Raw genomic sequence first — 72,089 nt, 5'->3', positions numbered from 1 at the left:
ATATACTAGTCATTATGCTTATTTATAAACCATATACAAGCAAATTTAAATATATATATTAGAAAACAAAAACAAATGTCAACAGTTAAGATAAAAACAAATTGAAAAAATTGAAATTAATTTCTAATAGTATTTTTTTTACCCCTACCCCCAGTCATTTTAGAGACCACTTAGATACTGGAGATGACAATTTCAATGTCAAAGACATCCTTAGGGAACAGAATTTCAGAAGAGTGATGGGGAGAAGCCAAATTGCAGCATGAGAGGAGGGCCTGGGGTGTGAGGAATTGGGGATAGGAGTGTAAATGGCTCAAATACTTGATGGTGCAAAGAATAGAAAGAAATGGACAATAACTTGTGGAGGAAGAATTGGGGGAAAGGTTTTTTTGTTTTTTTTTGTGTGTGTATGTGTTTGAAAGGAACCTCACAAAAGGCAGATAATGGGAAATTGACAGAAGACTGAAAATAAAAGCTACAGGTAAGAACTATAGCTAGCAGAGGATCTTCAAGCAGTGAATATCAGGTGTCAGACCAGTGTAACTCTTAGAATTTAATTCACTTTGTCCCCACGCCTATGAAGACTTGCATTTCAGGATTTCTCTCTTTTCTCTTTGGGGCAGCTTGAGTATGTTCTGTCCTCTTTTGAATTGAGGACTAGAATTGATGAGGCCCCTCTGCACTTCTATGTTTCTTGTCACAGCCCCATTCCTACCACCAGCTGTTAGGCCACAGCCACTGTCACAGTCAGGAATGTATGATTAGCCACTGACAAGCACCTGTTGTGTCATAGCCACAGGAGTTGTGCCATGTGTTTAGAAGGCTAGTCTCCCCCAAGTCCTCAGGCTCCTCCCTTGCCCCATTCAACATACACACATGTATACCAATATCACGTGCCCCAGCCAGCAGTTTGACAATGAATCACTACTCTTAGGTTCACCCCTAGAACAGGTACTTATTCTGTCACCTGGAGAGTAAGCAGTGTTTGCCAAGAGCTTGAGGTTTGTGAATTGAACCCACCTTACCCGCTGCTACTCTTGGCTATCCCAGGTAGTGAGCCACATACTGTCCAGCATCTCTGGGCCTGTCACCTGCCAATGAGACAGCACCCAGCCAGATATATAAATAGGCAGTCACTAACAGAGAAGGCTTCCACTGCCAAGTCCCCTGGCCACCTTGCCTGGCCTGGCCACCTGAGGGGCCTTCCTAAAATTCCAGTCTGGCCACATCACTCCCCTGCTTAAAGGCCATCAAATCCCACCTCCACCCATGATATACAAAAGAAAATCCAAACTTTTCAGCATAGTTTACAGACCCTTCAGGATCTGCTCCTACCAACTTCAGCGTATAAGGCCTACCAGTCTCTTATCTCTGCCTTCAGCCTCCTATACAGAACAGCTTACAGTTACCCAAAGTCAATCTGTTTGGGCGTCCTTGTGTTTGGGAAATAATTGTATCTTCATATTTCTGACCCTGGCTGTCTTCTTCTTCGTTACCTGCCTGGGGTTCTGGGGCTCATGCTCTTGAGCATCAACATTCAGCAAAGAAAATTATACTTTGCTAAGAATCAGGAGACCTGAATCTAATCCTAGCTCTGGCATCAACTCCCTGGGTGATCTTGGACAAGGTGCTCCCCGTTTCTGAGTCTTAGTCCTCCATCTGAGAAGGAATAAGATAATACCCATAATTCCCTGACTGCTGTGAGAAATAATACTGCCTTTGTAGGCACCCATCCCTGCTTCTGCATCCTGACACAGGGCTGACTCGATATACAGGTCTTCCGTAAACACTCTAAGAGAGAAAAACGGAAGTTAACAAAAAACCAGCAGCAACAAGCCCCAGCTTGGCATTTTTGGTAACTACTCATGAGGGCTTGATTGAGGAGGAAACAGAAAGACAGGAACTGCCAGAGAATTTTGCTCTGAACATTTTTGAAGATGCTGTCACCTTTAGACTTTATGGGGAAGGAGAGAGGGTAGTAGATGAAAAGGCAAAGGGTGTATGCCAGACAAGGTTACACAGAGGCAGAGTTAGTCCCCTAAGCAGGCCCAAGCCCCCTATTCTTCCTTCTCCTCCTCTTTTGCCCTAACGGTGAGGGCTCTGTGAGAGGTCTCTGACCCACGTCGGTGCCGCCTGGACCTGTGTCCACTAAAGTAGGAAGAGGTTGACTATAGCATCCCCTCTTCTCTACCCAGGACTCCAGACATCTGCCATCAGGCCGAGTACATCTTGGTAGAGAGCTGAGGCAACTAACTACTTCAGTGACAGCAAACACTACCCAGTTAGTCACTTATGTGGTGGAGGACACCAAATTAGTTATTCCCGGAGCAGTGCACCCACTGTGAGGAGGTGCAGATCCACTTCCTTAAACCTGTCTCCATGTGAATGAAAACCTGTGTTTTCATTTGTTAGTTCACCTCTACTTCAAAAAGCACTTTCTGGGCTTGTTCACTGGGCCCTTAAGAGAACCTTCTCCCACTGGCTCCTGACAGGACCTTAATAGCATCTATTGTTGTTATTTCCCAGCCTGGAACCTGAGCAGCTCCAAGCAACATCTTTAGAACTGGCTAACATTAATCAACTTCTTACTATGTGAAACCACTGTTCCAAGGACTTTAAACGAATTAACACACTGAAACTGTAGAACCCTTGTAAGGTAGATATTTTTGTTGTTATTGTTTATTTCTTTTGCTTTTTTATTAAGGTAGTTATTATGTTGATGCCACTTCACAGGTGAGAAAACTGAGGCACACAGGAATAAGGTGACTTGTCCAGAGCTAGTCAACAACAGAGCCAGTATTTGAATACAAGTGATGTGGCCCCCACACTTTTCTCAACCACTATTCTGGACTGTCCCACTAGGCTGTAAAAGTGCCCCTGGGAGAGTCTAAATGGACAGATAGTCTGCACTTTGTTTTATTTCATCTTTAATAACTTTCGATGCTCAGTTTTTCAAGACAGCGATACATATTTTTATAAAACATACACAAATATGTAATACATATGAAGATCCATATTGCTACTGTTAACAGCCCCTATTCCTTATTTTACATACTACTCCTTTAAAGTAGCATATATATACTACTTCTTTAAAAATGGGCTTGCATTCTGCATACTAATTTGTATGCTATTTTTCTTATTAAATTGAGATATTCATATACCATAAATTCACCATTTTAAAGTGTACAATTTGTGGGTTTCAGCATATTCACAACATTGTGCAACCATCACCACTATCTTATGCCAGACATTTTCTTCACCTCAAAAAGAAACCCATACCCATTACCAGTCTCTCCTCATTGCTTACCCATCTGCTTTACCCCAGTCTTTGGCAACCAATAATCTACTTTCTGACTTTACGGATTTACTTATTCTGTACATTTTATAGAAATAAAATTATACAATATGTGACCTTTTTGATGTGTCTAGCTTCTTTCACTAAGCGTGTTTCGAGGTTCATCCATGTTGTAGCATATGTCAATACTTCATTCCTTTTTATGACTGCATGTATTCCAATAGATGACTCTACCACATTTTGTTTATCTATTCACCAGTTGATGGACATTTGGGTTGTTTCCACTTTTTGGCAATTACGAATAATGCTGTTATGAATATTTGTGTACAAGTTTTTGCGTGGACATATGTTTTAATTTCTCTTAGGTACATATCTAGGAGTGGAATTGCTGGGTCAAATGGTAACTCCATGCTTAACTTTTTGAGGAACTGGTATATTGTTTTCCACAGCGGCTGTACCATTTTACATTCCCATCAGCAGTGTATGTGGGTTCTAATTTTTCCACCTTCCTGCCAATGCTTGTTAGTTTCCTTTTTTTTTTCCGGTCACCCTAGTGGGCATGAAGTGGTACCTCATTGTGATTTTGATTTGCATTTCCCTAGGTAGATTTGCATTTCCTTCATTGAGCATCTTTTCTTGTGCTTACCAGTCATTTGAATATCTTCTTTGGAGAAATGTCTATTCCAATACTTCTCCCATTTTAAAAATTGGGTAATTTGCCTTTTTATTGTTGAATTGTAAGAGTACTATATATATTCTATATACTAGAATCTTAACTGATTGATAATTGCAAATATATTCTCCCATTCTGTGAGCTGTCTCTTAACTTTCTTGATTGTGTCCTTTGAAGCACAAACATTTTAAAAAACTTTTTTAAACATTTTAAATTTTGATGAAGTCAAGTTAAATTTTGATGAAGTCAAGTTTGGTGTCATATCTAAGAAACACTTGCTTAATCCAATACTAATGTTTTCTTCTTTTAAGAGTTTTATAGTTCTAGCACTAACACTATAAAACTCTTAAAACATAAGTATAAATTTCATGACCTTGGATTTATCTTAGATCTTTGATCCACTTTGAGTTAATTCTCATATATATGGTCAGAGTAAGGGTCCAAATTCATTTTTTGCATGTAGCTATCCAGTTGTCCCATCACCATGTGTTGAAAAAAACTATTATTTCATTATATATTATTTTTTAACTTAATAAATTATGAACATTTTCACTACAATAAATAATATTTTGCAGTATTTTTTTATTAGCCGTATGTACTCCATTACATTGATGTAATTTATCAATGAATCTCCTATTTACAGACATTTGTTTTCACATTTTGCTGTCTCAAATCATACAGTGGTGAATATATTCACAAAAATATCTTGAGATACGTCTCTGATTATTTTCTTAAAACAAATTAATCGAAAGGCTTTAGATGCATAGTTTGAAAGGGGCAGTTTTCAAACTCTTCCCTTTAAACTCTTAAAAATTATCGAGGTTTTAAAAGGCTTTTGTTTGTGAGAGTAATTTCTAAGTATATTAACTGTCTTAGAAATAAAGAGTAGAACATTTTTAAACATTTACATATTAATTCATTTTAAAATAGCTATAGGAAACCATTAAATGCCAATATAAATGATATATTTTTATTTAAAATAATTTTCCAAAACAAAAAAAATATTTAGTGAGAAAACTGAGTTTTATTTTTTTGCAAATCTCTTTAATGTCTGGATTAATAGAATATGCTGGAGTCTCATGTCTGTTTCTGCATTAATTACACATGATATTACACATCATGTAGCCTCTGGAAGACTGCACGCTACACTAGAGAGAGAATGAAAATGAAAAGGGCAAGTAACATTTTAGTATTGTCAGGAAAATAGTTTTGACTTCTCAGACCCCTCAAGGAGCCATAGAGGTCCCTCACTGCTCTCTGAGAAATACTTCTCTATAGAAAGATTTTACCAAAGTATATTCTTACCACTGTGCCCTTTCCCTGCACCTTCACTAATACCAGGCATGATCTTTTTTTTTTAATGTTTGCTAATTCATTAAGCAAAAAACAAGCTTTGTGATTTTAATTTGCATTCTGTAATTTCTAATAATATTGAATCTTTTTTCATGATTTTTGTAAGTTATATTTTTCTTTTATAAATTGCCTCTTTGTATCATTTGTACATTTTCTTGCAGAGATGGGCATATTTTATCTTAACGACTATAAGAGCACTCTTTATATTCAGGGAATTAGGCCTTGTCATGAATATTGAAAATATTTTTGATGTGCAAGAAGTTTTTATTATTATTATTGTTTTTATACAGGAAAACCTATCAGTATTTTTAATGGTTCTGTCCTTTCCTTTTGCCTTACCCAAAGTCAAATAAATTGTCCTCTAATTTAATTTTCCACCAGCTGTGTGTGAATGTGCCTGTTTAGCCTAGGAAGGAGGCCAATCAGGAGAAAGTTGATTAGCAATTTCATAGTATTAATAAAATCCTCCCATTTTTATTCTATTGATCATTTTGGGTATTACACAATGATCAATGAAAATGAAATCACATCTGAGCAACAAAGAAGATGATCTTCAATGTCATCATCCCAGGACACCTCCCGACCAAATGTTCTTGGGGATACTCAGACCAGGGTGATAAATGTGGAGTTTATTGTTTGTGTGGCAGGTCTCACCTGCTCAGAAGGCTGGAGACTTTTGAGTCCCCTGTTCCTCACAGGGGAGGAGATGACCCACTGGGGTGGGCCTCCTGGCCTCATGCCAACATTGTGGTGCCCAGCAGGGGGCTGTCTCATCGTACCCTGAGTTGGGGCCAGTTTATACCCAAAATTTTAGCAAGGGATTTAGGCATTCAAGAAGTTAAAGCTTTACTAGGGGACAATAGCCTAAGCACTCATGACTTATGTCTTAGGAAGGGATATTTTAAAATAAGAAAAGGAAACTAGAACTTAACAGTCTGACAGGATATTCTAGCTAACCGCAGATTTACAGAATTATAGCTTAGCTACAGAGATCTCCTTTCGTAAATTTTTGAAGATTTCTCCAGTAAATGCTACCTTCTATAGCTTGACTGCTCTCTGAAAAAAGGTAACCAGAAACCATTACAAAGTGGATTTTGTGTCCAAGGTGACTAGGCCCCATTAGCTGGGATTCTCTCAATATTGTTTCCTACATTCTTAACAACACTAGAGATTTTTCTTTGCCAGTCTGGCAGATAAAAAAATGGCATAGCATTGTGTCCATTTTCATTCCTTAAATTACTGGTGAGGGAAAAATATATATATATGTTTCTCAGCTGTTTGCATTTCTCCCTTGGTGAATTACCCATTAACATCTTTTTCTCTTTTTTCTATTGGAGTGTGCGTATTTTTCTTATTGATTGAGGAGCTCATTAAATAGCAAAATATTAACCCTTCTTTATATATACTGCATTTTTTTCTTAGTTTATCGGTTTCTTTTTAACTTCTCTGCAGAAGTTTCTAATGATTAAAAGGCTAAATCTATCAACTTTTAACTCTGGTTTCTATTTTAAGTATCATGCTTAGGAAGTCCTTCCTTCACAACAATTACACAAAATAATTTCCTCTTTTTTCTTCAAGTATTTTATGTTTTCATTTTTTACATTTAAATCTAATTCATCTGAAACTTATTTTGGTAACTGTGGTGGGAAAAGCTAATATTTTTTCCCCCAAAATTGCTGTCTAGCTGTCTCAAGGATATTTATTGAATAATCCAGGAATGACAAATATGTGGTCTGAGTTCAGTCTTCCCCTCCTGGGCCCCTGAAAGACATTTCTAATCAAGTACAGAACTCCTGGCTAAGCCTAGACTAGGCCTCACAGCTCTCCTAGAATTTCAGGCAGCCTCCTCCTACCTGTGAGATTCAGCATCAAGATGAAACTTTTTGTCATTCCCAAGACTAATCTATGTGAGAGGCCTTTATTAGATAATACATTCTTTTGTATTCTAGACTTTCCCTTTTTATTTTAAAAAAAATTTTTTTTAATTAAGTTTATTGGGGTAACGGTTAATACAATTAAATAATTTTCAGGTGTACATTGTAATTTGAATCTGTATATTCTATTGTGTGTTTACCACCCAAAGTTCAGTTTCCTTCAGCTACCATATATTTGATCCCCTTTACCCACTTCCCCCCCTATATTTGACCCCTTTTAACCATCTACCTACTCCCACTTCCCCCACCCCTACCCTCTGGTAACCACTAGTCTACAGTCCATGTCCATGAGTCTCTGTCCTGTTCATTTGTTGCTTTTAGGTTTATATCCCATATGTAAGTGATATCATGGGATTTTCAACCTTTTCTAAATGGCTTATTTCTCTTAGCATGATTATCTTGAGGTCCATCCATGTTGTTGCAAATGGCAGTATTTCATCTCTTTTTATGGCTAATATTCCATTGTATATTTGTACCACAGCTTCTTTAGCCAATCATCTATTGCGGGACACTTCGGTTGCTTCCATGTGCTGGGCACTGTGAACAATGCTGCTATGAACATCAGTGTGAATGATTTTCTAATCTTGCTAAATGTTATTTAAATTTCAAAGTTTTTATTAGGTTCTTTCTTTTAAATTCCAGTTCCAATTTTCAATGTTGTCTGTTATTTCATTGATCATAGAAACCTCTCCAACATTTGTTATTACTTGTCCTGTTGATTATAGCTATTCTAACAAGTGCGAGATGGTATCTCTGTAGCTTTGATTTGCATTTCCCTAATAGCTAGCAATGTTGAGCATCTTTTCAAATATTTGTTGGTCATTTGTATGTCCTCTAGGGAGAAGTGTCTGTTCAGGTCCTCTCCCCATTTTTTGACTGGATCATTTTTGTTGTTGTTGTTACCGAGTTGTATGAGTTCTTTGTATATTTTGGATATTAGGCCCTTATTGGAGGTGTTGCTTGCAAATATTTTTCCCATTCAGATGGTTGTAGACTTTCTCTTTTGTTTTATTGATATGCCTGTCTTTTCTTGTACCTGCCCCACCCTTTTTGGTTATTGCATCTATGAACTAAATAGCAATAACTGATAGCAGAAGCCTTATACCCTTTTCTATACTTTCTTGACTATTCTCTCTCATTTTAACTTCTGACTAAATCTAATGCATTAAAGTACCTCAAAAATAAATTAATTAAAATTTAAAATTCATATTAGATTTTTCCAATTTAGATACATAGTATTTCTTTCTATTTTTAAAGATCCCCTTTATGCCTCTGAATGGTTGTATTCTGATAGGTCATACACATTAGTGGTTAAGTTTATTCCTAGATATTATATATTTGTTGTGACTATCATAAGTGGAATCTTTTTTTTTATCAGTATAGCATCTAACTTCTTATTATTAGAATGTAAGCTTCATGAGAGCAGAGACCACACATCTTTTCTTCATAACTGTAGCCCTAGAGCTTAAGAAACCATGCCTCCACATTATAGGCTTTCAATCAAAGTTTTTAAATGAGTGAAGGAATAAAGGCATAAAGCACTGCTATTGTCTTAGTGTGTCATTAATTTGTAACAGGTAACCTTGCTAAATTATTTGATTTGCTTTGTTTTTCAAGTGATTCTCTGGAATTTTCAACATCCATAAATATTGATAATTACCTTTATCTCAACATGTATTGTTCTTATTTATTTTTCTTATAAGACATTGAATCTAATACATCTTTCTTTCATATTTCTATTGTCCTTTCAGAACTATTCTAAGTAATAGTGATGGTAGTGGGCACCTTTTCTTATTCCTCACTTGGCTGGTAATACTTCTAGTGTTTCAGTATAATGACTAGAAGAAGAGTATATTTGATGGAAAAAAATAAAATGGGTTCCATTTTGGATATGTTCAAGGGGTATTATTAGTGTGGAGATGTCCAGTGTACTGCTGGACATATAAGATATCTGGATGAGAGACAGATATTTGAGAGTTAATATTATATAAGTAGTGGTTAAACCCTTGAGATAGATAAATTCACATAGAGAAAAGGCCAAGGATAGCACTGGGGAATACCAATCTCAAGTATGAGTAGAGAAAAAGAAAACTATCAAAGAGATAAGTGGAAATTCATAAGGAGGAGTCACAGGAGACCAAAGATGAGTTTCAAAGAAAGGAAGTGATCAACACAGCCAAAGAGTGAAAAAAGAAAGATAGAAAACAAACCAAGGATTTAGTATCTAGGAGGTCACCAATGACCTTAGGGAGTGTCAGCAGTGTCAGTGTTGTAATAGCACTGAAGTCACTTACAGCGGGTTGAGGAGAGGTGAGAAAGTGCAGACTGCCATAAAGACTCCTTCACGAAGCTTAGCAGGGAAGAGAAGCCTAGAGACAAAGTACTAAATTGAAAGGGACACAGAATTGAGGAATAATTATTCAGGTGATACAGTAGTCCCCATATCTACAGCAGAGTTCCAAGACCTCCCGTGGATGCCTGAAACCACGGATAGTACCAAAGCCTATATATACTATGTTTTTTCCAGTACATATATAACTATAATAAAGTTTAATTTGTAAGCTAAGCATGGTAAGAGATTAACAATAATAAAATAGGTCAGTTATAAGAACATACTATAATAAAAGTTATGTGAATGTGGTGTCTCGCTCTCTCAAAATATCATACTGTACTCATCTTTTCACCTAAAAGAAGCACTTTATAGCTTCTCTGTGTCACATCTGAATTGTCGGCATCACTACTCTTATACTTTAGAGCCATTATTAAGTAAAATAAGGATGATTTGAACACATACTTTAGAGCCATTATTAAGTAAAATAAGGATGATTTGATACTGAGACAGTTGATCCGATAACTGAGACACTACTAAGTGACTAACGGGATAGTGCCATACATGCTGGAAAAAAGGGATGATTCACGTCCCGGGCAGGATGGAGCCAGATGGCATGAAATTTCATCATGCTACTCAGAACAGTGCTCAATTTAAAACTTATGAATTATTTATTTCTGGAATTTTTCATTTAATATTTTCGGGCCAAGGTTGACCGCGGGTAACTGAAACCATGGAAAGAGAAACTGTATGTAAGGGGGAACTACTGTAATGACACAAGGCTGTTTTTATGTTGAAAGAGAAAAGACAGTGAAACACTAAAAGTTTGAGAAAGAGACAGAGGGAGAATACAAGCCAGCAAAGCACAGAGCATGTGGAAGGGAAGGGCTCCCTTGCTGGGGACCCTGTTTAGCCTCAATCTCCACTTTCCTTGAAGTGGGAAGGAAATATGTAAGATGAGTAAGGATCGATGCCTCAGGAGAAAATAATTTCCCACCTCTGTCCTTTCTCAACTAGACTGGCAGAGGAAGGAGAGTGGGAGCCAGAGAGCGGTGGAGGTGTAGAACCACTGCTCTTGGGCCTGCTGCTGACTGGGGAGGAAGGAAGTGCTGCTGGGCAGAGGTTAGAGTTCTGGCTGAAACTGGAAATCATAAATCCACCTGGTCACAGAGTTAAGGCCACAAGAGATTCTGATTTAATTGGTCTGGTTTTTGGCCTGGGCATCAGGAATTTAAAAACCTGCCCCAGTGACTTTAATGTGCAACCAACCGTGGCTGAGAATTGCTGGGCTCAAAAAGTAAATGTGTGCATACAAAGTCTGAATCTCTAACTCTAGGTGAGAGGACAAAGAGGCTCTGCTGCCCTGGCTGAAGCAGGCAACCCTGTGGGGGCTGTGGCCATCCCCCCAATCATAGGAGGATGACTTCCTGCCTTGTTGTGCCCTTCTATCAGGATCTGAATTCCTCTCTAACCTCCTGCCTTAAGTGAAACCACAGTGAGCTTCCCTCACAGAGACCCAGCAACCCCTGGTATGGCAGTGGGGGCCAGTTTGGGGGATGTGATAGTAACTATAGCAAACAACATGCTTTCCTGATTAAGAACCAAGCCATCGACCTGGTTCACTGCGTGCGCGCGTGCATATTTGTGTGTGCGTGTTTTCGAGCTGCCGATTCAACAGAAAAACAATAGCAGCTCTGAGACTGGCGCGGAGGTTTAACAAGTGACTACAATGACTCATGCCGCTTGGCTGTGAAGGCCATGGGGCTGCCACCCTTAGTGGGGCAGGGTCTGGGTCGGAAGAGTTGCAGGTATAGTGGCTCCTGTGAACTTCCCACCATGCTCCTGGGCAGGCTGCCTTTTGGGCCAACCGAATATTTTTGTAAAAATTAAGCCAGAAAATGTAACTTTTTTCTTATGGCCACAAATTTCCTGGCACAAGCAGGCAAGCTGAAGAATGAGGCCGATGGATCTTTCAAAGGCATGGAATATTCGCACGAGGATCGAAGTTTACAATATTAGGCCAAAAACTATCCTTTTTTCAAAAAGTGCTCAGGTTGGAACAAGAGAAGGCCTGGGCAGAGCATGCATGCCCCTGTGAGGAAGGGTTGGGAGACAGGACCCGTCCAGAGGAGCACGTTTAATGGAAACTTACAATGTGCAGGTTTGGGGACATGAAGGAAACATTAAACCTGTGCTGTCCAACACGCTGTCACTTGTCCCACATGGCTGTAGAGCAGCGAATGGCTAGTCTGAATTAAGATGTAAAATACATACCAGATGTCAAAGATAGTACAGGAAAAAAAAAGGTGTAAATAGTTCATTAATAATTTATTAATATTTTTTAATACTAACATGTTGAAATGACAATATTTGTATTTTGAGTTAAATAACCTGTGTTATTAACATTAATTTCACCTGTTTCATTTTACTTTTTAAAATATGACCACTAGAAAATTTGAAAGGATGGATCTTTGGCTTCTACATTTCTGTTGCACAGTGCTGCCTATGCGACATCAACCAATGAACTTTTATTGAACACCTACTTTGCCCAAGGAAGCATGAAGGGACAAAGCTATAAATAATAATAGAAATAACAATAATAGCTCCAGGTTTTACAAAGTTGACTACTTGCTAGGCACTTTGCACTGACTTAGTAACTTGTTGTAAGTAAGAAAGTGAACTGGATTCCAGAACCTCCATTACAAACCAGTTGGCCAAACTGCCTCCCTGGCAGCAAAAACTGAGGTCTAGTTGGGGTGCATCACAGATACAAGCCCTGACACAACAAAGATGCTTTCACACAGTAGAGAATACACAAGTTAAAAAACCATTTTCAAGAACACATACACTTTAAATACTTTTTAATATGATCGAAACACACAGCAATCGATCTTCAGTCTATTTACAATTTTTTTTTTCAAAGATTGCAAACTTTTTTAACATGCTTGTCAGAATAAGAGATTCAGGACATGACTTTGGGAAAGAGCAGTGGTTCTCCACCTAAGTTAGCTACCCAGTGTCCTCATCCGAGGAGCTGCAAAAAGGCCTGCTGCCTGGGCCCCACCCCCACAGATTCTGATGTAATTAGTCTGGTTTGGGGCCTGGGCTTTAGAATTTTTAAAGAGTGCCTAGGTGATTCTAATGTTCAGCCATGGATGAGGTTTACTGGAGTCAAAAGTTAACTGGTCCATATGGAGACTGGATCCTCCAAAGCCAGGCTCCCTTAAAGGCTGAGCATTTTGACTTAAGCTCTTTCTGAATTGGTGCAGTTGTAAAATATAGTTACTTTAGGGCACATTCTGTTCAGTTTTATTCATCTCTCAAGTTTTATTTATTATAAACCTATATACCCACATACACACATATTAGTAGATGTAAGCAGTAGGAGATTGTGGAAAGTACACTGGACATAATGCCAAGAGCATTTGCAACGAGTAGTAAATAAGCCCTAGAGGTTGATTGATTGGTTAAATGTATTTTTTTTTTTTAGCCCTAGAGACTTAATGCACAGTATAGAGAATATAGACAACAATATTTTATTATAACCATCAAACTTACTAAGAGACCAGAACTTAATGATTTCAACTACTAAAAAATAATAATTATGTATCGTGATAGAGATGCTAATTTTCACAATGACAATCACATTAAAATACATAAATGTATTAAATTAACATGCTGTACACCCCAAATTTACGCATTATATGTCAAATATTTTTCAATTATAAATAAAAAGCCCCAAGCAGTTGTCTTCTAGATCTGGTTGGCCACATCTGAGATACCAATTTCCCCATCTATAAAACGGTGGGTTGGCCTAGATAAGCGTTAGGAGCTTCCAGAGTAGACATTTCAGGATTCTAGATTGAGGTCAGACTCTGCCCTAGATTTTGTGTCTGATCCCACAGGCAGAGAATAGGGCTGGTTCCCTTGCTAGTGATCCAATAATGCTGCCAAGCTATAGTGGAGATTCCCTCCACCTTTTTTTTTTTTTTTTTCCCCCAAGACTTCACCTTTGAAATAGGTATTTCCATCTGCATCCTATCATGCCTATTCCATCCACCCCACCCCCATCCCTCTTCATGTAAATCAGCCTGGGGAATCAGATCTTGGAGAAACTTTGATCTCTTTATCTGAAAGCACAAAGATAGCATTGCAAAGCCTGCTGCTGGTGTGGAGGTGGCATAGTCAGGAATACTTCACATTTTTCTAGAGAGTTTCATTCTTACAATATTCTCAGAGGAGGGACCTTCTCCAGCAAGGCCATGAGGAAACTGATAATGGAATGAGGGAAAAAAGGCAGCCTGGGTGGAAGAGAGGCTTCCTTGAAAGGAAATATCAGCAAATTCTGATATGCAAAGTCTTGAAAAATCCATATCACAGTCACTTTGAAAGAACCTGGGGCTGGGCTATGTACTTGGCTTTCTCACTGTGCAATTTTAAAAGGACATTTCAAGTTTCCAAGCTACTAAGTGCAACAGGCCTCTCGCTGAGCCCCCGAGTCCTATTTTGTGCCTCTCCAGCCCACCATCTGTTTGCGTTGCTGCCAGGGCTTGCTCTGAAATGCATGTCTAACTGTGTCACTCTCTAGTTTAAGACCGGACTCCAACTCCACTCCCACCCCACTGCTTCCGTTACTGTAGAAAAATAAAATCTAAACTCTTCTCTGTGTCATTGGAAGCCCTTCAAAATCTGTTCCCTGACTACAAAGGTGCAGATCAGCACCTTTCTCCTGCTCTCCAGCCACTGAACCCATTGTGCTGGGTTCATTGAACCCTCTAGACAGCACAAGCTCCACCAGGAAGGACAATGGTTTGGCCACTCTGGCTCGTTCATCCCCCAGCGCCCATCCTAGTTTCTGGGAGTAGGCTCAGTAAAGGTTTGATGCCTGAATGACCAACCAAATAGACAACCATGTAAATTAAGGACCTTGTATTGAGCAATTCCTAAATTCTAGCACTAACTTTTAAGAACTGTTCTGGGGGCAGAGCTGAAAGCTGCTTAGAACTTGACCCAGTTCATACAAATAGTCACTGCAATTTCTAATCCAGAAAAATTGAAATAGGTGGTCTGACAAAGGGTTTAGAAAGGTTTTTTTTCATTTTAGTAAATCATAAAATTTTTCGTGAATATTTAGTAAAATTTTTAGTAAAACATACAAATTTAAATTACAATGCAATTAAACATTTTAAATCACACTAAAAACAAGACCATCCTATGGTTGCACAACAATGTGGATGTACTTAACGTCACTGAACTGTACGTACACTTAAAAATGGTTAAGATGGTAAATTTTATGTTATGTGTATTTCACCACAGATTTTTTTAAAGGATCATTCTGAATGTGCAGTTGCTATCACCGTGTCCTCAACCCTTCTGTTCTGGGAGATTTCGAGGTGATCAAACAAAATCCTTTTGAGTAGGAAAAGTATTAACTCTTTATTTCTAAAGGGTATAGAGATAGTGAGGGTTCTTGGTTTAATAAAATGTTCAAATGTACATTTTACTTAAAGTGCCTTACTATCACTAATTTCAAGCTTCAGCTATTTGTCATGCAGCTCAGGACTAAGAAATAAGCAAAAATAGCCAACGAGTTACCAAAATAAATGTCACTTGACTTATTAAAGAACCAATTTTATGACATAGGTGATCTCCATTTCATAGTCAAGGCAATTAAGGCTCAGGATAACTTCCCTAATTTACATAGCTAGTCAGTTAAAGAAACAAGATTCAAAACTACCCTAGGTTTGGAAAGAGTTTAAAAAATATATAAAAACCAAATCAATGCTCTTTCTACTTCACCATGCCTCTACTTTCTGGATGCTATTATATTTATAATGGTTTTTTTGTTTGGCTTGGTTTGGTTTTGGTTTTAGGGTCTTTTGAGTCCTTCCAAAGCAACTTTGATGACCTGATCCAAATGGGACTTTATTGGAAGGAGACTGAGGTGATGCAAAGAGCTGAAAGAAGAGCTAACAAACAGGGCTGTACTGGCAGAAACCAGGCAGCTGGGGACCTTCTCTCTAGCATGCAGTGGTTCATGTGACCAGGCCCAAGCTTGCCAGGCTCAGAGACTCTCCGTTCAGGTTTCAAATTCCCAAGAGAGAGAATCTGGTTTGCCTGCTTAAATTAGGTGTCTTCAGCCTTATCAGTCAGCTCTGCCTAGGGAAATGGGAGTCCTGGACCCCAGATATGACCACTGGGCCTCAACCTATGGTCAGCTCTTATCAGAGAAAGGGGGAGTCCCTGTGGGCAAGGAAGACCCCCAAGTGTGTCCCAGCAGGAAATTTTCTGGGTGACTAAGAAAGGAATAGGAGAGCCATATCACTCTCACCCCAAGAAGCTCTTGTAGAAATGTTCTGAGCCATAAATTCAGCCTAAGCTTTGTTCCATTCATTGTTTCATCATTATCTGGTGTTGCAAACTTGGGGAGCACATCTGCAGTTTTAAACTCAGTGGACCCCTGCAGCAAGGTGACTACTCTGGAGCTTATCTTCTAAACCTTGGGGGTTTAGGGGTCAGAGGGATGCTCAGAGCAAGGAAAAATGAAGGCATCCAATCTGGAAAGCTCAGAGTTGCCTAGGAGGTAGGCTGTGCTCATTTTCCAGGAAATTCCAAGTACTCTCTTTAAGAAGAAAAAAAGGTATGCCATGCATTTGACTACAGTTAGCTGTGTGTTTGGGTTCATTGCATAGAAACCCATGCACAGCCAGTTCTCACAAGCAATAATCAGAGGTGACTGGCCTAAATTCCAAACTCATTTAAGGCTATTACAACCATATGGTCTAACTGGAGTCCAGCTATAGACACAAATCACTAACCAAATTAAATGGCCAATAGTTCAGCTAGCCATTCAAAGTCAGGAGGCCTGTATGTGAATTAACAGCAACACTAACTACCATTATATAACACCTTCCTGCTATTTCAGTTGTATTCCTCCACAATTCTAATATAGCTGCTATTATTATAACCATTTATGGATGAGAAAAATGAGGCACAGAGGAATTTTGACTCGGCCCTGACAGAATACTGGAAAATCCCAGAGGGAATGAGGACTTGAATTCAGGTCTTCTGACCTCAATCCTAGGCTAATGTCCCTTATAAAGCCTTTCTAATAGATTCATCACTTCTTTTTTTTTCCCTTTATGCCATCAGCCTTCTTTCAGAGTATGTTACCTAATCATGCTCTACCTTTAAACGGAGGGGCTGGCTTCTCCATGCCAGGGTAAATGTATGTTCAAAGAATGCATTGGATTAGTTTCTCTGCCTGAGAAAATAGGCTCTAATTGCAAGAACAGCTGAGCTGGAGCAGATCCTGTTGACCATTTGTTGCCAAATTCCAGATTACACAGTAGACAAGAGGAGTTTTCTAGGACTACATTAAAGTGAATATAACTAGAGTGAGGATTTCAGGACCATGGAACTATAAAAAACGTCAGGCTTGAAATCCAAAACCAGGGTTTTTGCTTTTGCCTGTTAGATGTCACTTACAGCTTAGTTTGACCTCAGTTCTTGTACACGGGTCTTCAATAATCTCTATGGATTGATAATTGTCTGGCCTCTCCATCACCCCCTTGGAGTGGGAGATGACTGAAAGTGGCATTAAAGTGGGTAAGATTTGAGGGGAGAGAGAAAAGCAGCTCTTCAGGGTTCAGATTTGTGTTTTTCAAATTCTGGGTCAAGGCTCCATTGATGGGTTAAATCAATTTACTGGATCAAGACTGACACCTTTTTTTTTTAATGAAAGAGAGTAGGATAGAATTAGTCAAACAGGAAATATCAAACTATATCATATGTAGTTAGAGTAAGTAGTGTTTCATGAAGTATTTTTAAATATTTTTTTGGGTAGTGGTTTGCAATGCAAAATGTATTTTTTACTTCAAGTCACAGTAAAAAAAAAAGTTTGAAAGCCACCGGCTAGGTGGATTGAGAGCTGGAAAGTCGACTCCACTTAATACTCTGTCAGGGAATATCACGGAACTACTTAAAACTTGCCACCTAACATAGGAAACCAAAACCAAAAACTGCAAAGAAAAAGATTTAGAAGCTTGGTTTCCTAAATATTTATAAATTTTTACGTTAAAAAGTGTAAAACAAAATTGAAAGGTAAAAAATAAACTGAAAAAAAGTTCGTACATACATGTCAAAGAGTAAATGTTCTTAATATAAAAGTGATTATAAATCGACAGGAGAAAATGTCTAATATCCCAACAGAAGAAAAAAGGGCAGAGACAAATTATTAAAAAAAGAAAGATGAAAAGATGTCTAACTTCATCAATAATGTCAATTAAAACAAGATATTTTTCACTTCTCCCAATGTTTTTAAATACCCACTTTTGTCAAGGATATAAGAATATGAACGGCATCACGTACAGCTGGTAGGACTATAATTAAATAAACTGAAAGAAAAATTGGCAATACACACCAGAAGCCTTGAAAATTATGTACCCTTTGGCTCAAAATTCTTCTTCAAATAATTTATCTCAAGGGAGCAATCATGGGTGTGTTCAAGGTTGCCTACAATAGTAAAAACTTAGAAAACACCCTGTCCAACAATAGAAATGTTTTGATCTCCTTCATGTAAAAAGTTAAAAAATAAATAAATAATAAGCACATGTGTAGCAGAGTTCCCTAGCAAAGCCTGGCCTGGGCCTAAAGTTTGGGCCATTTGTGGGGCTGGAAGTCTGATGACTCCTTTGGAAGTTCAGTTTCCTGAACTGACAGGTGAAGAGGAGGTGGGAGGAGTTTGGAGAATGTAAGCTTAGGGGCTGGGAAAGGTAGACAATGGGACTGTTGATTTTCAATGAATAGAGAGGTTTGAGAGAAAAACAGGAAAGCTGTTTTCATGAGAGATTTTAAGTCTAGGGCCTGGGGCTAACAAAAAAGATATAGCTATGGTGATTAAAAGTGTCCTGGTGAAAAGTAAAGCAGCTAAGAGGGTGTAGGGAGTGTGGGAGATGGGGGGACTTTGAAAGTTTATTTAGGATGGTGAGGGAAGACCCCTTTGATGAGTTGACATTTGTCAGAGACCTGAAGGAAAGGTGAGAACCACCAAAGGAGTCCAGGCGGAGGGAATAGCAGTGCAAAGGCCCTGAGGCAGCAACATTCTTGAGTTTGAGGAACAACAAAGAGGCAGTGTGACTGGAGTGCAGTGAGCACAGGAGAAATTGGGAGAAGACAAGGTCAACGAAGTAGCCAGATCAGGTCATGTAAGACATTGTAGCCATTCCAAGGATTTGTCTTTTATCCTGAGTGAGATGGGGAACCACTGTGAGATTCCATGAATAGAGGAGGGACATGACTTGACTTATGCTTTTAAAGGATCATGCCATGAAATGCAATGTAGAGAACACACTTGGGGGCCTAAACTGTGTGGGGGCTGAAGATAGAAATTAGAGACTAAGTAGGAGGCTACAGCAATAATCCAGGCAGAAGGCAATGGCTTGGAACAAGGGGATAGCATTAGAGGTGCTAAGAAGTGTTCACATCCTGGATATATTTTGAAGGTAGACTGGCAGGATTTGCTAATGGATGGGTGAGATGTGTGGGATTATGTGTATGTTTGTGTGTGTCTGTGTGTGTAGACATTGGGACCCCACCTCATATCAAGTGAATCAGATTCTCTGCAGATAGTTCATGGTTATTTCTTAAAAGCTCCCCAGGAGATTCTAATGTGCAACCAAAGTTGAGAATTACTGCTCTAGGTTGGTAAGGTTATAGGAGACTTTTATTATTTTTCTAATCTTTATTTTCCACATTTCCACAGTAAAAGTTGTAATAAGGGGAAAGGATTCTTTAAACAAAACATCTTCCTTCCCCCACCCTGGGTATAAAATGTGGGTAAGAAAATAATGATATAGCTTTATTTTAATGGTCATTTCTCCACTTGATAAATTCCTACCATCATTCCATGGCCAGCATAAATGCCATCTTCTCTCTGGAGTCCATTGAGCTTCCCCAACCACCTGTGATGGCTCTTTTTTGCCCACTCCTGTGACCCATGACCCCCTCTTTTTGGAACTTAGTTCTCCAGTGTTTGTACTTGGGAGTCCGCTTTTTGGCTGGAGGGAGCCTTTCCTGTAAACTCACTCTGGAAACTGTCAAAGTAGGCTCTAAGAGGTTCTATTAGTCTGAAGTCCACAGTCCAGCTGAGAGAAATGGTGCAGAGAGGACCCTGGAACGTCATGCCATGGGGACACAGGGGGAGGCCAAAGGCTGCCCCTCGATCTGGGACAGGCTATGGCCTCCCTTGAGGTACCAGGCTCCTGGTTCATCTGTCCTGCATCCCTGACTCCTGAGAGGCAGGGAGTGAGCCATCTGAGTAAGATGCAGCCCCTGGAATATGTCCCAAGTTCTCTGGCACTAGGTGCCCCATTTGGAGGTCTAACAGAAAGCTAGGAGGAGGAGTGGTAGGAAAAGCCTCTTCTCCTCTAACACCTTCTCTCCGCAAACTCTATTTAGTATCCTGCCTTTTAAACTTTTATGTTATGGCTAGCTTCCCACAGCAATAAGTATTCTAACAAAATATAGTTTTAATGACCACATATTATTCCCATTAACCATAATCTAATCATTTCCCATTGTTCAAAATTTTGGTTATTTCTAGTTTTTACTATTATATTTAATACCATCTAGTAATTGATCTAAAAGGAAAAATTAGAATGGAGTCCCCAAATTTTGAGACTGTACTCAAGAGGAAAAACTCTTTCATTTTCCATAGTTTTCCCCACCTTCTTTTTAAATTCTGCTTTGGAAAAGCAATCACTCTTGCTAGCATCTGAGTAATATTTATCTTTACTATCACATTTACTATTACTATCTGTAGATAGCTTTACAGTTCACAAAGCAGTTTCTCATATATTATCTCATCTAATTGACACAACCACACTATGAAATAGGTTATTATTCCCATTTTACATTTGGGGAAATGAGGCTCAAAAACACTATGTGACATGTTCAAAGTAATACAATTATTTATTGTCAGAGCTGGGATGGGGGCCGAGGTCTTGGGACTCCCCAAACCATATCAAAGTAACCATGTACAAAGTACTATGCTAGGGATCATGGGGGAGAGCAGATGGTGGTAGAAGGACAGGTCCATGGAACAGCTCTACCAAGACAGAGAGGCCAGTGCCATTAGTAAGATAAAGTGCTACAGACTGAGGCTTGCAAGGTCAAAGCAGTTCCTCTAATTTGGGCTACTGTAGAAGGCTTTTTGAGAAAAACCACAACTGAAATCAGGGCTTCAAGAACGGGTAGATCTGGGTATTCTGAATAAGAAGGAGGGATTTCCAGAGGCACAGAAAGAGGAAAATGGAAAGTATGGATGATTGGGGAAAGGGCCAGCATAGGCAGTGGAGATGGGAGAGGAACAGAACTGTAACAGTAGCCTCACAAAGGCTAGAGCCAGAAGGCCTTGGAGATCATCTGGTAAGGAAACCAGAGATGTGGAGCGATTTGCACAAGTTGGTACCAGCAAGGAAAGGGCAAGTCTAGATTTTCTACTCCGGCCTCTGGTTACCCAGGCCAGTACTTCCATCCAATAAACTTAATCTCCTAAAACTAAGCAGCCATTTCCTTGGAAGAGTATTTGCTATGGAATACTAAATCAATAACCAGTGGCAAGATCTTGTGAGGGTAGAGCCAAGAGGCAACTGCAGTGCCTTGGCAAGGTGACAAATGAAGCCCGAAGGTGGGGTCAGAGGAACAAAGAGGAAGGACTGGATAAATAAATATTGCAAAGGCTGCACTGTCAAGGCCCAGCACCTGATCAGATATGGGAGGCAATCTAGGGGAAGGGACTAGATAAGCGTTTTCAACCCTCTGGAGAAAACTTCAGTGTAAGAAGAGCAGAGGGGAGAACGGGTGGGAAATTGGCGAGGAGCCAGAGAGAGCGGCATTGCAGAGCAATCTGCACCTTATGCTACTGTTTGTGAAATAGATATACAATGCTATAATTCTCCTGGAAAAATACACAGGAAAGTGGTATCAGTCGTGGCTTTGGGGGAGGGGAATGAGTGGTTAGCAGCCAAGGTCAGCTAGCTCTCCCTTTTATATTATATCTTTGGGTTATGAGCTACGGGCATATAGCTAATAGCAAAATAATTTGAAAATGTTTTTCAAGTTGTGTAGTAAATGGAAGGAAAGCAACATGACAAGAAGTAGCAGGTTCTTTTTTCCTTAGGATGGGGAGATTCGAGAACCTCTGGAAGATGAAATTGAAAATATGAAAGGGAGGGGCGAGGTTAAAGAAGGGGGGCGGTGAAATGAGAGAAGGCTGAGGCCCAGGAGGAAGTTATCTTGCAAAGGAGGAGAAAAGGCCTACTGTAGGAAAATGGAGACTGCATCGCGTGTGGATTCCAGCTGGGCGGAAAGCAGGCGCTGTTCTTATGATATTTACACCGTGGGACCCGCAAAATCCTCCTGAGCCTGAGAAGAACAAGTTCTTACGGAAATGTTCCGAGTTTAGGGGCTGTATATTCAAGGCAGCACCGTTTATGGTGGTAAGACAGAACAAAGGAAAGGGCATAAACGACAGATCTATTAAATGAACTGAGGTGCCTTTATGCCATGGATTAATATTCAGCCATTAACAGAGTGGGTCCCAATTAGGATTTGGCGTTTCGACGGTGTACTAGAAAAGCAAGAGGCAGGGCGGCGTATGTTATATGATGCCATTTTAGAAAACAAAAGGAAACACAGCGCACCCGCGCCCGTGTCTGATTTGGCTTGGGCCATCATGGGGGAAATTACAGAAGTATATACTTAATGCTGGTTAAAATTGGGGTAGTGAAAGATGAGGAAGAGAAAGAGGGGGGAAATCCTTAATACTTACAGAGTAAAAGAAGCAAGTGCAAAACAAAACCCAAAACACCTAGGACCCCAGGATCGGCGATAAAGACTCAGAGGCAAGGAGGATCCCCGGGCGCCCGCAGAGGAGCCACACACCGGTGGAGCCTCCCAACAGCCACGCCAGTGCGGATATTTTCCAATTCGTGGGCGTCGGCGGGGGCGGGGGCGTGGGCGCGAGCGTGTGCAGCGCGCGGCTTTGGGTTTCTCTGAGCTCTTTGTTAAAGGAGAATGGCGAAAAGGGGGAGGGAGCAGTGCGCCGCCAGCGTTGGAAAGGACAATCGTGGGCTGCGGGGAGCTGAGGCGGGCAGGCAAGGGCACACGGGCTGAGGGACCGACCGGGTTCCTGGGCCGCCACTCGGCCCCCACTCGGCTCAGCCAGGCCCAGCTTCCCCCGGTCACGCAGTGGGCACTCCCCTGCCTGGCCTGGAAGCCAGTCGGGCTGCTGCTGTCACTGCCTAAACAAAAGGCGCCTATGCCTGGGCATGGAGCGCAAAGAGCGCAAAGGGCGCAGGGCGCTTACTATGGGCCCTCCCCGCCATCTGTCCCTGACGCTCAGGCTCCCACTCTTCAGATCTCTCCCCCAAGCAGACACTGCTCTCTGCCCTGCCCCCTTTTCTTTAACTCCTTCCCGCAACCCTGATAACTTCTGATCTACTTTCTGTCTCTAGAAATTTACCTATTCTAGTTATCTCATATACGTGGAATCATAGACTTGTCTTTTTGTGTCAGGCTTATTTTGCTTGGCATAATGTTTTCAAGGTTCATCCATGTTGTAATATGAGAATGGCACTCTTTTTTAAAAATTGTGATAAAATGTACCACTTTAACCAACTTTAAATGTACAGTTTAGTGACATTAAGTACATTCACATGGTTGTGCAACTGTGGCTATTATCCATCTCCAGAACTGTTCCATCATCTCAAACGGAAACTTCATACTGGTTAAACAGTAACTCTTCCCCAACCCCTGGCAACCACCATTCTACTTTCTGTCTCAAGGAATTTCAGGGCATCACTTTTCTGGGTTATCTGCAATGGCAGTGTTCCCATTGTAGGGAGTTGAGGGAGACAAAGCCATATATATACTGGAGAATATCCGCATGTGGATGACAAGGATGGCAAAACCTAGTCATATGAGAAAGAGTGGAAGGGACTGAGAATGTTCAAGAAAGTGAAGTTCTGGGATGATTTTAATTCATGTTTTAAAAAAAAAACCTGGAGGTTTTATTTTAACAATTTTAAAGGAAGCCAACGGTGCGATGTAAGTGGGAGAGACGCAAGGGATGATCAAGACTGTCTTGACACAAGTGAAGGATGGCAGTGTATGAAAGTGGTTGGAACTGTCCTGTCAACAGAAATCTAATCTGATTCATATTCTAAATTTTCTAGTAGCCACATTAAAGAAATAAGAAACAGTAAAATATTTTACTTAGCCCAATGTATTAAAAATACTATTTTAATGTGTAATAAATTCAAGAATTAATAATGTGACATCTCCAGTTCTTTCTTTCATAATTAGTCTTTCAAATTAGGCTGGTCACATTTCAAGTGTTCAATAGCCGCCTATGGCTACTGTATTGCATAGTGCAGAGTTGGAACCTGGGACTTGGGTGTCAGGCAGGTCTGGGATCAAGATCCATATTCCATCCCTTCCTAGGCTGGGTGACTGGGCAAATTACTTACTCTCTCTCATCTGTTTCTTCATCTATAAAATGGAACTAACAACAGTACCTACTTTATAAGGTAATTGTGAGAATTAATGGCACATAAAACACTTAGTACATGCTCAGTAAATGTTGATGATTATTAATGGTAAATTAGGTAATTATTAATTTGCATTCTCATCAGATGATGTGGCTTGAAGACATTCCAGAGGAACAAAGTTAAAAGACAACGGATAAAATGGGAAAACCTGTTTGCAACACATATGACAAACAAAATGTTATATTTTATGTGTAGGAAGCGCATGCAAATAAATAAGAAAAAGTAATATGAATGGGAAATACACAAAAGGAGACAAGTGATTTTTTTTTTAAAAGGAAGACCCATTTGAAGTAAGTTCAACTCTCTAGGAACTGAATAAACACAATATCATTGTTGAGTAAAAACTAGCAACAATCAGGATTTCATGGCACCCAATACCGAAAAAGGTATGAGGAACTCTCTTTTCAAATCAAGATTTTCTGAAGTTTTGATAGTTAGATCTGATCCCATATTATCAGGATAAACAAGCCGTGTTCTTGCTTCAAGGGGGAACAAGCTAAACAGCCTTTTCTATCACACCTTTTTCCTCTTCTAAAGGAAGCTCAACAGCCAACAAATATATTTTAACAAGTTTGATTTTTTTTCCTTATCACATGTGCAGTCATTTTACATTTGTTTTGCTAATAGTCCTTTACCACTAGGGTTGACATTTCTCATGGCTTGAAATAGCCCAAAATTCTTCCAAATTTAGGCAGGGCTAACTTATATTCTTACTTAAGCCCCAATATCCCCAGAACATTCTTAGACTTCTGGCTAATTCCTGGAATGCTCTAGTTGCCAGTAGGGTTAGCTACATAATTTGTGGGGCCCAGTGTGAAATGAAAATGTGGGGCCCCTTTTTCATAAAAGAAGACAAAGCTTTTTACTTTTTTCTTCATTCACTCTCTCAACCTGTCATGGTGATTTTTATTTGCCGTTTATTGTTGCGCTCTCAGGCATGGAGACACCCTAGGGACAAGTGCATACCTTAACAAGTGCCCAGGGCCCTGCCCTGAAACAGCGTGCATTTCCCAGTCTGGAAAAACTTGATCTAATGGTGAGGAAGAGACAACTCATACTGACCTAAGTCCTTAGTCTTCCCTTCTCTGCATTCTCCTCTACAGCAGTGCCTTGAGATGAAAGATGCCTCCTGGTACAGCCATCTCAAGGGGAAGAAGGGTTACAGGGCAACAGGAAACAAAAAAAAACATTGGTCAGGAAATCAAAATATTATCCCTGCACGTACATCACGTCTGAGAGCTGGGTTAATGAGTCGGCTCCCCAGAGAGAGCTGATCCACTCTTTGTATGTTAATGAGTTAGGTCTTAAGCCAGGCAAGGCTGAGGGCCAAACTAAGCTCTAAGGTAAGTTGACTCCATGGCTATCTCTATGTGTGGCCAGCCTGTCTTGCCATGGTGACCCCATTCTGTCTCCCTTCATGTACTTCTAGAAAGTCACGTATCCCTAGATTGTTCAAGGGCCCAAAAGGAAGAGATGGTGTGGTTAGTTAGGGACCAGAGATGGGGGACTCACCCTTGCCCCTCCCTTCCTTCAAACCCTGTTTTACTGCATCACAAAACGCCTCCATTTAGAGGCACTTCCAGACCACTGCCTTGGAGAGAAAACCCACAGCCTTCTATACATTCAGAAAATGATACTTATGTATGAAGCCAGTGCTGAGGATGCCTTCAGTTAAAAAAAGTTCAGAGACCAATCTGCCACACTCATGTAAGGCCAGATTCTACACGTGGGTGTTCCCTGCCTCCCCCACTCATTGGAAGTCCAGCATTAAAAGAAACAAACACAGATCCCTTACTTTAGTCAGACAAAGAATGAGAAATGATTCTTTCCTGACTCAGAGGAGCCCAGTACGCACACACTGGCAACCACATGAGCCAAAAAAGGAGTGGAGCCAGAAAGCACCTGCTGGCCTCATTTGGTGTCCTGTCCAACGGTAGTCGCCCGGTATCTTTAGAGCCCACCTCTTCCCCATGAGCGTTCATTCCTGTTTGGTGGTTGTAGTCACCCTCTGCCCCTCCAGGACCATGTTCCTGTGACTCCTTGAGCTTTGTGAAAAGAGTGAGAAAGCTAAGGGCTCTTTACTTATCAACACTGGCCTTTTCCTATCAGCAGCATTTATATTATTAGGTATCTTCTTCTGAAAAATCCTCTTTTCCTTTTTTGGATATATTTTCTCTCTCCCGATTCATTAATTCATTTGTTTATTCCCTCAATCAGCAAACATATGTCAAGTGCCTGTTGTATGCTAGGCATAGTGATAGATGCAGGGGACGTAAGAGTAAGATACCTGGTTTCTGTCTTCAGGTTTGTCACAAAGGATCTCCCCTTTCCCTGGCTACTTCTCCATCTTCTCGCTTCCTCCTCTTCTTCCTCTCAGTTGTCAAAGGTGACATCTCATAAGGCTTTTTCCTTTGGTCTTTTCTTCTGCATGTCTTTACTCTCATAACTCCAATACCACCACAGTGCAAAATTCCCTTAAATCCAAATCCCAATTTAAAACTGATTTTCCAATAACTGACCAGTTATTTCTACCTAGATATTCTACTAGCAACTCAATTTATAAAGTCTCCCCCAACAAAAAAACAACTTTCCAACTTCTCATCACCCTCACCCCATCCTGCCTCACTCTTCCTCCTAACCTATGTCAACAAAACAGTCTAAAAATTTTTTTCTTTTAAATTTATTGGGATGACATTGATTACTAAAACCATATAGGTTTCAAGTATACAATTCAATAATATGTCATATGTGTATTGCATTGTGTGTTCACCACCCAAAGTTAATTTCCTTCTGTCATTATATATTTGACCCTCTCTGTCCCTATCTACCTCCTCCCTCCCCCCTGGTAACCACTAAACTATTGTCCGTGTCCATGAGTCTCTGTTTGTCATGTTGGTTTGTTGCTTTCAGTTTTCTATTCTATATGAGTGAAATCATATGGTTCTTAACCTTTTCTGGCTTATTTTGCTTATCATGATAATCTCAACTTCCACTCATGTTGTCTCATCTTTTATTATAGCTGAGTAATATTCCATTGTACATACATACCACATCTTCTTTATCCAATCATCTATTGAAGGACACTTCGGTTATTTCCATGCCTTGGCCACTAAGAATAATACTGCTATGAACATCAGGGTGCATATATCTTCATGAATAAATGTTTTCAATTTTTTTGGGTAGATATGCAGGAGGATTGTTGGGTCGTATGGTAATTCTATTTTTAATTTTTTGAGGAAACTCCATACTATTTTCCATTGTGGCTGTACCAATTTACAGTCCCACCAGGAGTGTATGAGTGTTCCTTTTCCCCCACAACCTCTCCAATACTTGTTATTGCTTGTCCTGTTGATTATAGCCATTCTTACAGGTGTGAAGTGGTATCTCATTGTGGTTTTGATCTGCATTTCCCTAATGGCTAGTAAAGTTGAGCGTTTTTTCATGTCTGTTGGCCATTTATATGTCTTTTTGGGAGAAATGTCTGTTCAGGTCTTCTGTCCATTTTTTTAATTGGATTGTTTGTTTTTTTATCATTGAGTAGTAAGAGTTCTTTGTACATTTTGGATATGAGGCCCTCATCAGAGGTGTTGTTTACAAATATCTGCTCCCATTCAGATGGTTGCTTCTTTGTCTTGTTGATGGTTTCTTTTGCTGTGTAGAAGCTTTTCAGTTTGATATAGTCTCATTCATTTATTTTCATTTTTACTTTGCTTGCCTTTGAGGTCAAATTCATAAAATCCTCTCTAAATCCAAGGTCCATGAGTTTGGTACCTATGTTTTCTTCTATGCTATTAATTGTTTCAGGTCTATATTCTTTGATCCATTTTGAGTTAATTTTGGTGTATGGTGATAGATAGCAGTCTAGTTTTATGAAACACTTTTTCCCCAAGTATCCAGGATAAAAAATTTGGTTTGACACCTTACCCATGCTTTTGCCCTTCCACAGCCAATCAACAGTCAACTTCTATAGATTCTATAGCCTTGCTGCGTCCCACATATGTCTCATTTCCATCCCCACTATCCCTCTGGCTGAGTCTCTCCCGGTCTGCTAGTTTCCTATCTGGTTCCTATGGTTCTAATTTATTTTTTCTTTTTAATGCAGAGCTCCTAGCATGCCTTTTTCTTGCTTTTTCTTGCCTCAAAAGTCTTCAGGGGTTCACTATCACCAGATAGAATGCAGAATCTCAACCTGACAACCAAGGCTTCATTAAAACAACTCTGTCCTTCCCCACATTTTCTATTTTTCCTGAGCAGTCCCTGAGCTTCTGCCAAACTGAACCACTATTTTCTCCTTCTTTACTCATGCTATTTGTTCCACGTAACATGCTTCTCTAACTCCTATTTGTCCTGGTCCAAATTAAAGCCAAACTCAAATCTTTTCTATTCCATGAAGCCTTTCTCTTCTCACCAATAGTTGGAATTTTTTTCTTCTCTAAAGAACATCAGCCCTCGATATACACATATCTTGTTTTGTCTTACCTCTCCTAGTAAATCGTAAACATGAGGGTAAGGAGAGTTGATTTCCCATGGCTGCATCTTCCAGAACCTAGCACAGAGCTTTATGTAGAGTAGCAACAAAATTAAGTAAAAAGAACAAGATCTTAGACTGAGAAGCCCTGGTTAATGGAGGCCTGAATATAGTCAGTCATAAGAGTTAATGGTATGAGTGGGACTGGACAGGCACTGAATACCAGGTCCTGAATGACAAAAATTTCCATGAGTTCTTTAAATAATTTATTATTTTATGTGTTTGTGATATGTTGGGTCCTCTAAAGTATAGCTTTCAGAGCAGAGGACTCTCTTGCTTGGGTTTGAGTCTTAAAGATAGCAATCTAGTAGGCAGGCAAAGCCAGAAAGAGAGACTTCGTTGCTTTTTCTTTTTCTTAGCACTGATGTAACTAATTTCAAATCTAGAAGCAAAGGCAATTGATAGAAATTGCCTTTTTTTTTTTTTGCTAGAAAATCAAATTATAAAATCTTGTAAAAGTTTCTAAACCAATAGCCTGATTATACTTAATGTAGTAATTCTAGAGTTAGTCTTTTAAACTCAAGTCTAGAACAAGGAAAGAATGGGCACTATTTGAAAACATTGTTCTAGAAATTCTAGTCACTAAAGTAAGACAAGAAAAAGAAATATGAACTCTGGATGTTTGAAAGACAAAACTATGATTATTTCAGATGAGATGCTACTTTATCTAAAAAGACAAATTATCTAAATAGGCAAATTCGTAATTATGTATATCGCAATTACAAAACGGTTAAAAAATATACACAAAATGATAGATTTTCTATACACCAATAATATATAGTTAGAAAATATAATAGCAAACAAAACATTATATGAGAAACATGCAGAGCCTTTGTGAGGAAAACTACCAGACTTTACCGAAAGGCCTAAAAGAATAACTAGAGAAACATTTTGATTTACCTGGAAAAAGAAATATTATTCGTGTGTGTGTGTGTGTGTGTGTGTGTGTGTGTGTGTGTGTGTGTCTGTGTCTGTAACACCACCAAGCAACTCTCTAATTCTCAACAGACACTGACTGGGTGTCCTACAATTTAACTCAATTCTGATACTATTCTACCTAGAGACAACATCAGATTGCACAGGTGAAGGGCTCAGTCCCACAAGACTGCTCCCACTTCAGACGGCAATCCCAAGTTCAGGTCATTACCTGTACTTCTGACTAGTTGGTTATAAATTAGAATTCCCTAGGATCCCCTCCTCGGGTTCAATTAATTTATATCACAATTATAAAGAGTCCATTTTTCCTTGTGGTAAATTTAAAGATGATCCCCCTCAAAAATATCCATGTCCTAATCTCCAGAATCTATAAATATTACCTTATTGGAAAAAAGGGTCTTTGCAAGTGTGATTAAATTAAGGATTTTGAGATGAGGGGATTGACCTGGATTATTGAAGTGGGCCCTAAATTCCATTACAGGTGCCCTTATAACAGAGAGGCGGAGGGAGGTTTGACACACACAGAAGAGGGGATAATGTGATCATGGAGATTGGAGTGATGCAACCACAAGTCAAGGAATGCTAGCAGCCACCAGAAACTGAAAAAGACAATGAATGGATTCTCTTCTAGAGTCCCCAGATGGAGCACGACATTGCTAGAGCTTGATTTCAGCTCAGTGACATTGATTTCAAACTTCTGTGGTTTAAAGCCACCAAGTTTGTGGTAATTGGTTATAGCAGCTGTAAGAAACTAACACATCCCCAAATGGAAGTATAAATTAATGACAATTCAATTTTACATTTCAATTTCATTTTTCTAGAATTTGGTAAAATTATTCTAAAATTCTGAAAGAATAAGCACATAAGAACAGCTGAGACTTATACTCTCAAAAAAAAAAAAAGAACTATAATGAAAAAAGACTTGTACCACTAGATATATAACTGTATTTTAATGAAATCGTGATTACTATATAACAATAGAGAAGCCAGTTCACAGAATAAAGTCCAAAAACCAAATCTGTTTGTACATACATAAGGATTTAAAATGTAAATATTGCATTTCAAATTGGTGGGGTAAGGATGGTTTATTCAATAAAAGATGTTGGGCAAGTTACTAACCATTTGTAAAAAAAATTAATTTAGATTACTTACCTCATACTATGTATCAAAATTAATTCTAGAGATTAAATATTTATGTATAGAAACGTCTTCCCACATAGAATTGATAAATCACTATATATCCATAAGGTGAAAAACTATGAAGTCATTTAAAACATTGAGAATATTTTATGACAAGAAGAGATGATTATAATAGTTACCTGAAGAAGGCAGATTACGAAATAGCATATACAATATCACTCCATTCAGAATTGTCTGTTATATGCACATTTGATGAGAGAAATAACTAGGAAGACACAGATCAAAAGTTAATAGTAATTTTTTTGAGTGGTAAGATTATAGGCAATTTATACTTTCTTCTTTTTGCTTATTTAGCTTTTTAAAAATATTAAACATCTATTGCTTCTAAAAAAATTAAAATGTATTTAAATTTATATAATTACTCTATTTCAGTAGGAGCAATCAAAGTAGCTTCTTTTTCAAAAATTCTAATATGCCCAGTTGTAAGGTATATTGTTTTTACTATCTCTCAAGTTCTTTGTATACTGTATTATTTAATCTTTCACAGCAATGTTATGGTATAGGTAATAAAAATATAAAATAATCCTTGTTTTACTAATGAGGCAATGAAGGCCCAAAATCAATCACCTAGTAAGCATCAGGACTGGGTTTTGAAGGCACATCGGTCTTTAAAGTTCATGCCCTTGTCTGTCATACCAAAGACTGGAAATAACCTAAATGTCTCTCAGTGGGAACTAGTTAAATTACAGCACATACAAACATTGTAAAACTCTGCACTTTAAAAATAAAAATGAAAAGAAGTACAAATTAGTAGTTGATAGTTGGGCACAGGGATAGGGAGAATGGCAGAGGGAATGCAGTTAGCATTAATATGATGGCTAAGTGGAGGGCTAGGGGAGGAAGGGAACAATTGGGGGATTGCTTTATGAACATTATAGATGTCTAACCAATGTACTGTATACTTGAAACTAATTTAAATAAATAAATTTATTAAAAAATAAAATAAAACAAAAGTGAGAATGCTCTATGTTGATAAGGAAATGTTTCCTAGATATAATGTTAAGGGGGAAAAAAAAAACCAAGGTGTAGAACGTATGTACAGCATGACATTTATGTTAAAAGAGTAAACAATATATATTTGTTATATGCATAAAAACAACATTAGAAGGATAAACCAAAACCTAATAACAGGGTTATGTATTTGGGGTGGGAGAAATGAGCAGATGGGGCACAGGAGAGAGACTTTTCACTATATACCTTTTAATGTATTTTTTTAGTTTTGAGTCATGTAATTGAATTACCTATTCAAAAAAGTAAATACATATAAATATTTTAAGGGCAAAATAAAGTAAAATAAAACAAAACTCCTGTCCTTTCCACTCTTCCACATGCCTGAGACATCCTTGGAGGGCAGTCTGCGTCCCCTTTTCAACGAGTTACACAGGGCAGCAGGCCTCTGGACTCCAGTGGCTCTAACAACAGTGTCAGCACACAGACCAGGGAAGGTTGCTCTGCCAGCAAGCAGAGCCAGGCCAAGCACACCCTCTTCCCTTATCCTTGACTTAGAAAAACAAAACCAATAGGCAAATCCGTTCGTCAGCATTTCTGAAGCCAGCTGTTAACCAATCCTCTTCCTGCCCTTTAGACTCCTTTCCTTCCTTTTTCCAAAAAACCTGGAAAGCTCTGCAAAACTTTGCAAAATGCCTTACTAGCTTTGGCTGCCTTTTTTTTTTCTCCTTTGGCCCGTGTCATCCTTTCAGGCAAGGACAGCAGTCTGACTTCCTGCCAGCTTGCCTGCTGGGTTCATAGCAGTGTCTTAAAACAAAACAAAACAACAACAACAAAAAAAACCTCTGTATTTTCCTAAACCTAAAAACCTCAAGTTAGGGGTCATTTTGTTCAACTTCTCACCCAAAGTAGAACATCCCAGTTGTAGCAGGGTAAATGTATTTGGCTTTAAAACACATTCCCTTGGTTTCACTTTGTTCATCCAATCAACTCTGAGTGACAGCTCTCATAAAATACCACCTCTTGCTAAGAATCCCACGGGACAGGTCTATTTGTGTGTGGAGTCTAGCAGCACAGAGAGCCCAGTAAATTTCCATTTAGTAATTCAGTGACTGTTAATCAACAACCAAAATGTATCCCTGGCCATCTGAGGCCTTGTGCCGGGTACAGAAACAAACATGAGTCCCAGATTCTGCCCCCAATCTCTAACAACTCTGTTAGGATACCTTTGGCTCATAAATATCTCTAGACTCATTTATTTTGTTCTTTTGTTTGTTTGTTTTGGCTCTTAGGCGTTTAATTGGTAAGTTTTATTTTTTTCATTCATTTTGTTCTTCAAATCTATTTGCAAAGGACCCACTATATCACTGAGTTGTGGATATTTTCATGGTTAGCTGTGTGTCAGAAATATGCTTTATAGGAATGGCCTTCTCTCTCCTCTCCCTCTTTAAGGTTTTGGGATAATAGTTTTTATATTGCAAAGATCACAGCCAGGATTCAAACTCTAGGTAATGTAATCCACTTAAGATTTACTAACCTTTCAGGGTGTTAATTTAGGCATAAGAGTGTCATAGCTTTCAGCTTTCATTAGCTAGAATTCCTTGGCTAATGTGCAGGTAATTTGAGAGGTATGCCAGGTGTGTTCAATGAAAGGTTTTACTCAAATTAACCAGTCATTCTCAGCAATGATGAGCTTGATAAGGTGTCTAGCACCTTACAATATACCTCCTCCAAGAATACTGGGCCAGAACACGGCCATCAAACGTTGTTAAATTTGTTGGGAACCCAGAGCAAAAGGTCCCATGGAGACTGCATGTCCATTCTCTATTACATACTTACAGCATCACCAGGAATGAAACTGCGAGATTCATTCTGTACTGGCTTATTCTCAGAGGAAAACCTCGACCAGGCTGAGAATTATGAACACCATAGACTTTAAGAAGCAGCGAGATGCTATCACACCATTGTGGCTTCCACATATCCATACAAAATACACCAGCAGGAAGAAGGTGTTATGTTACTCAGGTTTCTGTTACTCAGGTTTCCTGTCAGGACATCCTGGACTGAAACACAGTTCTGTCACTGAAAAATATAAGATAAATGACAGATGGGAAAACTGCCAGATCATGTCCTTGAATATCTCAGAAATCTGTCAGCTTGCAAAGGAGAGCTCAAAAGCTGGTATGAAAATCTCCCATTCCCATTAACGACAGCTAGTTTTTCTTCCAGGTAAAGAGGAATGGGACATGGGGCCCTGGAGAAGGCTCCATGCACAGATTCTTAGCGGACAAGGCCCTGTCTTAAACAGCCCTGGACCAAACTCAGGGTACAAGCATTACTGCATAAAGTGGCAGGCCCCATTTTGCTTGTGGCTCTGAGGACTGCCTGTGAGTTCTCCAATGTCCAAGGGCTTTGCCATCTAGTGTTTAACAGCATAGACAGGTCAGTTTAGCAAAACAGTATAAGACTATACATTGAACAGTATAAGCTCTCTCCCTGGGGGAACCACAAGGCAAACGAGAATCCATTAAAACAAGGGTATAGGCCAGGGCCCTGTTCTCCAGGCTTATCACACCAAGCTCATCCACTCATTAATTTATTCATTTACTTATTCAACAAACATTTATAGAGCATCTCAGAGGTTTCAAGAACTATGCTAGGTGCTGGGAATGCAAAGGTTCCCTGTCTTTGAGAAGTTTAGCCTAATGGTGGAGAGTCAAGAGAACCAACAGTTATAATAAGGCACGATGGTGGGTGTTTCCACAGAGTGCAACTGCTGTTATCATTGTATCTCTTGCCTTGTTTCACATATGGTGGCACATAGAAAGTTAGGGAAGAGTAAGACCAGAGACTGTGATGCCTGAGTTGAACACCTGAAGAGTAAATAAGAATTAGCCAGGGTAAGTGGGGAAGGAAAGAATGTTCAGGCAGTGGGACCAACATGTGCAAAAGTACAGAGAAGAGAGAGAAAATGTCTCAGTCAGAGCTTCATGTGGTTCAGTGTGGATAGAGGATAAAGGGTGAGAGAGAAGGAGGTGGAAGAGATGAGACAAGGATGGATGGGGAAATTAGAACAAGGTGACCAAGTCTCTTGTTGTCATGCTAAGGTAGGGGCCGAGTCTTAATTTTGTTTTATCCTCCATGAGATTCAGACAATGATGGATACATATCAGTTGCTAATAAACATCTGAAAACAATGAAGAGCCACTAAAGGGTTTTAAGCAGGGGAGTAATGTAACCAGGTATGTAGAGGAAGACTTGAAGAGAGTGAGAACGGAGGCAGAAAGACCAGGTAGGGTACATCTCTCACCAGGCAGTGATCCAGGTGAGAGATGAACATGGGCTGAACTGAGAGAGTGGCAGTGTGGGTGGAGAGAAGTAGATGGATATAAAATCAGCACATTGTATAGGAAAGGGGCTGCCATTTTTAGATCAATGAATATAGATACTTTTATGATTTCTCATGGGCACTGCTGACCGCATGCAGAAAGTATTGGTTAACATGCAGATTCTTCAAAACCACAGACTCAGACTATAAAGCTAGGCAAGATGCCACTTCTAAGGTTCACACAGCTTTTCTTGTGCTTATTCCCACTGCCTCTTCTATGCAGTGGAAGCAAAAAGAGAAAACACTGATTCAGAAAAGAATGACACCAAACTACCTGTAAGTGACCAACCTCCTTCCACACGAACAGGCTGTGTAGGTAAAGGGGCCCCCATCTTTCTCTCTTTAAAGAATGTCTGAAGAACCAACAGAGATCAATTCAAGTTCTTTTTGTGCTGAAGAGGAAGCCGAACTCCAAGAGGTAGAGAGACTTGCCCAAAGACAGAGCTAGAGAGCAGCAAAGACAACCAAGAACACAAGCCCCGCCCCCGACCCCAGCCCCACCGCGCTTCTTCCATTATGAAGCCCTTTAAATTTCCCCCAATCTTATATTAACAGAGGGGAAGCAGAAGGGGGAGGTGGCAGGTGAAGACAGGAATGTAAGTTGAGCCGAGTCAACTAAAAGCCTCCTGCCCCCATTTCTCCAGCTTCAGAGAGAATATCAGTGATCGCTGACTCTATCTTGCACTGACGACTTTTCAGGAGCTGTTATACATTGTTCCAATAGGTACTATCTGTTAACACCAGTATTCATATTGTCCTACATTTGATCTTTCCCTCTTCAACCACAAACTCTACTTCCTTCTACTATTCTGTCCTATTATGCTTATAAGCCGTCAAAATTTCTTCAGAAGGCCATTTTTGTGTCCCAATTTCATATCTGGCACCAGAAGGAGTATGATAAATGTTATAGTTCTGAAACTCTTGGTTCAGAAAATAATGCTGTAGAGGACAAAGTGGGCAGGTTGAGATCCCTCCCTCAACTTCACTACCTCCCGCTTCATTATGCATCTGTGAACAGGGAACCTCCTGAGGAAACACATGTGGTCTCCAAAGATTCCATGGCCACCCCTAGCCCTGTCTCAAGGCCTAACTTCTTCCCCTACCCACCACTCCTCAGTCCCCACCCACTGGGCAGGAAAAGGAGGTGAGAAGGTACTATTTTTGCTCTTTCCTCTTCCCTGTTTTGCTCTATCACATCTGACCAGGTCAACACTTGTCTTAAACCACAGTGTTTATATTTAGGGGCCTACAGTATACAATTCTATTTTACTCTATAATCACATCTGGCTTTTCTGGCTTTCAGAAGAAAATGCTCCAGCCAGAGATCTTAGCTATTTTTCCCCAGGCAGTGAGTCATATTCACAGACAAATTTTATCTCCTGGGTCACAACCTGGTCAGCGCACCCAACTCACAGAAGATGATCAAAGACTCTGTGTACTTTTATCTTTATTATTAAATTGTACATAATTTACTTAAAATTTTGAGGAAAAACACCTTAGCATATCCTCCCACCTCGTCACCTCTCATTTTATCTTTAGAGCACATCTGACATACTATATAGTCCTTCTTCCCTCCATCCTCTTTCTCTTCCTCCTTTCCTCTTCTTTCCTTCCTTCCTTTCATAATCTTTCTCTCTCCTTACTAGAATGTAAGCTTTTGAAGATAGGAATTTTGTTTTGTTCATTTCTGTACCCCCATAAACCAGCTCAGTGCCTAGCACACAGTACTCAATAAATGTTGAATAAACAAACTTTTGGATTGAACAGTTAATTTTTCCTTCCTTTTATTTGGGGCTTACCATTCCCTCTCCTGCCACAACAATGTTTTTTCTTTGGCTTAATGGCTAAAAGGTCAGATGACCATATATCTTACATCAGCTCTAGAGGGGAACTTCACTGATGTGGCAGGGGGTATTTCATAACCATTTGGCAAGTCCTACCCATCTCCTCTGTGGCATCATCCTTTAGCCCTCAGCAGTAATCTCACAGGAAGGTCAACGATAAGACAAAGGTAGTATTTTCCTGGCAAAACTGACTTCCTGCCTCTGCTCCGCCTCATCCTATCCCCTATGAATGAAAAAGGGGTGCTGTAATAAATCATACATTCCTAAATGGACTGTATGGTCATGGTGGGTAGTCACACCTAGGCCTATAGTTTCTTTAGTGAAAGGTTTTTAAGCAAGCCCTGTCCATTGCACTTGTGCACCTAGCTAACACACCTTTGAGATGCCAGAAGGAATACCCCCTCCAAAACATAAGCACTCTTAAGCAGGCACATCATCTAATCCAGTCCCTGCCTTGCTTTCTCCCACCCTCATGCAATTTTCCTTAGTTCCCTCCTTAATTACAACTGCATAAAAGAAGCTGAAAAACCTTTCATTATCTGGAGCATTTAAGACCCTGCTCCCCAACATATGTCATCGGTTTAGCTCAAATAAATTCTTATAAAAATATAGAAATTCTCTACAGGGTTGGATGTTTCTAATGTCGACTCCTCTTCCCCACAGGTCTTCACTAGGCAGTGCTTATCTTGCTGAATTTAAACAAGGACCCAGATCTGAGCCTTACACTTTCTGGCTAGCCCACTGTGAGGGGACTCATCTTGCAAACACCTATTAATCAAGTTCACACAGAAGCTGACAGGTATACACACCAAATGCCAATGTACTGATTCACACCAGGGAATAATGGACATTCTAATGGACTAGAGTGCTTGAATTGGCCTGACTGGTTGATCTTTTCTTCATGAGCTAAAGATTGTTTGGTAAATATGGACTTAGAACAAAAGTCATGTGTCTCATTTATGGCAGGGTCCCTTTTCCCTGCTCCAGGAGCAGTCTGAGCAAGGAAATTATGGAGCTCAAGTCCTCTTAGTCAAGACCTGACCTTCCTTAGGTAGTGCCAGGGTTTACTTCTACATTCCAAGGATGGTCAAACACCTTCTGCTCAGTTCCACAACCTGCTTTATAACACAATTGATTAGAAAATCTAAATTACAATCACTTTCCAGCTCTTCCTTCCTGAGATTGCTCCCAGACATCTGATTGGTGTTTGGGGTGTCCAAAACTTTAGGCAACAAATTTATACATAATTTCTAGGTTTACTTTCATGTATAGCTAATCATCCATCACATGTGGGCTTTATTGGTCTTAAGGCAAACTGATTTCCTGTCACTTAGGTGCACAGTCTGTAATGACAAAACAGCTTTTTTTAAGGGGAAAAAATTTTTCCCCTTAAAATTTTTTTAATTTTCTATTTTGTAATGACAAAATAGAAGATTGTTCTCCAATTAGACTATAAGCGCCTGAGGGCCCATGCCTTGTAGGTTTCAATAACTATGTTAGCATGAGTCAGGACTGGAAGGAATGCTTTGGCAGCAAGGAAGAAGGAAAAAAACTCACTCTCCATGGAAAGTGGCCTTGAGTCAACTTGGCTCATCTGTTCTCCTGATCTGAAACACAAAAGCTACCTGCCTTTTTCAAAACCAAGGAATATTTACCTATAAAGCCCCAGGCTTTGAGGAACTACTCCAAACTACCTGGGCCCTTATTAGTTTGCCTTATCCTGAGAATCCTTCTCTCTTTTGCTCTAGCCAAGTTCAAGATAAAAAAAATAAAAATGATGAGGGAACTTCTGCCTTTGTTGCCTTTCTCTTGTCTTTTACAGTTCCACATACAACTAACTGAGCAGTGAGTATTGCCTGCCAGTCTCACCACATAATACAGAGAATACAACTTTCCCTGAGGTCCATTGAATCCAAATGACACAGGCACACTTTTGCCTTCTGCACTGCTGAGGGCAAATAAGCAATGGTTTGTAGAAGCAGGTGTGAGGAGAGGTGGCTTCTGCCAGAGAGTGCTAAAAAAAGGCCCAGATCTAATACACAGGAGTCTTTCCATTAACCCATCCATGACCAAGGCAAATTGTGGGGGGAGGTTGTCCCTTCTCTATCTTTGGGGGCTTCTCAAGCCACAAATGCTGCCTTAAATGGTCACTTAACCTGGTTTTGATAAAAATGTCAGGAGTGGCCAAGAGTGGGGATATTGAGAGGAAGCCCACAGTGTAATATGCCTTCACTCATCCCTCTAGGATGGTCCTGAACCTCTCATACCCTAGAGAAGGGATGACTAGATATTGCCTCTTTCTTGCCATATCCCCAAAACAGAACCTTAGTATGGCCTCCAAGAGCACTGGCTCTACCATATTCTTGCTGTAAATGTGAGACCCAGTTATTTAACCCGCTGAACCAGTTTCCTCCTCTATATAAAGAGATGATCATTCCACCTAGCTCACAGGACCAGTGTGGGAATCAAAAGAGATTACCTGAGTAAAAAGCCTAATACTGTCCCTGACACAGGATAAATAGGCACTTCAAGATACATTAGTTTTCTGCCTTCCAGGAGACAGTCTTGCAGTGTTTACTGTTAGACCAATCTCATTTAAGCTACTGGAGGGTAGCTTGTCCCCAGCGCTCAGGCCATCCCAGGAAAGATGACTTGGCCATAGCAATGTAATATGAAGAGAAAGATTCTGGTAAAGGGCAGCAAGACGATAAAGACAGCTGAAAGGTGCCCCAAGACAGAGTGTGCACTAGACAGGGATCCCAGCAGGAAATTCTGTGGTCTCTTAGTTAAGTAGTTTCACAGGTGCTAGGGCCCAAGAAAAATTCCAGTAACTACCCTTCCGAAAATTCTGAGCAGGCCCCAGGTTCAACTTAATCAGGTCCCAGGTTCAACTTATCAGGTCGTGGATGAGAGCCCTTTATCACTTTTTCTTCCAAAGCCATTAGGCAGGTTGTGGAGCTCGTACTAACAAAAGGTAAATGGCTATTAAAAACCAGTATGCGGAACCAAAGCCTTTTGTTTTAAGAACCACCCAGGAATTAATGCCCTTGCAAAGTGGCTCTAAAGACCGGGAGGGGGAAAAGTGGAAAAGTAATTTTTATATTTTGACGGACCGCCTATCATGTGCTAAGTACAGACTAGTAAGTCCGTGAAGTGGATGGTACTATTTATATTTTAAAGGATAAAACAAACACCAAAACACAATAACTTGCTCAAGGAAAACAGTAAGTGGCGGGCCAGGAGTCAAACCCGGGTCTCCTTCCACAACCTCTTTCTCCACGAGGCACGAAGGGCCTGGGTGACGGTTAGCCAATACTAACTAGGGTGGCTGGGGAGGACAACGTGAGCCGCGGCGGGGAGGGGCCTGGGCCGATGAGCGCAGCGACTCCTACGCTGCAGAGCCGCGCGGTCTGGAGCTCGAGGTGGGGTGCGGCCCCGCCCCACGTACGCCGGACCAGCAGGGGGTTGGGTTCTAGACTTGGTCCCTGCTGTAGGAGAGCGCGGCTGCCGAGGATACCAGAAGTCAGTGCGCGGCCCAAAAGTGGGTCTGAGGCACCTGGGGCAAACCTGGGGACAGCGGCGGGCTAACCGCCTCAGGAGAGCCTAGGGCACGGCCGCCGCGCCCCTCCCCGCCGAGACCCGCCTCGTCAGCACCTTTCCCGCAGCTCGGCCTGGAGGCCTGGCTCAGCCCCATAGTGGGTCACGAGGCAGGCGCCGGAGTGGGCGCGGCCCGGTCAGCCCCGACCGGGCCCTGCGCTCGGCACCACCCCTCCCCCTCCTCATTTCTGTCCCCAGCCTCCTCGCGCGCGCCACGTCCCTGGCCCCGCCCCCACGAGGCACGCGGGGAACCCCGGTGACGTCACCGCCCTTCAGCACTCGCTTTCGCGCGCTATCCAGAAAAGACGCGAAGGTGGTGACGTGTCTGAAGGGCCAGTGCGGCTGCGCAGGAGGCCTCGGCAACAGAACGTCCTGCGGCGCCGCCTGGTGGAAAAGCAGTCAAACCGGCCGGAAATGGGAGGACGCGCGAGAGAACGTCATCTCGCAGAGGCGAGGGGCGACGGCCTCATGACCAGCCTCCACCGCAGCGTCCCGGCATCTTTTTCAGTGGAATATGGACGCTTAATTTGTATGTCCTTTTTTTTGTGGTCGTAATCTTGCCTTTCTTTAAACTTTGATCAAAGTAATATGGTTAATTATAGAAAATCAAAGTAATATGGTTAATTATAGATGAAAATGAATACCAGCACCCCGTCCTTTCATATTTACTTACAGCTTTCTCTCTTACATTAACAAAATTGTGATCTTGCTGTCTAACAGTGGTATTAGGTACAAAAATTTTCAAGGAGGGATAAAGCACCATCCAAGGATAAGTTAGGAAAACAGTAGGAGAGAAAGTGCAAACAATAGGCAGAAGGGTATGGCTAATATTTAATGAGCGTTTTTCACAGTGTCTTATTTACTATGCACATCATAAAGGTGAGGAAATGGGCTCAGAGGGTTAAATAACTTGCCCAAGGTTGCACCGTTAATAAGCTTTAATAAGCGGGTGGCAGAATGCGGGTTTAAAATCTGAACCTTAAGATGGTGGATGTGGGGAGGACAATGGAAAAAGTGCTGGGAGAAGGCAGAAAAACCACAGGAAATGACTATGATTACAGACCCACTTTCTACTTCTGGAACCGTCGAGTTGGAACTAAATCCAAGGAGCAAAGCTAGTGGAGCAACTAGCCCTCAGTTGGAGCAACTTAAGGGAGTGTGCTATAAAGCAGCTCATACACACTGCCTTGAAACACCCAGCTATGTGCTAGCTAGTGCCCTAACTACATGCAGGGACCACTATATCCTGAATGTCACTGACCTACAGCACTGCCCTCCCCCATCAGTGGCAGTGAAAGGTGGAAGTTACAATACCAGGTCTGGCATTATGAGGTTTTGCTACTCAAAGTGCAGTCCAAAGTTCAGCAGCAGCAGCTCTACAGTTCAGCACTTTCTGCATTCAGCTTGATGATACAAATCAAGAATCTTGGACCCCATTTTAGAATTTCTGAATCAGAATATGCATTCTAACTAGATCCCTGGGTGATTTCTGAATCAGAATATGCATTCTAACTAGATCCCTGTGCACCTTAAAAGCACTGTTGTAAAACAAATCTTCCCGCTTCCTTGGTGAGGCGGGGTGAAGGGAGCTCGCAGATCTAGATGATGGGAGGGCAGGCAGACAGGGAGCAAGGTCTGTGAGGTTTAACAAGAAAATCAAATAAGGAGTATCAGAAAATACCACAAGATGCAAAGGAAGAAAACCAGGAAATCAATATCTGGGAGGTAAGAAAAAGGAAAAAATAATAGGTTGAGGTTACTCGGGTAAGCAGGTCCATTTTGGGAAAATTCACACACACAAAAATAAACACAAGGGCTGTTCTCTTTGGCTGACTTTTATGCTGTGATTTATGCTTGAGAAGGTCCTCAAAGGGTTAGAGGAGGGCAGCTCCTACCCATTCCCTCACTTTCAGCACATATAGAGTGGCGTTTCCCTGGGTTCTAGTGGAAGACAAGTTCTGGGCTCTGACATGAGAAAACCAGGCACTGACAGAACACTGCCTCTTGGATGACATACACAGGCTATACTCTGTAAGGGCTGGGGGGCTGGAGTGTGGTGTACATGTATGTGTATGCACATGTGGGCTGATGGGAAAGGCACGTTATTGGCAGATCAGATATAACAGAAATCAGTGAAAAAAGGAGGTGGATTTGACTGGGAAATGCTGGGCCCAGACAGCCACAGGACTGATGACATCCGATACCTTGAGAGGGCCAGGTGGCAGGCCTACAGACCTTTGCTTAGGTGGATGGTTCCTGGAGTCAGATTTTCTGGAGGTCTCTGAGTGGCCTATCACTCCTCTAAATACTAGCAAGCTGTTGAGATGACAGCAGTCTGGTAGAGGCAGGGATGTGATAGGTTAGAACCAAAATGTTCTGGGTGAAGTAGCTAATTGTTCTGATGATGTCCACAATGTTAGGGGTCCAGCCATGTTGCCTGGAGGAGTTAAGGAAGCATCCCTCTCAGACATGTTAATACACTCAGTCTGAGGATGATCAGTTTCCGGTTTTTGAGCTGTTCATTCCAGAATACAAATGGTGGCTATAGCATGGAAAGGCAGCAGCTGGGCAGCCCATAAAAATGGGAGGTTCCAGTGACTAATGGAAGAGGTGTGCAAATGGGTAGTACAAACATGTATGTATGGATGAGTACACAGGTGGGTGCAGGTGTTGAAGAGCCATGTTCTGGTAGGAGCATCTAGCACCACTCGGGTAGAGTATGGGGTGAGTCTGAAATGAGGTCAATGCTAATGGTGTTCCAGACGTGTCTGGACATTGGGAGTAGATGCATAAGTCCTACTGGTACTCCTGGTAGAGAGGGTATCAGGTTAGAAAAGAGTCAATATAACTTTGAACTCCATTCCAGATTTTGACCAGCTGAGGGTGGGCTGGGGTGGTCTTGGCTGAAGACCGTAGCACTTGAGTAGGGACCTCTTTGGGTGGATCATTTGCCTCACGATGTACTTTATGGCCCCCATGGTTCTCCTGGGTCAGTCAAGTACTTCAAAACCCAGGCATTTACCTGTCGCTCACTGGTTTGTCTTGGTCAAAAAGCTATGACCAATGTCCTCAAAGTTATCACGTTGAAAGATTTCTCAGAATGGGCCAATCACTCTGTTTTCTTGAGTGTTCTTGCTTTTTCAGACAGGCTTTCTGCCTCATCTAGTTTTAATTTCTCTTCTCCATACCGATCCGAACCTCTTCTCTCCTTTAAGCCCAGTGCAAGTTCGGAGTTCTCTATGGACTTCCCTGGATTCTCCTCAAGGATACCCGCTGCTGTTTGAAGCACTTGGGAGCTCTCCACACAAGCTAGCCCCTGATTTGTACATGCTAGACAACAGTTAATTTGCCTACCTATCCCCCAATTTTGGGGGCACAGCTCCCCCCTTTACAAAAAAATGCTCAATCCCCCTCCCCCACACACACATTAGGCCAATTTCCTTTCTTGGGAGTTTTTGCCCTTTGGGTCAGGGAGAGTAGAGCAGTTAGTCCTGTTCTAGTGTGAAAGCCATACTTTCAGACATGTTAGGAACCAGGAGAAGCAGAGATAGGTCAGATGGAGCCTGCCATTACTATACCCTACTCTACCCAAGTTGGTTGTCCAGCCCAATTTTGCATCCATGAACCAGTCATTTATTCCCATGCCTGCCTAAGCTGGTGAGAGTTGAGTTTTTGTTACTTGCAATAAAAAGAAAACTAAGAGACTACTTCATATGGATTTTTCTTGTCTTCCCAAGGTCAATGAATTATATAGAATTTATATCAAAGCAATGTGATAAAGTGTAAAGAAAGTGCACTTTGGAGTAAAATGAAACATTATTTTTAATGCTGTTTCCAGCAAGATGCTTAACCTCAGATAGGCTGTTTCTTTAACTTTATAAAAGAAGGGGTAATGCCTAAAGTCAAAGAATGAGGACTAAATGAGGAAAATGAATAAGTAGGTATGTAAATAAAAGTACCTGGCACATAGGAAATGTTCATTCCCTTCCCTCCTTGAAAACAGGCTTCCGCTTCTGTGTCAACGAACTCATAAGTAGGAACTGAATTTTACCAGATGTTAAACTTTTTGGAGAATAAAGAAGAAAATAAATATCAAGTGAATAAGCAATTATAAGCATTAGTTTCACTTATAATTATTCCCTTGACACCTGGACTTCTTTTTCCTATTTCACTATCACCTAAATCCACACAAAAGGTTTATAATTTTATAATCAGGCCAACATGAGATATAATTGGGAAAAACTAGTGGCACTGTGCTTTATTTGATAACAATAAAAGGGCATAACTGGAACTCTGCCAGGACGGTCCTTAACATTCTGCCCTAACCAGGAGTATTATTAACCTTCCAGCATTGTTAGTGTAAGGCAGAGTACTGCTGACAACTTAGAGCATTAGAAGAAGGTTGAAACACTCTAATGTGAGTCTTTTAAGAAGGAAAATTAGCTGGTTTTCTTTTTGTTCCTTTAAAAACTCTAGCCAGAAATACCACCCCATTTATAATGAAGACTACAAAGCAGCACCAAAAAGGCTATTTATAAGAAGAATTTTTCTTTAACAGAATCCACTTGAATGCGTTGAGAAATTGCATCTTGGCTAAAAGCAGTTCACTAAGGAACAGAGCCATCTAAGTACCTAACTAGTATTTAAAGTTGTCAAGGGGTGGGAATGTGCAAATTTAGCAGCAAAAGACTTTTGTTTTGCCTCAAGGGAAAGTGATGGTGGTCAGAGGGGCCAATTCCAAGGACTGGTCCAGAGGGGGCCGCTGGTCTTGGTACTCTGCCACATGTCCGTTCCGGTGGTGACCATACTCAAACTTGATCCTCAGCTCACCAATCTTAGATTGGGGAAGGATGTCTGGGATCCACTCAATGATGAAAGGTGTTGGTTCCTTTTGATCTGGAGAAGTGTTGCCTGAAGACAAGAAAAAAAAAAAAAAGCAACACTGATTAGCATAATTAATTCCAAAATTTGTGTCTAGACAGATCTTACTCGGTTCAGGAATAAAAAAGAAAAAAGTTAAAAAAAAAAAAAAACCAGGAAAAACAAGGAAACAAGGAGAAGACCCAAGGGAAGGGAAAAGCTATCACTGCTGTATCTATCCCAAAGATGCTGTCTGGCATCCTCAAACAAAATAAGATCCGGACTTTATGAAAACAGGGCCAAAAGAATCCTAAGGAGAGCCCAGACTGAGAAGAAAAGACAGATGGATAAGATTAAGAGAGACTAGAAAAAGTCAAGTTTCAGGGAAACCAGAAATAAATAGAATGAAAATTAATGTAGTTCTAAAATATATTACAAATTCTTAACCAAAAGAGTGTGGTACTGGCTTCTGTCTAGACAGATTAAAAGAACAAAACAGAAAGATCTGAAATGGATACAAATAGAATAAAAATTTACCATAAGATAAAGGCAGCATTTTCAATTAGTAAAATAATGTTTCTTGTAATAAATGGTATGCATCAGCCAGATAACTACCTAGAAGGAAATAAATGGTCGAAGAATCTTACCTCGTACCATACATTCAAAATAAATTTCAGAGGATCAAAGATTTAAACATGAAAAACTCAGGTTAAAGAACACTATTGAGAAATATAAAACACTAGCAGAATTTTAGACTATATGGTATCACCTTCAAAACTATGGAGATAATTAAGCATAGAAAACAAAGTCCATTTAGTAAAACAGAATACAAAAAGAAGACATAACCAACTACATCAATTATAATAAAGAGGATAAATTATTAAAATTGGAGAAAAATCAAAACCAACCATATAATGTTGATAAGAGATTCAAATAAAAGTGTCACAAAAAATGTTAAAAGGATGGCAAACATCAGAAAAAATGAAAAACAAAAGAAAGTTGGTATCACTGTTGCAATACTGGACAAAGATTTTTTTAGGACAAAAGTTACTTTTACATTAATAAAGTCTTGGTATACAGACTGACTGTATACACCCAAAATTCATAAATTGAAAACCTAATTCCCAATGTAATGGCAATTGGAGGTGGGGCCTTTTGGAGGTAGTTGGATCATGAGGGTGGAGCCCTGAAAAAAGAGATGAGTGCCCTTATAAAAAGAGACCCTAGAGAGATACTTCGCCCTTTCTGTCATGTGAGGACACATGTGAAAAGATTGCCATCTATGAACCAGGAAGCCGGCCCTCACCAGACATCGAATCAGCCAGTGCCTTGATCTTGTACTTCCTAGCCTTCAGAACTAGGAGAAATAAATTTATAGTGTTTATAAGCCATCCCGTTTATGGTATTCTGTTAAAGCAGCCTGCATGGACGAAGACAAGTATATAACTTACACTGACAATGTAAAAATTAATGAACAGAAACTTTATTTAAATTGGATGGAGTTGAGGGGCCTGTTGGGGGAGCTCCACCACTCATCTCAATTACCCCAGACAAGAAAAGACATACTTTCCATCTCCATCAGGAAAATGTTTTTCTTCTACCTTGCTATTCCATCAGGAATAAGGATCTTCTCCTCGCTTGGCAACCACTCAGCCAATGAAAGACTTTAAAACTTATCCAAGGAAAAGCCACTACACTTTGAACTCCCAGTTTCCTCCAGTGGATTCATTGTTTACAACAGCCCCTCTGAACTTCCTCTTTCCTCTGCAAAAGAATAATTCCTTCTCTTTGCTCTCTGGACTTGTGCATGGTTCCCCATTACACCACATGTCCCAAGCTGCAATGCTTTATTGTTTCAAATAAACTCATTTTGCAGTAAAAATATCTGGCTGTTTATTTAAGATCAATACAACATATGCCAATAACTCTGATGTGCCAAAAACACTGCATTACAATACTTAAAAACTTTTAGAAATATAAGACTTGTTTTTTTTTTTTTTTAAGAAACGTAAGACATTTAGAGAAGCATAATTATAGTAGAAAATTATATCACAACCCAGTCTTTGGCAGGTCAAAGAGATAATGAAGATAAAGAAGACAAATAATAAAATAATGACTCATTTTAAAGCTATATAGGACTTTACATTAGATAAATAACATCTTTGCTAGCACAAATTCATATATTAGGTTAGTGAGAAAATATTTTTAAATTCCTAAAAAATAGATATTGAAAACATCTTCTGACCTCAAAATAATAAAATTAGAAATTGGTAACTAAGAATATAAAAATCAAAAGCCTCAACCAACTGAAAATCTTAAATACAAAGTATTAGAGACACAAACTAAACTATAATTATAGACTATTTAAATATTAACAAGAATCTTTAATGTTCTTATGCCACTTTAAAAGCTATAAAAATAAAATAATTCTAAGGAAATATTAGATTTAAAGAGATAGGGGACATTATTACAGACAAAAGCAGAAAATAAAACAAATTTAGAACAATTGATAAATATAAGAGTCAGTTCTTTGATAAAGACCATAAAACAGACAAAATTCTGGTAGAGGGCATAACTATAAACTTAGAATAGATTTTAAAAGTAATATGATTATCATCTATACCAAAAATTATTAAAATGTACATTATTGACCTTAAACAAATAGCCAGATATTTCTCCAGTAAAATGGGTTTGTTCGAGAATAACAAAGAACTACAATTTGAGACAGGTGGTCTAACGGTGAACCACAGCAAGTCCAGAGAAACAAAGAAGAATGCTCTTTTATGGACTTGGAAGGGGCTGTTGTACAGTAAGAGTCCACTTGAGGAGACTGACAGTTTAAAGTCCAGTGACTTTTTATTGGCTAAGTCATAGCAGTCTCCCATTAGCTATTATTGATTGGGCAAGGAGGAATCTTCTTCCTCCTGCTGAGGTAGCGAAGTAGTATCATTTCCTGTGGGAGATACAAGGTAGTCTCTTTGTGTTGGGGTCAGTACTGTGCACTGAGTGACACCTGCCTGAGAGTTCTTTCTCTAGCCTCCCTAATTCATTTTAAATGAAATTTCTGTTTATTAATTTTCACAAAATAATTTAAATTTTGGATGTAAATAGATGAATTTTTGGAAAAATAACATCAAAATTGATTCATGAAAAGATAGAAACCATGAATTCAAATGGAAATCAGAAGAAACTTAACATATTTTAGAGAATTACCTGTGAGAAGAGGTTAGGTCCAGAGAATAAATTCTTGGAAACATTAATGAAATAGATTCCTAAGTTATTTAATTTGATTCAAAGCTTTCCAAAATTATTTTCTATAAATACCAAGCCCCCAAAAGATAGCCTCCAAAGAAGAAACTGTAGATAGCTAGCCCTATGAATAATCAAAAATCCTAAATAAAACATTAACAAATAGAATCTATATGCATATTAAAAGAAAAAAGATCAAGTAGGATTTATTCCTGAAATACAGGATTATGTCAGTATTAGAAATTTATTAATACAATTCATTGTAAGTGGGTCAAAAGACAAACATCAAAAGATGGTAAAAAGGCATTCCTAAAATTTAATATTAATTCCTAATCAAAATGCTTAATAAATTCTTAATAAACTATCCCAAATATGATGTTACAACCATAAAAAAATTCATATGTAAACAATAACCAACAGCCTACTATTTAATAGTGAAATATAGAGCAGCTTTTCCCAGAAAAATATTCTGTGAAATGCTAATGGTATTCCCCTAAAAAGTCTGCCCTGGTCAAGTAAGTTTGGGAAAACATAAAGTTCAATAGATGTTTTTATTTCAGGATCTTTTTAATATGCAAATTTATATAATGAATTTATAAGAGATAAATTATATTCTAAAACACTACTCCCTACTACCTCCCTACTCGAATTGTAACATTTTCTGGGATCTGAGTGTATCTTAAAACCAGGACAGTTTTCACACAGCAAAGTTTCCTTTCCTACCAAAAAAGTTATTACTAAATTGCCTGAGCATCTTACAATCAAGAGTTTTGGTATCAAAGAAATGTGATATGTAGCATTTCTCAAACTTATTTGACCATAGAATGCTTTTTTCACAGAATACTGACCACCATCTCTTCTTCCAGACAAACCTGGAAAATGCTACACACTGGAGGAGTTTTCTATAGTCTAAAATGATAATCATGGCTGCTAGCTTTACTATTATTTTTGGTTGCTCTTGAAAGACTAATTTAACAAGAAAAAAATGATATATAAACATTTGATAGAAAACAAAATTATGATTATTTTTCAGGTGATATAACCAATTTCCCAGAAAACGTAGGGAAACATCTATTATTACTATTAGGTGTTCATTAAGGGGACCAATTTGATAGTAAGTATACTAAATCAAGAGCTTTCCATACATGGGCAATAATGGGTTAGAAACATGATAAACTTGCTACTCATAAGAGCAGGAAAAAACATGTGTAGGAATATAGTCACAAGAATTTGATGAAATAATTATAAATTCTGAATTTCTCTAAAAAGAATAAATACACAACTAGAGAAATGAAGGAAGACTGCTAGATAGATCACAAAGCTAAAGAAATTAATATCACGGCTAGCATTCATTCATTCTTCATTTAACATGTCTTTACTGAGTGACTATTTTTGACCAGGCACTATGCTATCTTGGGGTACAGTGATGAACAAGAGTGTCCTAGTTCACTGTCCTGAAAGAGCCTCAGTGGAAAGAGAGGCTAAAAGTGCAGGCTCTAGAGTCCAAAATTGTCTGGGATTGAAGTGCAGCTCCACCACTTACTAGCTGTTTAACTCAGTTTATTCATCTGTAAATAGGGATCACAGAATCTACTCTTGGTGGGCTGATGAGCATTAAATGAATTAATGCACTGTAAATCACTTAAGATAATACCTGGTACAGAGTAGGTGCTCATTAAGTGCTAATTGTTATAGCTGTCATTATTATTATTATTAAATTATTCCATGACTACGTCAGTATTTGTAGAACACTATAAAATAATGTATTTTACAAAATATAATGCTGTAAAAATATTTTATTAAAAGTAGACAAAGAAAAAGCAATTCATCAAATATGAAAGATTAAAATGAAAAGTTTACTCTCAATATTGAGGATAATAGAAATTTAAAAAGTGATATAACATTTTTTGCCTATCAAATCAACAAAGATTAAAAAAGAAATTCTTTCACACATGGCTGACAGGAGTAAATTATATAAATATTACAATCTTTCTGGAGAGCAGTGTGACAAAAACAATCAAAGCCTTAAAAATGAACAAAACTTTTGACTCTCCAATTTCAATTTTAGGAATTTATCCCAAAGAATATCCTAAATAAATTAGGAAATAAGGCTATAAAAATTTTATCTATAAGGAAGTTAATTCTGAAATGAAACACTGTTTATAACAGCAAAAAGTCTGAAACAACTTAGAGGATTGATTAGAGTGAGGTACTTTAATGAATTTTATGTAGCTATTAAAAATGTCAGATTCACAATAGCCAAAGGCAGAAGCAACCCAAGTGTCCATGGACAGATGAATGGATAAACAAAAAGTGGTATGTACATATAATTAAATGTTATTCAGGCTTAAAAAGCAAAGAAATTTTGACACATGCAACAATATGGATGTTGGAGACATTATGCTAAGTGAAATAAGCCAGTCACAAAAGGACAAATAATGCTTCTACTTACATGAGGTACCTTGAATAGTCAAATTCAAAGAGACAGAGAGTAGAGTGGTGGTTGGCAGGAGGACTAGGAGGAGGTGGGGTGTTTAATGGGCTATTCTAAAGTTTCAGTTGAGAAAGATGAAAACGTTTTAGAGATGGATGGTGATAATGATTGTAAAACAATGTGAATGTGCTTAATGCCAGAGAACTTAGAAACGGTTAAAAAGGTAAATTTTATATTATGTATGTTTTTTAACAATAAAAAAGGTTTAAAAAATGAAGTTGAAGATAGCATGGAAAGCTGTTCATGATGTATTATTAAGTGAAAAAAGCAGCTGAAGGATAATCCCATGTTTTAGAAACTCTTCATTCACAGAAGAGTCTTAAAGTTTATATACCAAAATGTTAATGGTGATGTGGTCTATCGTGAGTGAGATTACAGGTGGTTTTTATTTTTCTTCTTTATGAAATCTATGATTTTTCTATAAGAAACATGTGTTACTGCTATAATTTTATTTTTAGAGCATTGGCTCAAATGAAACAAAATGCCTTATCCCCATGATTACCTTTACAAAATGAATAAATGTGCCTTCTTTGTTTAAGGTCAAGATCCAAAGTCTAGGACAATGTATTGCACATGGTTGATCACACAGGAAGATGCGCTATTGAAACCACCAATCACTTACCAACTTTGAGAAAAGTTTTTAGTTCCAAGGGTCGAAGCACTGGTTGCTTTTCTATACGACCATAGGTTTCTGCTATGCTCTCTACTTCCACTTTAGGGCATTTAAACAGCTCATAAGTCCCATCCCGATTCTGAATAAAACTACGGGTAATTTCCAAGGGCATCTGGACATGGAGACAATACCAAGAAAGGTGAGAAAGGAAAAATTTTCAAAGTAGACAAACACTTGGGTAATAATAGATCTTTTACATATTCATTAGTCCTTATTAAGTACATTCAAATTAATTAAAACTTCCCCTTGTATTTTCAAGTAAATTCTGTCAACAAATCTGCCTTTTCTCCCTTACAACATTCATGGCTTTCCATTTTTCTCTATAACTTTAATTTGAATCCCAGCCAAACCATACTGAACTGAACCCCTAACATGGGTTCTTCATGGCTACATGACTGCTACTGGCACAAACCTGCTCTAAAATTGGTTTTATTCCTTCCCATACTGCTTTGCTAGAAGCATTCTTCTCCTTAAAACTCTATTGATAGCACCTACAGCTGACCTCACATCCTGTGTGCTTCACACCATCCTTGGGACTGAGCCAGACAGAACTTGAACTGAATTTTGTCTTTGCCACTAAACAGCAGGGTGAGCTTCTCATAGCCTGTTTCTCATCTGCAAAATACAGTTAATACCATTGCATGAATAAGGTGATATAAGTAACAGACAGAAGCTCAATGATTATTAGCTTTCTTCTCTCACTGGACTTTACTTTGGGTTGCTCATTGCCTCCCTAAACACCATTTGTTTCAAGCTAGAAGCTACCTGTGTGATATTCTGCATTTAAAGAAGTTCCTCAAATGTCTTTAGTGCTAATACAATCCTTTTCTAAGATTCATATATAAGTTCTATGGCTACCAAACAATTTGTCCTTTTTCTGAACATAACAATGCCTTGAAATTAAGCTAATCTTAATGCATCAAATCACATATACTGAATTTTCTATAATATTTCAATATTGAAAGAAGGAAATATTCTCAAATTTTCAGGATCTGCTTTAAAAAATGTTTAAAAATATCTAATATTTCCCTTGCAAAAAAGAATACAAACTAAGTAAGGATCATTACTCTAATGAGAACTAAACTGCAGTTTGGGGAGAAGCATTTAATTGTGCTGGGCCCACTGATTTCACAAATAATAGTATATCATCTCAAATTATTTATATACTTTCTAGCTGCCTGCTGGTTAATCTAGGGCTCACAATAATAGCTAGTAGGGGGTCATTACTTACAACAAATTATTCCTGCTTTCAGATCCCAAAAGCAAAGAAAAAGGATACTCTAAAATACTTTTTCAAACTAGAGAGAATACCCATTAAAATCGGAGGCAGCACTATAAAGCCATGAATATTTCTGAACAATCTTAGTATAAAAAAAGCATTTTCTTCGGTGTCTATAACTAAAAGAACTGATGCAAATATAATTCCCACACTTGCTTCCTTCTCTTCCCCTCTCTTCCCTCCCACTATTATAGAAATAGACTCTTACCTCAGGGGTATCTAAGATTTGTTTAACTTGCAGGATATTAGTGATATGCCAGGTATACTTGGAAAAGGTTCCCAGTGGCAAGGCATCTTTTCGAACAAAAGCTTTAATGTAAAAAGGGGACAAAATCAGCCTACCAAAAAATAACATTCTCTTTCATTATTTGTTACTGAGATTCTAGAAAGTTCAGTGCAGTGCTACTCTTTCCTTATAGAGTCTCAGCACGTTTAAAAAAGAAATTCTAGAGGCGAATAAATAATAGGGTTTGGCAGAAATGTGACAAATCAAGTGTTAAGAATTTCTGCTAAATAAAGTCTCTGATGCTTGAGATGCTACTTATTTTTAGTATCTTAGAAACTTATTTGTTTGGTAAAGCTGTACACACAGGACTCCATTATAAAATAGCTTCTCACAACCTCTCACAACTTTAGATATATCAGAGGTCAAATCATAGTCCTTAAAATAATTACACAGAGCTTAAGCCTGCTAACATGGTTGCCAATCCATTGTCCTGCCTGCAGGATTATAAATGGATTATATCAAAACTCTGCAAAACTAGCTAAGGGATGGGTTAAAATTAATGTATTAGGCTTAAAGTTTAAACTAGAAGAAAGAATCAGCATTGCCTCAAAAGTCATACAGATAAGCTGTGAGGACAAAGATTTTCATGGACCTAAACACAGTGATTCACAGCTTGTACTATTCAAAAGTGGAATTAAACCTCAAACAGTGCCACAGTTCCTATTATATCATCAAACAACAACTTACTGAAGAAGTAGCACTGATTTCTAGCTGTAGTTCCTGTTGGGCCATCTGCCAAAGAGCAATCCTTTCTTCCTCCCTTTCTCTCTCTTATTTCCTTATAATGCCTAGTAAGTATCTTGAGATCTCTAGTAGAAATATGTTATATAAAGATGTTTATCTAAGATGTTATATAAAACCAAGAAATAAGTACCAGAATGTTATGATAAAGTGTTCCAAGCCTAAGAATTACTCTAAAAATAAAATCTTCATCAAAAATTTAGAATTTTATGAAAAATAAGTTTTAGTTTTGGATATATACTGTAATATGCTTCCAAGAAGCCAGCCCAAACAACAATTAGAACTGCAAAGCTTTTATTGAAATTGGTTCATATCTAGAAAATATGGTGAGCATCTTCATTGCACTTGCTTACCAAATCTGTGCTTTCTGAATTGTTCCATTAACTTGCACTAAAATAAGTATGGGGCCTTTAGAGAGTATGGCCATTATTCTAAGACCTGATTGGTTAACTTCATGCTCTCAGCATGTGACAAGAAGTCCTAATCCTGAAAATGCCACACCATTTTCCCAAATGTAATTCTCTAAAGTCAAGACATATATTGCTATTCCTTATGAAAAAATTCTCATACCTGTGGTGGAGTTGGGAAGCCGTTTTTTTGTACTTCCTATAGATATTCTCTGTTGCAAGGCATCAAAAAAGGACTGAGGAATATGGAACACCAGTGGCTCTGGTTTGCCTTTAGGAAATAAGAAGAAACTCATTTAAAGAAACTCAATAGACTTTCTGATGTGTAGGGAAAGGTGGAAGAAATGGAATTGAGGGACAGTAATTACTAAAAATACCACTGAGATTTCTTCAGAGGCAAAAAGAAAGCTTTGACCTTTATGCATCAAGCACTGTCATCAGTCCCTACCCCTGATTCCTTGAAGTCATAAAAAATATAGCAGATCCTTGTCATCCACCAAGGATAACTTTTCAAATCCCCAATTTTATAAACACCACCACCTCACAGACCTCTCCCTTGAAAGGATATATGAAATGAGATGAGAACAATAAGTCTGAGTTGAGAAGGCAAACTTGATTCACTCCTGCTTACTATCCTCAGGGGCCTGCTATATGCATTTGTGTCTAAGCAAGGAACTGCATGCTCTCTCTCAGACTGTCAGGACCATGAATGCCAGAGACTGCAACATTAGGACACTATTTAGCTAATAAATATCAGCCTTTCTCTCCAAATATTATCTCAAAGCCGGTAAAACGTTTGAAAATACTTAACGACCTCTTAAAGAAACTTACAAGACACTAGGTCAACAAAAAGTCAACAGAAAGAGTTCTGAGTTTTCCTTAAAAAAATTCTATGCCCAAGGGGCAACTTAGCTCCAGCAAAGGGAAAACATCCACAACCATGTGGATAAACATACAACTTAAAGTCTCTTAAAGAAAGACTCTTAAAGATAGCTCACATGCCTTTTTGAAACAAAGGTAGAGCCAAGAAAAATTAAAATGAAAGGTTTTCTAGAATTATATAGAGACTTTACATTCTTTCAATTGATTTTGCCTACTTTACTGTGTGCAGAATGGCAATGACAAAGTTGTCACTGCTTTCTGAGGCACTAAAATATTAATATCTGGACAGTTTAGAGAAGTCACCATACAAAGGAATTTTAAAATCTTTCATCTTAAAATTAGATTATGGGCTACATACACAGATCATTACAGCTCTAAAAGCAATGCTAACTCACCAGAACTCAGCTAAGCTAGAGCTAAGGTTTACAAATTAATCTTGGAAAGCCCTCATAAAAGAGACTGACTCACAGTCCAGGAGAGAGCTGACAGTGACTTGGACAAAGGTGAAGTAATGGAGATGGTGAAGGGCCACAGTGTATAGCTTACATTATTATCAATGTTCTGTTTTCTGTTTTGTGAGGTGAGTTAGTAGGTATTCACTATATTATTTCAAACAATAACTCTTTTAAAGAAAAACACAGATTCTCTCTTTAACTCTCCTTAGTTTACTTTTCTAAAAAGTTCTGAAGTTTTATTTATTCTGAATTAATATAAATAAAACTAAGCATATATCTCAAGACCTCCTTTCTTATCTGTTTCCTCATCTTGAAGTCATAACTGTTCTAATCCTTCAAAACTTATCTTCTTTTACTGAGTGTCTGCCATCAGGCTACTACTCAGTTTAAGGTACATTATTTTAAAAAATGATATTCACAAATTGCAACATATTCAGCAAAGAACATCAAAATGATATGAGGTCTGTAAATATGCCATGAGGAATGTTTGAAGACCTGAGATGTACTGCTTGGAAAAGGGGAGACCTATCAGGCAGGGCAACGGGTGTGTGTGCAGTGGTAGGGACTGTAATTTTGGAAACAAGAGCAGACCTATTCCGTGTGGCTACAGTGCAGAACTAGAACCAACAGAAATATTATAAGCAAACATGTCCACTTAACATGAGTGGACCGTCCTCACAGCTATCACTGTTCAACAATGTTATGATCTACATCAAAAGGCAGTGACCTCCTCATCACTGGAAAAAGCCTGGAAAACCATCCATCGAGGATGCTTTCAAGGCAATGGGCAAGGACTAGCTGGATGGTCCACCTCTGAAATTGCTGAGGTTCCATGAGGCTATCACAATGACACTCAAATCTAGCCTGTGTTCTCCAATTTTCCTTAGCATGTCTGTGTGATATTATATAACTATTTTAGTCTCATATGGTTAGATTTTGTCTAAACTTTCTACCCCCTTTCTTCAATTTTAAGTTTGAGAATTAGAATGATCTCCTGAGGATTTGGTAGCATGCAGGCACACATACACGCATGCACACACGCACATGCCAAGATCAAGCTATCTATTTTTACATGTTATCTGCTGTGTTTTTCCTCTTCCATCTCTCAATTCATTTTGCTTATCTTGTATTTAAATTATGTGACTATTCCTTTCTTTCACTTAGATGTGTACTTTTTTTGTAGCCCAGTGCACGCCGTAGTCAAGCCCAGTTACTTTTCTTATCAAAACAGTACAATTACTTTAATTTCTCCTACTTTCAGCAATAGCCCAGTTAGGTGACCAATACTTACCATCAAACTGATAGTGCATGGTCTGGTGGATGCGTTCTGTGACACTAGCCAGCCAGTCTTGGAAGGATAAGGTCACTTGTGCCTCATCTAACAGCTGACCACAAGCTAAGAAAAACAAAAAAACAACTCTTTAGTAACTTTTATCTTTTCTTACAGTATAAAGAGTTAATTGAAGTTTGAAAAAGCTAAGGAGTTTGCGGAGATTAAAAAAAAACAAAGAAGCTGAAATTCAGACAAATTAAGTAAAATGGAAGAGTCTAGGATTTTTTTTTTTTTTAAGAATCCATTTAGGAAAAAAGAAATGAAAAGCTCTGTGATATTAACAGGTCCAATAATAGTAGTAACTACAAAAAGTTTGCAGTCTTTCAACACTAAACTGCAATTTGAAGAATGGCTGTTTTAGAGATTAATTGGTCTTATTTCTGATTAACATGTCTGTATGAATAGACTTACCATTCTATTTTACTTCTCCTGAAATGTCTTCACACATCTGAAGTATATTCCCTTTTGTTGAGATACAATGCCTTAACTACTATCCATTTGAAATTGAAATTCTCATAGATCAATGTATATAGTGATCATTTAAATTAAAAGCTATTTTTCTTTCTTCTTTGTGCCAAAGGAAGTAATAATAGTTTTTAAATTTTCTACCTGATACAACCGACCTGTTTACTACCTGACCTTCCAAAAACATTTATTATGTCTCATAAATTCAGAATATATAAGTTCTTCATTAGTTAATTAAGATTTGGTCTTAATTATTTTATATTTATGTATTGCTCTTCAAAATCAGAGTATGAGGACAGGAACCCATCCATATTACATAGCTAACCATACCATAGGTATTCAATAAATACTACCAAAATTGAACTAAACAAATTTATGGGGGAGGGCATTCAAGATTTTTATGACAAAATACACATAGCATATAATCATTAAATTAAAACAAATCTCTTTAAATAGGTAAACATGTGAACATGGAGCAAAAGTCAAAAAGTAGATGGTATACAGTGAAGAGTCTGACTAAATGATTTTTATACAATGTATGAGGAGAGTTGCCTTTTATATTTTCTACAGTTTTTATTTATACTCAGTAGGAAAGTGAGAGATATATATATATATATATATATATAAATATATGTTGTGTTCAAATTAAGTTATCCTGTCTCATAAATTCAGAACAATAGCTATGCTATTGCTTTTAGGTATGTTTTCAAACTCTACTAACTTTGGAGAACAGATTATATCGGTCTTTCTCAACAAACATTTATCACTGAATAATTACAAAACGTGTTTCTTCTTCAACTTTAAATCTCCATACCAACTGCATGTGGGTAATACCCAAGAGGAAAAAAAACCTGCAAAATACCTGCTGCCAAAACATGTTGGTAACTTTTGTTGTATTTGTTATTTAAAAGCATAATTTGGTTTTGAGCATGATTTGAGACCAGTGGGACAGGACAGACCTCAGCCTCGGTGCCTGCTAGTGTTCATCTTAGCACTCCTTAGGAGACAACATGCAATGTTTCTTTGGATTTATCACTTTTAGCTTCTTCAGGATGATTTTCCACCTCTTTAGCCTATTCTGGGGCAGGGAAACTTACCCTGCCTTTTTAATGAAGAAGCAACCACAGGCTTTTTCAGGCCACTTTTTCTTAGATTACTGCTCACTGCATCTTGAGGCAACAGTGAACTGTTCGTCTGTGCACCTAAACCACAAATCATTATAGTGTTTAATAACATGTCTGTAGAATATAAGTCAATTCGATATTAATTTCTGAAGAGTCTAAAACATAAAAAGACTTTGGTAATTTCTAAGTTAGCTTCAGTATCTAGAATTAGCATTAGCCTTTATATATAACATTCAAGTTTCTGAAGCTTAACAGAAAATTGGGAGGGAACCAGAAGTGAAAGGAAGAAAAAAATTCACCCATTGCTCCCACCTCTCAGACAATCGTTAATTTTCTCGTGAACTATCTTCCATTTTTTCTATGAACAGATTGCTTTGCTGATTTTGTGATTTTTAAGTAGCTGTGATTTTATCAGGGTTGCCAGATTTAATGAAATTTTTAAAAATTTAAAATAAATGAGTAAGTTTTTAGCATATATATGTTCCAAATGTTGCATGGGAGATACTTATACTCAAAAATTATTCATTATTTATCTAGAAGTCAAGTTTGAACAGTATGTACTTCATCTGGCTACTGAGTAATCTAAATATTTCTCCAAATTCTTTATGATAATTTTTAATAGTTGCCTTATATTCTATCAAGTGGCTTTATCATGGTTCATTTAACTATCCGCAGTGGCTGGCCCTTAGTTGTTTCTAAGTTTTCAGTATTATAAATAACCATAAAATGAGCATCTCTGGACAAAATGCTTTTCCTGTACCAAAGATAATTTCCTTAAAAAACATTATTTACAAGTAGACTACTGTGTCCAAGGAACTTTATTTTTTGAACTGCAAATTTTCCCAGGAAAGACCAACAAGTAAACATTTAACAACAATCTCTGCTCTATACTGCTGCCATAATTACCTCTTAAAAACACAAAAATAATCATGCCACTTTGGTCTCCATCTTTTCCCAACTTCCCAGCACCAAAACTCCTGTGCATGACCATCTGACCCACCTCAAGCAACATTCCCTATGGGTAGGTACATTTTTAAGGTTCTTAGCGGATATTGCAAACTACTTTTACAAATGACTATGGCAATTTACACTACACTTGCCATTCCAGAGAGCCCAAATTTCACCTTTGAGTCTCATTACTTTTTAATTTGGTAGTAAAAAGTATTTTATTCTAATTTTGTATTTGTAAAATGTATGCATTTCTCTGTTCACTAGTGAGTTTGGAGTTTGGTTCACATTTGTGGTCCAGGTAATATTTTCTTTTTGTCATATAGAGTCTAGATCTTTTGACACTACTAGGGTTCTGCAGAATTTTCATATGATGTATATGAGTCCTTAATTGACACTGGTATTATCTGAGAAAAGAAACTATCTATATGATGCCACATGTTGAAAATGCAAGTAACAAACTATATTCCTAAAATAGTGTGAAAAATATAATTAACCATTGTCAAGTTTTTAAAAACACTCCAGGGATAAAAACCTCATAACACTGTCCTAAGGCAGGTTCAAGTATAAGACTAGGCTAAATGTTTAAGGGCTGAACAAACATATTCAGTAATAAGAGTGGAATCTGGCTGGATCTTATATTTGGCCAGTAAAACTAATTTTGAGCTTGACTGGACAATCGTTAATGGAAGGTAAAACTTTCAGGAAAAAAAAAAACATAAAAACTATTTCTTGTAATTGCTGAGATTCAGTGAAACATATAAAACAATCTCTAAAGATAATACCATCAAACAAACCAAACAACTTCTCACCAGATACTTCATCCTTTCTCCTCTTCTTTGCCTTAGAGGCAGGAGACTCACAAGCTGATACAGTTGATTCTGAATGGCAGCCCAACTGGGGCACAATAATCTCTTTAAGACCTAAAACAGAACCGATTTCTGAATTATTAACTCTAAGAAGAAGTATGAGCCCCTACCAAGAAAAAAATTATTTTATAAAAACCCAAATCACCAAACAATGAAGTGATTGCTGGCATTAAAATAAGTTCCTTTGAAATGCAAATCAAAACCACAATGAGATACCACCTCACATCTGTTAGAATGTCTATTATCAATAAGACAAGAAATAACAAGTGTTGGAGAGGAAACTGGAGAAAAAGAAACCCTTATACACTGCTGGTGGGAACGTGAATTGGTACAGCCACTATGGAAAATACTATGTAGGTTCCTCAAAAAAAATAAGAATAGAGCTACTTTATGACCAGCAATCCCTCTTCTGGGTACTTACCCAAAAAATTTGAAAACATTTATTTGTAAAGATATACGTACCCCTATGTTCATTGCAGTGTTAACCACGGTAGCCAAAATATGGAAACAACCTATGTGTCCCTTCAATGAATGACTGCATAAAGAAGATATAGTACATATATACAATGGAATACTACTCAGTCATTAGAAAGATTGAAATATTGACATTTGTGACTCCATGGATGGATCTTGAGAGTGCCATGCTAAGCAAAATAATTCAGACAGAAAAGGACAAGAACAATATGAATTCACTCTTATGTGGGATATAAAACAGAAAGCAACAAATGAACTAATAAAACAAACCTACAAACTCATAGACACAGACAATAGTTTGAAGGTCACCAGAGGGGAAAGGGGGTTTGGGGAGGATAAAAAGGGTAAAGTGGGTCAAATATATGGTGACGGAGGGAGACCAGACTATGAGTGGTGAACATACAATTCAATATACAGATGATATATTATGGAATTGTACACCTGAAATTTATTAATGTTATTAACCAATGTCACCTAAAATAAATTTAGTTAAAAAAGAGACTATGGACCTACATTAAAAAAAAAAAAAACTTCCTTAAAAGAACATTAATGTGATAGGAGGCTCTACAGAGAAATGTAAAACTAAAAAGTTGAGAGCTACTGCCAACTAAAGATCATTAAGAAGTGAAAATAAAAAGCATCTGCAAGATAAAAATATTAACAACACTTCTAAAGGTCTTTTTTTGAGCAAGATCCTTGTTTTTCCCAACTTTTTGAGAAACAAGCAAAGCCAAATAAAAGGGATTTTTTTGTTGTTTTTTTTATTAATATAGGGTATCTGTGGAAGAGTAAAAAAAAATTAAAAGCAAAGCTAACTTTGCTAGATTCACTGTCTCAATAAAAATGTCTGATTCTTTTGATCATTAATTTCAACCAACCAACCAACCAACCAATCAACCAACCAACCAACCTTTATGCAAGTGCTGACTGGGATTAAAAGAAGGAATGCTTTTCATTTGAATTATCTAGCAACTGCTTCTGAAGGTTGCTAGGACAATCTCCAAATGCCATCAGTGGAACTCTTTCATTGCCATTTTAGAAAAACACTGTGTCAACCATACCACCTACCGCTGGAATCAAAATTTAGGAAGTCTGAGAATTCCTGAGCCAATGTCTCGTCACTGGCAAAGGCACAGATGCAAGCAAAGAAATGAATGCATCTCTGGGCTGCCTCATCCTTGGAGGCATTCGACTTGTGCGATTTCAGAGTCTGGCAGGAGCAGAAGAAACGGCGCTCGGGCAAGCTTTTGGCACTGATTTTCTGCACAAAGGATGTATGCAAATACCCCAAACTATGTTTCTGGCTTGCCTTGCATTTCACCACCAAAATGTTTTTAGTAATTCTCTGTACAAGGGGACCTGTGGGTTCTGTGGCCAACTGCCAGATAGTTTGCTTGGTTTCTGGGGAGGCCTGCATTGCATTCAGGACTGAGCTCTTTAGAGTCAGAGGAGTGGCCTCTGCCTGGCAGTTCACTGCCAGCTTGATGTGCTGGCACTGGTTTTCCACAACGCCCTGGGTGGCAGCTTTCAGGCATGAGGGAACATAACACCGTCCAGAGCTCAGCTGAGTGATGATCGTCCCATCCACTGTCTGGATTGTCGTCTCTGAAACACCTAGCTCCACAAAGCATCGGTAATCAGGGCCCCGGTCTCTTTGCCGCACTGAGTAGACCTGCAGATCAGAGCCTGTTATGATTTTGACAGCTTCAACACTAGGCTGCTTCCGTGCACCATAGCGGAATATGGTTCCACATGTCTTGTTTTTACAGCTCAGTCCCCGGGTTCCATTGTATGTGCCGCATCGAGGACACTTTCTGATTCCCCTCAATGTAGCCTTCCCCAAATCAGATAAGAAAGCTGGGACTTTAGTCCTCAGAGAGTTTGGTTCCATTTTTCACAGGCCCCTAGAAAAGGCAATAAGGCCATCAGCATGAGTATACATCATATACACACAAAGTTAAAATCACTTATGATTTAGTACAGAAAGTGAAACGTAAAGAAGCTATCCACTATTTTCAAATTGTGTCCTTAAAAAACAGAACATCAATTTAAATCCTCAAGCAAAATGAAAGTAAAACATTGCCTTTCATCTCTCTTATATTTTGAAATATCCTAACATAACAACTAAAGCATTTCTTTAGGTTCAATCCTGTCCTATACAACAACCTAGATTAATTAACCTAATCTCTATATGCACAATGTTTAACTTGAGCAAGGACTGGACAATGTGAATGGTTACTTCTTTCCCTTCCATCATTCTTCACAAAACCCAGCCCAATCCTACCTGTAAGAGCTGCCAGAGCATCCAGAAAACAGTGTGACCTAAATTCATAAGGCCTAAAAGGTGTTTCATTAGTTTGTGATGATCACAGAGGACAGGTGAAGACATAATCATTTACAGAGTAAATGTTACTGCTTAATCCAAAGCCTTCTGAAGTTTGAACTCCATGGTGTAACAATGTAGACATTCTATGCCCTCCTTGGCCAGCCAATGGCAAAGCTCCTGCCCAATGTTTCACAATCAAAGAAGATTCCAACTGCCCTAAGTGGAGATTTTGGCAGTCTACAAGTAAAACAAGAAAAAATATTAAAGTTATACAAAGACATAATGATTCTTTCCTCAGAAGAGGAATCTAAGTCTTTCATAAATATTTGAGAAATATTTGACAGAAATTGGCATGGAAATGGTTGTTTTGTACTTACAATTGCAAGAAGGTAAAATAGTGCTAATGTCATTACACAGGGAGTTGTCAAGAACACCTAGAGCTATAGTATATAATTGGTCAAACACTCATTCTCCTAATAGTAATATATTAGTTTTAGAGCACATTATGCTATTCCAAGTGCTTTCACATTATTTCATTTGAACTTCACAATATTAGTATCTTATTTGAGCCAAACGAAACCATTCTTCAGATGAAAATTAAAAAGCAACTTGCAAAAAAAAAAGTACCTTGCCTGAGGTCACCCAGCAAAATTAGCAATGCGGTTTCCACTAACCCAATGCCTGCTAAGAGTGTGAACGAACCCTGCTTTTAATTTACCAATATTATGAAAAATTTCAAACATATAAAAAAGTAACACTTATACACTGCATCTCCATATACTCACCCACTAGATTCTATAAGTAGCATTTCACTGTATCTATCCATCCTTCTCCATCAATCCTGCTTATACTTCGATGTATTTAAAAGTAAGTTGTAGACATCAGTTCGGCATGCATATTAACTAAAGTTCAGTATTTTTTAATACTTTTTTAAAAAGGTAATCTGCTTGTGATTCTGAAATAGGCTGTTAGCATTGATTTTCCCCCTTGACCCCAATATTTTCCCTCCTCATATTTTATAGTCCACTGATTAACAAACTGAAAAGTACAAAAGTCTAAGAATGAACTAATCCTCCAACTGAATATTTACTGAGTATCACAGTGCATAAAGCTTTGTGAAATATGATCTATATAGCAGAGTTTCTCCACCTTAGCACTACTGACATTTAGGGCTGGGTAATTCTTGGTTGTAGAAGGGTATCCTATGCATTGCAGGATATTCAGTAGTATCCTTGGTCTAAATGCCAGGAGCAGTCCCCACTTGCCTTCTTCACAAGTTGTAAAAAAAAAAAAAACCAAAAATGTCTCTAGATAGTAAGAATTATTAGGTATTCTCATTCGGCCAAACATGAGTTCTTCGGAGGGAATGTTATTCCAAAGTCAAAAGATGGAGGATTTAGTTTGCCCTTTACCACCAATTATCTCTGTAAATAAGACTTTTAACTTTTGAGCTTCAGGTTGTTTTTCATTTGCAAAATAGAAAAAAAATTATATATATGTGAAAGAGCTTAGCTAAAAATTACATCGATAATGATGATTTACCATATCATTAAAGTGGAAAAAAGAACAACTTTGCTCATTATGGGAGAAACTGGTTTGCCAATTAAATGGTGAAGCCTTAAGGTGCTGTAGTTTTTAGCATTCACAGGAATTCCACTTTTTTTTAATTTTTTTCTTTTATTTTTTCAGTTACGCTCTGTAGAGGGCAATTTGTTAGTATCTTTCAAAATTGCAAATGCACATTTATTTTTAAAAAATTTTTAATTTTGGAATATTTTAGATTTATAGAAAAGGTACAAAGATAGTACACAGAGTTCCTGTATCCTCTTCACCCAGCTTCTCCAAATGTTAACATCTTAATAACTGCGGGAAATTTGTCAAAACTAACGTTTTAACATTGGTACAATACTGTTAACTGTGCTACAGACTTTATTTGGAGTTCAGCAGTTTTTCCACTAATGTCCTTTTTCTAAGAATAAACTTTTTATTTTAGAATAATACCACATTTTCAGAAAATATAGAATACATCATGTACTACCATGGGACGTTTGTCAAAACTAAGAAGCCAACATTAGTACATTATTATTAACTAAACTCTAGACTTTGTTCTTTTCACTGTTCCAAGATCCAATTCAAGACACCACATTGCACTTAGTTGTCATTTCTCCTTAGTTTTCTCGGATCTATGAATTTGTCTTTTCTTGTTTTCCATAATCTTGGCAATTGAAGAGTCAGATATTTTATCAAATACTCTTCAATTTGGGCTTATACTTGCTCTGCATATTCCTTTTGACCCAGTAATTCCACTAATAAGAATTTATCTTACAGATATACTACCACATTTCTGTAACAGGAAAATATTAGAAATAATGTAATGTCCATCAAAAAGGAACTGGTTAAATTAATTATGGTATATCCATATAACGGAATACTTTTTCAAAAAATAAAATACTTTCACGGCTGTTTAAAAAAAGACTGAGAAAGTGTTTTATGTGTTGATCTTTCGGACTTTTAAGAAATGTTAAGTAGAAAAAGAAGATGCAAAACACCATTTATAATATACTGTCAATTGTGTATAAGAGGCTGGAGGAAACAAATTTGTATTAGCTTGTAAATGAAATACAAATGTTTAAAACTCTCTAAAAGGATAAACTAATAATAGTTACTTTATTGGTGAATATGGGACAAGTGTGGGAGGGAAACTTTTTACTGCATACCTTTATAGTTTATTTTTGTTGACCTTAAACAAATAGCCAGATATTTCTCCAGCAAAATGGGTTCATTTGGGAACAACAAAGAATTGCAATTTGGGGCATGTAATCTAATGGCGAACCACATGCGAGTTCAGAGAAATAAAGGAGGGGAACGCTTTTATAAACCTAGGAGCCACTATTTGTAAAAAAAAAAAAAGAGTCCATTGGAGGAAACTGAAAGTTCAAAGTACAGTGACTTTTCATTGGCTGAGTTATGGCAGTCTCCCTTTGGCTGTTACTGGGCTAAGAGGAATCTTTTTCCCTCCTATTGAAGTAGTAAAGTAATATCATTTCTTCTGAGATATGCAAGGTAGTATCTTCCTGTTGGGTTCAGTAGTGTGTTGAATGACACCTGTAGGAGAGTTCTCCCTTCTAGCTTCCTGACTTCATTTTAAAAGAGGTTTCTGTTTATTAATTTTCACATTTTAAATCGTGTAAATATGTAATCTTTTAAAAAATGTAAATTAAAAAATTTAGAGATTAAAATAGTCATCTTACAAAATTATAATATAAGACCCCTTTATGCCCTTTTCCTAGCACTGCCACTATTCCCACATCCCCCTCCAAAACCCCTACTACTAAAGAGTAACTACAGTTAGTAGGCTGGCATATATCCACCAGATTATTTTCTTTACATTATAAATAAATGTATATATAAATGTAGGTTATTTGTTTTTAGAAAAATGGAATTGCATTATATACATTGCTCTGAAGTTTTTCTTAACATTTTATCATAGCTTTCTTTCCATGTCAGCACGAAAGGCTCTAAACACCATTTTAATGGCCATACAGTAATCTGGAGTGTGAATATACCATTGTTTAACTAGCTCTACCCTGGGTTTTTAGTTCTAGACAATACTGCAATGAACATCCTAAACATTTATCTTAGTTCATAGATGCACATATTTCAGAATAGATTCTGAACATTCTTTCTAGTTTCCTTAAAAATTTATTAGGGTACAGAATAAGATTTTATTGGAAGAAAAAGGTTCTACTTCTAAAAATATCTGAAAACCACATCAGTGATTTTAAACGTGAACAAAGTGAGGGGATCCACATAATTTTGACCAATAACTAATTTACTAAATTTCAAAAATTATATAAAAGGAAAGTTAAGAGCAAACATTATCATTAAAAATATCTTATTCCCCCTATCTCACTTTCTATACTCAAATAAATTCCAGGCAGATAAGCACAAAAGTGGAATTGTTAAGATAGTAGAATAAAAAAAGGGGGAGAATTTTAAAAGTATATTTTAAAGATATCAGAATGATGGCCTAAATGACACAAAATCCAGAAAACACAAAATACAGATTAAATTTTTTCCTGACTGTACCAGTGTTTTCTAAAAACACTTATTTATCGAAGTGTATTTTACATACCATAAAATTCACCCATTTTAAGTGTACAATTCAATATTTACTAAATGTATAGAGTTGGACATCTATCACTATAATCCAATTTTAGAATACTTCCATCATCCACAAAAGATCCCTCTTGCTGTTTTCAGTCAATCACTATTCCTATCCCCAGGCAATTACTAATCTGCTTTCTGTCTTTATAGATTTACTTTTTCAGGACATTCATTTAGATTGAATCATACAATATGTGGCGTTCTGTGTCTGGCTTCTTTCACTCAACATAATGTTTTCAAGGTTCAATCACATTGTAGTATGTATCTGTACTTCCTTCCTTTAGATTGCTGAATGGTATTCCATTATATGGATATATCATTTTGTTTATCCATTCACCAGCAGATATTTGGATTGTTTCCAATTTTTGGCTAGTATGAACACTGATGTTGAGAACATTAACATACAACTCTTTGTGTAGACAAATGTCTTCATTTCTCTTGAGCAGACACCTACAAGTGGAATAACTGGGTCGTATGGTAAGTTTCTGTTTAACTACTTAAGAAGCTGTGAAAATGGCTGTACAATTTTACATTCACACCATCAACATAAGAGAGTTCCTGTTTCTTTACTTTAGGGCCAACACAATATTGTCTTCTTGATTACAGCCATTTAATTTGTGAGTGTGAAGTGGTATCTAATTGTGGTTTTAACTTGTATTTCTCCAATTAATAATGATATTGAGCAACATTTCTCACGTTTATTTTGCCATGTATCTATCTCTTTGGGGAAATAGTTATTTAAATATTTTGCCCATTTTAAAATTAAAACTGATATCTGATTACACAGAAAAATTTTCTACATGAAAAAAAATATCATAAACTAAGTCCAAAGACAAAAACAAACTGAGCAACAAAAGCAGTGAAAGATGTACACTGAAAACTGCAAAACATCACTGAAAGAAATTAAAGACCTAAAAAATGGAAAAACATCTCATGCTAACGGATGTAAATAAAATAAATGTAAACCACATACTTTGACTTAGCAATTCCACTTTTCATGAGTTACATTCCCACGTGTACACAAAGTATGTATGGGGGTACTCCATGACGGGTTACCCATAACTGCACAAGAATAGAAACAGTCTAAGAGCTGACTACATTATGGTGTAATCGTACAATATACCAGTATAAAACCACTAAAAAGAATCAGACAGATCTATATGTATTGATAAGGAACAAGTATTAAGACAGACTGTGCAGTGAAAAAAGGTGTAGTACTTCGTGTATGTTACTCTTGATTTTAAAAAGATGGGGTGATACACACATACAGAATATCTATTGCTTCAGAACTGACTTGAGACTTAGGAAATAGAAAGTAGGAAGAAGAATTACATTTCACGGTTTTCAAATATTTGGATTTTAAACATGTACTAGTATCACTTATTAGAGTCTATACTGAAAGCATATACAAACATGACCCTGTCTGTGTCTGTGTGTCTTCTGTGTTCATTCTCTCCTACCCAATTCACAGAAACCGCAACAAAACAAGTAACACAACTTGTAAAGAACCTGTTTTTGAATCCTGCCTGTAAAAGGGTGTCCTCGGAACGATGGTGTAAATGGACTGGTGCTGGAGGGGCTAACACATGAATGCTCCCTGGAAGTGGTGGGTTTTCACCCAGGTACTATTTGGCTGTAGAGCTATACAGTTTGGTGGATGCTGTTTAATGCCCGTGAAGCAGTCAGTGAAGAAATCGAATGATCATTATGAATAAAACAAAACTTGCTAACACGTTTACTGAGTACAAGTAAGCCCTTCCCATGTATTTACTCAAGCACTGTTCACCGTGATCCTGTAACAGAAGTACTATTTTACTCATTTTTAGAAATGAGGAAATTTGCTCAGAGAAAGTAATGATATGACGAATGTCTCATAGCCAGCTACCAGATAATCTACCTTAAGTTTGGAACCTGCTGGGTTCTTTGTCAAACCACAAGTGAGACGAAGGGGGAAGCCGAGAAGCCAGAACTCTCGACTCCTGGTCCAGGGGTCTCATTACCCTGCACGGCCTGGAAAACCGCAGAAAGGCCGCCGGGACAATGGGGAGATGCGTATGAGAACGGGACTGCGGAACGCGAACCTAGCGCCTGGCTTCCGGGACTCGGCCCGCCCCCAGACGCACCACCCGGGACCTGTTTCCCGGCGTCCTCCCCGCGCGACGGCTCACTTCCGGTCCTAAGCAGGCCTAATCAGAAGCATCACCTGGCTGGCAGCCTGCTACATGGACAAGCTTTCCATTGGGATTCCAGGCTCTACACCCTTGTCCCCCGCCGCCCCCGCCTTCTGTCAACACAGCCCTCTTACCTGCTCTGCGCCCCCCCGCGGTCCCAGGGCCCCACGCTGATGACCGCCCTCACCTCTCTCTTCGCCTGCCGCGGTCTTTTACAAACGCGGCCAAACCGTTCTCTGTAACGACAGTCGTTATTGGTCAGGGCCGCCCACGCGCGGCGAGTCCCCGCCCACCTCAGTTCGCGTTGCCTAAAGGGAGTTGTAGTTTCGTCCTCCCTGAGGCTGCTGAGAATTGTTGCGAAATCCCCGTTTACCCCAGCCGCGTTTACCCCAGGGCTGTAATGCTCAGGTTCTTCACTGGTCCTGGAGTGCTTCTGGCCAACCCTTCTGGTAGAGAAGGCGCCGACAGAGCTCTAGGGCTGGTATTGACTGTTTCAGCCCTGAGAAAACCCTATTTAGAGTTCCTTTGGTAATTGATAGAAAAATCGCCTTAGGTTTTTTCTACATCATTAGCAGATGATGGCTGTGACTTAACGTTTTGTGCAAGGAGGTCTTGTTCACTAAAGTATGCGCTGTTTCTATCACTTTTGTGTTTATAGCGTAATCTTTTTCTCCTTTTACTCTGACATATTAGTTTAACATTTTCCCTTATAATGAGTTGGAATCGCCTTCCCGTACGTCTTAGTTCTAATCCTTGGAATTAACACAGAGTAAATCGAAATGCTCTTTGTTCTTGGTTGAGGATAGCTGCCGAATGCATTGTATTAAGGGTGAGGCATGTGTGTGTGTGTTGGAGATTTCCCGCACCTTTGCCCCTGGTCCGGCTTCGTACTAGTGGTGGCGCTGTAGGCAGTTTGCCTGGGAAAATGGACCTTTCCAGTATTAAGGTTTGTTGTTTTCTCTTATTCTGGAGGTAGGGGTAGAAGGGCACACATTTTCCAGATTTTTCCATTTTTTTCCCTTCCTGTTTAGATTATAAATTTTTTAAACGACCGAGGGAGGGGTGGGGGTGAAGGAAATTAAAAAAAAAAGATCATCAGCTAGCTATCCTGGATCATCTGGATGATCACCTTCAAACAATACTGTGGGATTTCAATGCCTGTTTGTTTACGATTGTATTGGTGCCAAGTGATTATCTAAAACAGTTCTCAATTCGGGAGCGCTGCTACTAGTATCAAATGAGTAGACGCCATGGATGTTAAAGATCCTGCAATGCAAAGGACAGCCCTCACAACAAAGGATTATCTGGCCTAAATGTCGGTAGTGTCCAATTTGAGATATTCTGTTGTAAAAAGAGAGCTTTGAGCTTTTTTCCAATGGAATTGCCCAAATTCGTCCTAAGAGATCTGTGGGGTTTCAGTTGAGACACATTATATGTTCCAGTCAGGAAGGCAGCTATGAAGCTGTCCCGTTCAAAAAAGGCTTTCTTTTCTTCCAAGTGAAACACTCAGGGTTCTTATATTCCTTCTGCAAAAAAAGGGCCTTCGAAAAAGCATTACCATTATAGAAGTCCTTTCTGAGGCCTCTTCTTATAAATAGAACCCTCAGAATTTAATAATACGCTCAAGTAATGGTTTAACATAGCCTTCTTTCTCTACTCTCTGAACATTATTGTTTCAGCCTTGAGGTAGATTTTTGTTGTGTCACCTGATTCAAGTTATTAATTCACAGTGAGCCTCCCTGGCATCAAGATGTATTGTAATACTATGATTATTATACTACTTCAAGGAAATGTAACTTTTAGAGAAGTAATATTTTTAAAGTTCCAGCTATGTGGCAAACCAGGATATGAAAAATAACAGCAGTGACTACTTATCAAGCACTTAGCAATGTTGCATGCTCTATACTAAATGCTTTCCATCTTTATCCATTTAAGCCTCACAACAACCAGCATTTCTATGAACCTTCCAAAAAGATAGACTATGTTTTCTGACCATAAAGAAATAAAGTGAGAAATCAGTAACAAAAATTATGGGAATTCCAAAACGCATACAAGTAATTTATGGTATGTTAATTTTCAGTTTGTTAATATTTTTTACCCAGCCACTTTACTGAATTCTCTCATTGTTTTTAGAGTTTTTCCTAATTGTCATAGGTTCAGAGTATTAATTAATATGTAATAGTGGATGATCTTGTTATACTGACCTGAAGGAGAATGTTTCTAGGGTTTTCTCATTTGCATAAGGCTAACTT

At 38.5% G+C, this 72,089-nt stretch overlaps 1 protein-coding gene and 1 long non-coding RNA gene across 6 annotated transcripts in view; both read right to left on the bottom strand.

The window, feature by feature from the left end:
* LOC102889557 overlaps nt 1–25,324 on the bottom strand; it is a 113,059-nt gene extending 87,735 nt beyond the window's left edge. Inside the window, exon 1 of the long non-coding RNA XR_003045641.1 lies at nt 25,256–25,324. This is a non-coding gene — a long non-coding RNA (uncharacterized LOC102889557). The remainder of the gene's footprint in view (nt 1–25,255) is intronic.
* A 19,114-nt stretch (nt 25,325–44,438) lies between these two features.
* CUNH2orf42 (chromosome unknown C2orf42 homolog) lies at nt 44,439–70,098 on the bottom strand. Of its 5 annotated transcripts, none has more exons than XM_015587470.2 (10): nt 70,025–70,098; nt 63,458–63,736; nt 62,242–63,077; nt 60,643–60,753; nt 58,856–58,960; nt 57,252–57,356; nt 54,787–54,894; nt 53,398–53,498; nt 51,860–52,022; nt 44,439–45,545 (listed from the first exon to the last, which is right to left on the bottom strand). In XM_015587470.2, the coding sequence occupies exons 3-10, from the start codon at nt 63,062–63,064 to the stop codon at nt 45,337–45,339; spliced, it is 1,725 nt and encodes a 574-aa protein (XP_015442956.1). In that variant the 5' UTR covers nt 63,065–63,077; nt 63,458–63,736; nt 70,025–70,098; the 3' UTR covers nt 44,439–45,336. The 5 variants fall into 5 exon arrangements, with proteins under 5 accessions (XP_015442956.1, XP_006909577.1, XP_015442957.1 ...); XM_006909515.3 differs by having other exon boundaries at nt 69,972–70,080; XM_015587471.2 differs by lacking the exon at nt 70,025–70,098 and adding an exon at nt 69,564–69,908.
* Between the last annotated feature and the right edge of the window lie 1,991 nt (nt 70,099–72,089).

This window comes from Pteropus alecto, unplaced genomic scaffold (genome assembly GCF_000325575.1).
Source record: "Pteropus alecto unplaced genomic scaffold, ASM32557v1 scaffold131, whole genome shotgun sequence".
Lineage (NCBI taxonomy): Eukaryota > Metazoa > Chordata > Mammalia > Chiroptera > Pteropodidae > Pteropus > Pteropus alecto.
This window is presented reverse-complemented; position numbering and strand designations above follow the sequence as displayed.

Bases quoted from the DNA above. Each gene is read 5' to 3' on its own strand.
- CUNH2orf42 (XM_015587470.2), bottom strand. From the start codon at position 63,064: ATGGAACCAAACTCTCTGAGGACTAAAGTCCCAGCTTTCTTATCTGAT. The intron at 54,895-57,251 runs GTAAGTATTGGT...TATTTCCTAAAG, and splicing joins CATGCACTATCAGTTTGATG to GCAAACCAGAGCCACTGGTG. The intron at 53,499-54,786 runs GTATGAGAATTT...TTTACATTAAAG, and splicing joins GCTTCCCAACTCCACCACAG to CTTTTGTTCGAAAAGATGCC.